Raw genomic sequence first — 72,089 nt, forward strand, 5'->3', positions numbered from 1 at the left:
GGGGTTAGTTGCCGCTTCCCGTTCGAAGAATCGGAAGATTGGGTTCGCCAACATCATTTGTAGAATCATACTAGGAGCCAAGGGAACCATTTCTGTCCCTTGGACTGATACGGAACCATTCCCTATTATAGACTACGAGTTCTTGGAGAACGAGGGGCTTGTACAACGAGTTTTTTGTTCTGGTCCAACATTCCTTTCTGCACCAGAGAGGCAAGTCTTCATTCAAACGAAGATTAACAGGGCCAATGCACGTCGTTTGTCAACTACTTAGGGATATAATATGAGTTTCTGTTTTGTTTTATTATATATATGAGTGTTTATATTCTGTGTTTATATGAGTACGATGTTTTTATGTAATATATATTAAGGTATTGTTTATATTTTAGATTATAATTAATAAAAGTGCATTAATTCCTTAGTTTATTTCTTTTATTTAAGGAACAACCCTTGGTTTTCCTTTAATTTAATGTTTCAGTTTTATTTATCTCAGTTTCAGGGATTAATATTTACATTAATGTCACTTAATTATAAGAAGAATTGGTTTAGAAGTGTTAAAATCATCAAAAACAGTCCCAATTTTACCTAGAATTTCCAAAATCTCAGTTGAGATTCTGAATTCTCAGTTGAGACAGCAAGAGGACCACTTTCAGCAAAAATTTCGACCCCTTACATACTTGTTGTCGCGACTGAGATTCTCAGTCGCGACATGCGACTTCCAGTCACGGGATTTGGGCGAAATTTTGCTTCTTTTCGTATTCCTACTCTAATTACTTACCTATTCATCTATCCTAATCAATACCTATTACTTACACCTATTTAAATCACCTATTTTTACACCAATCAATCATCTTTTCTCTTCCCAATACCAAGATTCACTCACCCTCCCCATAAATCTTTACCCTATTCATCTTCTTCTTCCCTAATTCATCACCATTATCTTTTACTCTTCCTTTCATCCTTTCATATTTTCTTCATCTCTTTCACCAAATTTCACAAACAAAATGCCTAGACAAAAGACCGTTGCTAACAAAACTAAGGCCACCGAAGTCAATCGATTACGGGTTCAATATGGAGCACCGTTCGATATTGCGACGGAAGCCGAAGGACGCAAATATCGTCGATTTTCTAATAGCCAAATAGAGTTCGTCGACATGCTTTTTCTTGACACCGATACGGTAAACACACTTTCTTTTACCGAACATATTGATGAATATCTTTCCGTTCTTGGTTGGAAACGATTTTCTAGTATGCGTTTTCCTAGTCTTAAATCGCATATTATTGAATTTTTGGTTACTCTAACCTATGACAAGAAGAAAGGAGTTATATCTTTTCGGAATGATGGAGTTCGTTATGACGTTGGGTATGCGGCCATGAACCATTGGTTTGGACTTCCTACTCGGAATTTTTATTCCAAACCAAAGCCTTTTAATTCACACACGGTATGGCAATCTTTAACCAGTTTAAATGTTTTCAATCCCAAGAACACATCTAGTAAATTGCTTAAGGATGATTGTATCTTTTTCTTTCACAAGTTTTTATCATTTTCCTTATTTGGTCGGGTTGAAAGTTCAAAGGTGCAAGTTCGTGATTTGTTTGTGTTGGACAGTATTTTTAAGGGTTTGACCATTGATAGTATTGAGATGATATTTACTAATTTAGTTCGAGCTTCCAAGTCCCGCAATAAGCAAGTGCCTATGGGTAATTTAATTACCAGCATTGTTTTGGGTGCTCGGGGTGAATTAGTGGATTATCAAAATATGCCCCATGTTGGTTTACCTTCATTGGATCTCACGGCACTTCAAAGGGCCAATTTATTGAAGAAAATGGGACCGCCCGCCTTTATCTCTTATGAAGCTCGTACAAGACGTGTTTTTGCTACCATGGGTGGTGAAGCTTCAAATTCACAAGGCTTAGGTGCCCAAGATGATGATGAAGCAGATAATGAGGAATTTGATGAAGAAGAGGAGGAGGAGAATGTTGATGCCGATGCACACGAGCAAGCAAATGTAATACCGAATGTTGATGAACAAGTTGGATGGCAACGTGTTTTGACACAAATGAACGAGCATAACCGTCACATGAATTTGCGGTTAGATGAAGTCGTTGCCAACAATACCGAAATGAGTTCGAGGATAAACACGGTGGATGCTAATATCACTACGTTGAGACGTGAGCACAAATCTACTCGTCGCCGGTTGCTATCTTTCTTCCGACGCCAAGGAGTTGAGACTACACCTTCTCCACCACCTTCACCTTGATAGGTTTTATCCTTTCCAACTTTAACTCATTTTCGTTTTTATTATTATGTCTTGTCAAGCTTGGTACAATATTTTTAATTATGTTTGGTACAATTTTCTTTATTATTATGTTTGAATGTTCTCGTACTATATTTTTCAATTCTAATTCGTCTGGTTTATTTCGTACTATTTTTCGTGTTTTATCGCTTTTTGCACCAATGAGGACATGGTCCAAATTAAGTGTTGGAGGAGATATTTCATATTCATTTTTAATTTTAAGTACGAATGAATGCCACAAATGAGATTGAATGCTATTTATTTAAGTATAAATGCATGTTGTTATTCAAGTTTAAGTAAAGTATAATATGCAACATTTTTCAAAAACAAATGCAACATTTTTTATATAAAGTGCAACACTTTTAAAAAATAATAGCTATTTTTTCATAAACATATATTTTTGTTTAAGTATATATTTCATATGTTTTCAAACAAGTCAACTTTCAAAATTATGTTAAGCATATTTTACGGTTATCTTTATTGATAGAAATAATATTTCTATACGGGCCATATTTTATAAATATTTTTACAAATCTCCAATATGATTTTATCAAAAACGTCTCGAGTGAATGTATATAAGTACAATTTCTTTAGTTTCAAATCTCTACTTTATATCATGAATTCATGATAAATATCAATCTTATTTTCAATTTTCAATTAGGTTTATAGGCATAAATCAAACTAACAACTTTAGCTTTTTAGCTCGATATTATTTTTCGTCTCACATTAAAAACCAATTGAAGTTTTTAAGGAAACTTTAGCCATAATACATGTTGAATTTCAAGTCAATATAGGATGAATGTGCTATTTTTCTTTTCCCAATTTATAATTTTCAATTTTATAACTCGTGTTAATTAAATCAAGTAGTCGTATTCTTAACTTTTGGCCACGATTGAGACCAACCTTATCACAATCGAGGTATGAAAGGGAAGAACATTAAGTACCGTTTACTTTTGGCCACGATTGCGACCACCCTTATCACGGTCGAGGTATGAAAGGAACGTTAAAAAATTAAAGCAAAATTAAACGTGTTTAAAGTTTTAAGTAACGATTGCGTCCACTCATGGCATGGTCGGTACCTCTTAAACGAACACAAAAGCAAATTAATTCAAATAAAGTCACGGACGAGACCACCCTTATCACGGGCATGACTAAGCAAATATATTAAACCTAAGTCCTTAATAAATCTATATTTGTAATAGTTTAGGTTTGGGAAAGGAAATTTTGTGCTTAGAAATGCCTTGAGACGAAAGATTCAAAAACATGCGTGCTTACACCGTCCCGAATAGTTCAATATAAAAATTGAAATACAAGACGAATGATATATCTCTTTTATACTAGCTAGTTTGATACTTTGCGTATAAATTTACCATGGAACCTTTTCTTTTCGGTTTTACTAATTTAAAGAGGAATATATGGATATATGTTCTATTTATAAAGAGATTGATTAAAGAATAAATTCAGTGAAATTTTGCTCGGGACTAGCAAAAGCTTAAGTGTGAGTTTGTTAAGCCCAAAATATACCTAAAATATCATATATAAATACGTTAAATTTACATTGAAATCGTGCTAATTATATTCATTTGGAATACTTTTACGTCTTTATTTACTTCTTTGATGCAAGGTACTTAATTATTTGGTTAAATCCAAATAGGAGCTAAAACGGAGTTAAAATGGAGGAAAAACCTAAAAAACGTACCAAGAATGCATATCAGTCAGAAGAACGCTCAAGGAGGACGAGAAGCAGTCGAGAGACAGGGAGACAAGTCCCTATCGCGATTGAGATTATCATAATCTCAGTCGCGACTTACGAAAGGCGTCACGAAAGAAGAACGAAATCTTCAACTCGCCCCTATACCCCCTATCGCGACTGAGATTTTCAGAATCTCAGTCGCGACAGCGAAGCATTCTGCACATATTTCACATGTTTTAATCCGAGAAACGCGTCTGTTCGTTTGGATAAAAGCGACTCTTCACCAGCGGACACGGCCCATCATTTACAACCCTTCAACAACTATAAATAAGTGATCCATTTCAGAAATTTGAGAGGTTGGTTAAGTTAGAAAAGTTAGAGAAGAGAGTTATTATGTTGAGTTTCTGAATCAGAAAAGAGTCAGAAAGTTAGATTTCATTTCTGTAAACAAACTTGATGTACACAAGTTGTTATTAGATTAGTTATAAACACAGTATTAGTTTAGTTTCAAAGGTAGATCAGAGACAAGTTTTCATTCTGGTAGTAAACTGACTAGTCTCTATTCTGAAGATTCAGCGAGAAGAATTAACGGCTGAAGCGTATGGGGTCTGACAAACCTATGTAGTTTGAGGGAAAGATTGACAACCCGGATCTCAAAGTTTTCGTTGCAATGCTCTCCAAGTTTCTACTTCTCTGTTAACTTGTGAAGATTCACATTTCATTAATGATATACTTATTTATTCAATACATTCTTTCTATTGTTATTTTGATATTGTTCTGACAAAATGATTTTCAAAATGATCAATTGGTGTTTTTATTAAAACGTTCTATTCCATCTTATTCATATAAGAACTTTGTTGAACACTTGACAGATTTAGTTTTTATGGATGATATGATCGCTGATCGCGGCTTATCAGATATAAAATACTAGAGATTTCTACGGTTCAAAGCCATTTAATTGAGTAAATCCCTATATTATTACATGTCCATAGTCTTTCCAAAGTTAAAGTTGTTTTCTTTGCTTTATGAAAATAAGTTTTATACCTTCTATTTATTCCAATTACGGAAGTATCTGTCTTGTAATCAAAATCTCAAGACGGAACTGTTCTCTAAACTCGATATAATATTCTTATCTAATCCTAATTTACCCAAACCAATTCAATCAATTAAACGAATTTCTTTTTAAACCTAAACACGTAATTAAAACTGAATTAAATAAAGTTTTAGTTAAAAAGCGTTCCCTGTGGATTCGATATCGTGTATACCGTGCATTTGCGAAAATCGCTCAACAGTACACTTGTCATTTTAATTGTTGCATGTTAGACACCTTGAAAAAGAATGCCACCACTTAAAACTATATTTTGACACCTAGTTTTCATATTTTACACTCATATGTATATATATATTTCTTTTATTACCTCAAACCCCACTTCTTATTAATATGTGGTGTTTGATTTTTATATTAAAATAACATTTGAAATGAGTCAGAATATTAATTACTCATTTAATATAATAATATAAAAGTTTAGAATGCAAATTCATTTTTTTTCTTTTAAATAAATTGTATATCTTCCTATACAATATATACACTTAATAATTATCTAAGAAAATCCTCTTAATTTTAAATTTTTATAAAACATACCCAGAATTTTACACATTAAATTAAATTCAGTAATATAATTAATACTCTAAAAATCTATATCGAATAATTTTTTCGACACGGACGTTACAGTGACTACAATAAAGGCGACAACTACAATTTCCGCAATGAAGGCAGGAGCTGTTGATATTGGGAATGCGAAGGCGCCTCTAGCGAAACCACGGGGGGTCCTGAATATTGCTCCCGCGCTAGCAGGTCCGGTTGGGGAGCGCGAAGAGCCATCCATGTTGACTTTAAGCCAGCAAGACGGAGGGGGATCCAGCGGATGCAGAAGATTTTCGGATCTGGAGGAGGAATAGGAGAAATCGGCAAGTGCTGCAGTGTTCGTCTGTCGTAGGGGCTATTGCAAGATCCGCTTTTGAGGCCATTAGACTCGCTAATATGCATTCTAAGCTTGGAAAGGAAAATTTGGATTGCAGGGGGCTCGTTGTCAAAGGTAGCCAAGTTTCTTGATCTCCAAATGAGCCAAATGCAATTAGTAACCGTCGACGGCCATAATAGGCTAACCTGTTTGCCAAACTTAAAGCTCATTAGTTGTGCAAAGAGTTGAGGAAATGTACCTGAACAGTCAATTGGAACTGAGAATAGTAGGCTGACATTCCGCCAAAGGCACTGGGCAAACAGACAATTGACGAATAGATGATCCGCGGTCTCCTTGCTGCGCAGCAGTGACAACACCAGAAGGCTAAGACAAAGCCACAACTCTGCAGATTATCATGTGTGGCCAATCTGTTGTGGATTAGTTGCCAGCAGTTGGTGGAACGAGATGGCGGGATCTGTGCACCCCAAATAAAGCTTGTCCAGCGCAGCTCCTCGCTGATGTTAGCAAGGGAATTATAGCAGGTCCTTATAGCGAAAGCGCCATCAACCGAGGGCTTCCATATGCAGAGGTCTCTATCATTCCAGCCCCGACTAATACCATTAACGATCAGTTGGAGTTCAGCAGGCAGTTGTTGCATATTAATCCAGTGGTCACCGCACATGAATTCTTCGACGCTTTGATACCTTGCTCTCTGAATAGGTGCCGGAACCCCGAGCTGTTCAGCAATAGAAGGGATAATCCAATGGTCTGACTAGAAGTTTAGTCAGAATTTTTGATAATTTACCAATTCAGCTCAAATACATGTTAAACAAATTAAAACAAAAAAAGTAATTAATTATAAAATCGGTCTAAATAAAAATAACGATTATGAAAACAAAAGAAAACTAAACTAAATATTTCCTTTTATTACAATGTTTTTAGTATAAGAGTAGGTTTATCCACATCCAAGGGTAAATTAGAAATTTTGATAAGAATTTACGGGGTGTACAGATTATCTATCAATAAGAAAACTAAATTTTTTTTTTCAATGAAGAGCTGGGACGCGGCAAAGGGTCCAGACATCCCGACTAGGTCGGCACCTCCGGAGACCTAAGCCAACCCGATTATTATTAAAAAAATAGAAAGAATTACAGAGCAAGGACTAAAGAAAACGAATGTGAGCTATGTTACAAAGATCATCAAAAATAAAAGAATTGCAAAATGGGGGGGCAGCGCTCCACCAAGTTATATCAGCAGACGATTTTCCAAAATTTGCAAGGCTATCAGCAGCTTGATTCCCTTCTCTATAGATGTGTGAAATCTTACAGTTCATCAAAGCACAGAGTTCAAGACAATGGAGCCAGTGTTGTCGAATTATCCACGGGACGTTTTTAGACTTATTTGTGAGCAATGAAACTGCATAAGACGAGTCTGACTCAATCCAAAGGTTAGTCCATTCCCGTTCCCAAGCCGATTCAATAGCAAAAATAATTGCCTTTAATTCCGCAATATGAGCATGGGAACCCGGGATATTGAAAGCGAAACAGCCCCTTACGAAGCCTCTAGAGTTCCGGAAGACCCCACCCGCACCTGCCATTCCAGGAGAACCAGAAGCCGCCCCGTCAGTGTTTACTTTGGTCCATCCGGCGGGAGGAGGGAGCCATCTGACCACGGTGAAATTTGGTTCCGGAGGAGGCCTGGTACGATAGCCTGCACCCGGCTCCAGCTCACGGATAAAATGGTACAGCGCCAGTCTTAACATTTGGATTGAAGGAAGCTCTTCATCAAAGATTGCTCTGTTTCTGATGTGCCAAATAAACCAAACACAAGTGACCACAGCCCCTTGCCATAACCGCTTTACCTGATTGTGGATCCTGAGCTCGCATAATTGATTGAAAAGGTCGAGGAACGTAATTGCAGAATCCACCCTCGCTAAGAACAAGTCTAATACAAATATCCATATATTCTTTGCGAAACTGCAGGAGACGAATAAGTGATCCAAATTCTCAATCTGGGATTTACAAAGTTCACAGCGAGATGCTAAGATGTGGCCGCGGCGCTGGAGATTGACTTCGGAAGACAGCTTCCGCTTAATTAACAGCCAACAAGTCATGGAGCGACGCAGCGGGATGGTTGAATTCCAGATAAAACGGTGCCAAGGGACTGTTTCTGAAGGGAAGAGCGATTCATAAAAGCTGCGCGCAGTGAGGATACCAGAATCAGTTTTTGTCCAGATGCAAGTGTCATCCGTATCCATGCCCTGGTGTACCTGAAGAATGTTTTGTTGGACCCTTTCGGGGAGATGGCCAATGTTGGTCCAAATGTTACTGTTCCTAAAGTGCTGAACCGCCTCATATAAATTCTGCTGATTACCCAACGGAATATCCAGCTGATTTGCTACGGAAGGGATTATCCAATGGTCCGTCCAAAAATTCAAGACGGAGTGACTCCCAAACCACCACAGTACCTCCTTTTTAATGCTCTCAAAAATTGGCTTTGTGGAGACCTAGATGGAGGAGGCGGTGACGTATCTCTTAGAAAGACCAGAAGAAGTTAAAAACCGCAGACGAAGCAACTTGGGGATAAATAGTTTCCCAAGAACTAAATCCCAGCTCAGTTTCCCAATTAGAGCGTAATTAAACAAGCCAACGTGTTTAATATCCAAGCCACCTCTTTCAATGGACGTGCAGCAAGTCGTCCAAGGAACCGTAATGGGTTTGCGGCAATCTCTGTCACCAGTCCAAAGGAAGTTACGGATCGCTTTGTTAATTTTATCAAGCAGCGCTGCAGGCCATCTGTAGATCAGGAATGAGTGAACCAAAGCCCCGGTCATTGAAGATTTAATCAGAGTTAAGCGACCCGCCATGGATAGGGATTTGCCTTTCCAAAGGCTGAATTTATCAAGAAACCGATCTGCCAGGGGTTGCAGAAAATGGGCGCGAGGGGCACCTTGGAAGAGAGGGACACCTAAATAGTTGAAGGGGAGGTTAGCAATGCGGATACCAAGAACCCCAGCCAGACTCGTCCGTCTGGTACCAATGATTGAGTTGCCAAAGAAAGCTTCCGATTTGTCCCAATTAACCTTCTGACCAGAAATTGAAGCATAAAAACTGAACAATTCTTTAACACACCTCATGTTTCGCAGTGAAGCCTGACCAAAAACCAACATATCGTCTGTATAAAGCAGATGAGAGGGGAAAAAGGTTTGGTTGGTGTAAATCATAGGCTTGAACCTACCCACCCTTTCTAATTTGGAGATCCATCTGCTGAAGAAATCTTCTGCAATGCCAAATAGAAGTGGAGAAAGAGGATCGCCCTGTCGGACGCCACACGAGCAACCAAAGTAGCCCTTAGGAATACCGCCAAGCATAATTGAGATCCGTGAGGATCTGAGGATCTCCAAAATCCAGTTTCTGAATTGAAGAGAAAAGCCGAAGGCCTCAAGAACTGCCAATAGAAAATTCCAATTGAGAGTGTCAAAGGCTTTTCTGATGTCAATTTTTAAAGCCATGTTACCCCCAAAACAGTTTTTCCTCAACATGTTAACCCCTTCTGAAGCCGCAGCTATACAGTGGTGAATGTTTCGCCCCTGGATAAACCCAAATTGGTTGTCCGAGACAATTTTCGCCGCTACAGGCGCCAATCTGTCAGACAGGATCTTAGAGATGATTTTGTAACTGAAATTGCCCATTACAATCGGACGGAACTGACTAACCTCATTAGCACCCGTGATTTTGGGCAGTAAGGCCATTATGCTGGAGTTTAGCCCTGGGAGCATGTAGCCTGAGGAGAAGAAACTTAGGACCATGTTACAGACGTCAGATTCAATAATATCCCAGAAATTCCGGTAGAAGGCGCCTCCAAATCCGTCCGGATCCGGTGCACTGTCACTGCTCAAATTGAAAACCGCTGCTTTTATTTCCTCTTTCGACGGGATCATTTCCATATTCTCATTGTCCGCATCTGAAACCGAATGCGGAATCACCTCATAGACTGCGTCGAAGTTAACTGGGCTGCTATTATCAGTAAAGAGAGCAGAGAAATAATCAATTACATGTAAGGAGATAGCATCCTCGTCTTTGGTAAGAATTCCGCTAATAGTGAGAGATTGAAGGTGGGCTTGAGTTTTTTTTACTTTAGCACAACGGTGGAAGAATGTGGAGTTGCGATCCCCAGCCGCCAACCATTTTACCCGGCTTTTATCCCGAAGCAACAGTTCCTGTCTGTATAATTGCAGGTCTAAATCCCGTTTAGCTTCTTCCTCAGCCCTTTTATTATCCTCATTCAACCCTTGCTCGGCGATGTCCAATTGGATCCTTTCAAGATTATTTTTACCATTGCTGATATTAACTTCAACCCGACCGAACACCTCCCTATTCCAGATTCTCAACTTCTGACGTAGAGATTTTAGCTTGAGGCAGAACAACTGCGTGGGGGGGGAGGCTTAATTGCTCGCTGTTCCAGTGATCCGCTACCAGTTTCTTAATGGAGTCATGCGTATTCCACATAGTGAGATAGCGAAAACGGCATTTTCTGCCTAAACCCGAGGAGCAAGAGAACAATAAGGGACTGTGATCAGAGTGATGTCGAGGAAGAGCCGAGCAGCTAAGCTTGTCCCAAGAATCCACAAATGCTTCAGTCACTAATGCTTTGTCAAGTCTGCACTCAACGTGATCCGAACCCAATCTTCCATTTGTCCATGTGTAGAATAGGCCCGTGGTCTCAACCTCAACCAGACTGCTAGCACTGATAAACCCGCGAAAATCTGAGCAAGATCTAGCAGACGGAACACGACCCGTCTTCTCATGAGCTCCTGTGATTGCATTAAAGTCCCCAATCACAAGCCTCTTGGGGTCGAAAAGCGGAACCAGCGAATCCCAAAGCAGACGGCGGGACCCTGCAGAGGTGCTAGCATAAACAAAAGACAGAAGAGAAGTGTCTCCAGAAAGACCAAACTGAATGGAGATATGCTGATCATGGATTAAGGAAATATTACAAAGGTTACTGCAACCAATTTTACAAAACAACCAGATCGAACCCAAAGCATTTCCGGCTACAAATTGAAGGCCTAAGGAGCTCCAATAGACATCAGGAAGTCGATTTAGAGGAATCATAGGCTCAGAAATACATACCAGATCAGGACGATTAACATTACAGAGAAGCTTTAAAACTCTTTGAGTGTCAGGGTTATTAATTCCCCTGGAGTTCCAATACAGGACTAACATGAGTATCGGGTGGGGGGTCTGCTCCGCCTTTTAGGGCGGGCTGGAGTAGACAGGCTGATGCCTTTGCCCTTTATTTTCTTCTTGACATTTGTCCATTCCGGGTTCGAGTCTGTTGCGTTGACAACAGCTTTCTCCTGATTTGTGTTCTCAATTTGAATTTCCCAGTTAATAGGTTCAGTAGCCACGGCTAAAGGATGTGGAATCACGAAAGGAACCTTGATATGCCCGAAGCCCTCATTATCTGAAACTGATCGGCTACCGTCTTCACTGTAATCACCCCAGTGTCTGGCTGTCACGTTAGGTTCCACATTAACAGGTTTGTTAGCAGAATGATGTAGTATGATTTGCAAAGAATTCTCCATTGACGGTGCCCCGCTGCTCGAAGCTTCCGTATCAGCGGTTTCATCCCTATTGAGTGCTTCTGTATTAACAGGTTGTTCATTCTTGATCTTGTCCTCCCCTCTTTCTTTATACATTTTCGCTTTCTGTGTGGGCTGCTTTACTCCCCTGCTTTTATTCCGTCTGCATTGAGCAGAATTATGCCCAATAGAGCAACATGTTGCACATAGAGGCGGTAGGTGTTCGTATTCTACGTAAACCCATTGCTTGTGGTTGTCCTTGTCAACCCTCAATTGTGTTTGCATTTCTCGTGAGAGATCAACATCTATCAGAACTCTTGCATAGTGTCCGAATTCACCATTTATAGTGTTATTATCAAAACGGATTGGTACCCCGACCACTCGGGCAATACTGGCAATAATACGAGAATCCCAAAATTCCCAAGGAAGATTATAGAAACGAACCCATACCTGAGCAGAGGTGGATTTATGCGCGTCTGGATTGAAACCCGGGGACCAAGGGGTGAATCTCATGATACCAGGTTTGAGCTGTAGTGCGCCCATTCCCCATATTGTTTGCAGTGCCTCAGCGTCTGGCACAATGATTTGGTAAAAGCCTTTCCCCAAAGAGATTAATTTCCAGTCCATGGATCTCTGCCATACCTGGTTAAGCCGCTGTTTGAGTTCGGAATGCAGCCATGGTTTGTCTCCTTTGCTGAGGGAGATACGTCCGATCACAGAGTGTTGGCATGATTTCACTCTTTCATCATAGATTGATTGTTGTATTTTGATGGATTTGAAGCCTCCCTCCTCCGAGATCACCGGCTGCGACGGTGATGGAATGGTGGTGGGCGCAATTGATTTTTTCAAAATCGATGCGAAGGAGGCAGTCGTTGGCGGCAGCTTTGGGGATACAGGTTGTTGCCTACTGTAACGGCTGAAAGCTGTGCGGTCGAAGAGGTGGGCGATTGAAAAGGGGGCGGTGGAGGATTCCGAGGCTTCGGACTCCATTGATCGACAGAGAGGCGGCGGGGGAGGCGGCGGCTAGGTCATCCTTTCACATAAGCTCCAACTCAATGGTTCAAGAAAACTAAATTTTGACTAAATGAAGAATCCAACGTAAACCTTTCGCAAATAAAAGTATTTAACTTCTTATTACAATGATTCTAGATTTATTTACCAATAGCAAATATAGAGATCTACTTTAATTTATCGTCAATATTGTTTTTAAAGATTCGATATAACAGTCAGATAAGTATTAAATTAGTACTTTTGAAATATATTAAAAGTTATCTTACTTACAAATATTAATAATAAATTTATATAATTTGTACATTAAGGTGAAACTTATATTTTTCTATAAACATTTTTTATTTTCCTTTCTGTATATCTCTATCATCACCAGCTATATGGAAAAAATAATAATTAATTCATTGAAACTTATAATTTTTGTTTGGTGGGGTCTACTCAATTTATTATTTTATACATTATATAGAGAATAGACTTTCAAAATTATTGTAAAGCATGAGGATCACAGGTCGCACGTAATCTATGTTTTTTTTGGTTCGTAAGTGTATTCACCGCCGACAGCAGTGTCTATTGGTGGGACTGCTGGCTACGGAAATTCTTTCCATTCCCAAAGACGAGGATCGAACCATGAACTTTTAGTTAAGAGAGGATGAGCCTTTACAACTCTACCACAATTCCGTGGTTTATATTTTGTTTTAAAGTGATGGTTCTTTTACTTTATTTATTAAAATAATTTTAGAGAGATAATTTTTTAATATTAAATTTTAGGAAAAGAAACAAATTATTTTGTCATTTCATCCATATGGAAGTATAAAAATATAGTATTTATCTTTATAAAAAGTATATTTTTTAAAAGTAAGCATAATGTCTTTTATTAATTAAATAATATCATCAAGAATATGTCACCTAACCAAAAGTTAATATTTCATGTCAGTAAAATTAGCAAATCAATCATCAAAATCAACATTCAATATTATCAATGGTATTAGTAGATTAACTCAATTTTTTAAACTAAGAGCTTATTTGGTTTGTCTTACAAAAAAAAAAAACTTATTTGGTTTCGGTATTAGCTAATTGTGGTTAATGTTAGCTGTATGTTTTTTTTTATAACAGATTAATTGGGACTTAGCTGCAACAAAACTAGATCGGCATCTCCGAACACTACAACAGCAAACCCAATATTATTAAAAAAAGGAAAATAGTACAAAGAGAAAAAGAGGGAAAGTCAAAGAGAACCCAAATGTGACAAGTCATAGATGTCGTTAAAAAATAAAAGCTGTATGTTGTTTCTGTTAGTTATTAGTTATTAGATGGTTAATTATTAGTGACTAGTTATTATTAACTACAAAATGTCTAATTGTGATTAAATGTAAAATGTATAATATGTTAGTATGTAAAATGTCTAATATGAACATCTTTTAAATTAATCAATAAATAAATTATAAAAATAAAAATTATAATACACAAACTCAAAAGATGAGTTTTTTTTGTGAAAAATTCCAAAACGCTACTGTTCCTATATAAAAAAAAGGTAAAGTCTGTTGTTCTTTAAATCTAAGCAAACAACATATTTTATGTGGTTTAAAGTGAAACATTAAAAGTTGTTTCGAAAAATTTAAACAAACGCCAATTTAATATTTGAACACATTCTCTCTTATTAATTTTTTTTATCATATTTGTTTACTTACAAATCGATGAAACAATATAGTTTTTTTATTTGCTCGTAAATTTTATTTTATGTTTCAATTTTTTTTTCCTGATAATCTGTTATTTGAAATCTTAATGTATATGTACATTTATAAATTTTATTTTGTATTTGTACTTTTGGTTAAAATGTACATTTATTATTGTTTAGCTAATTAAGGATAAAAATTTCCCTCCCACTTCGCACACTACACGAAAGATGACTTTTTGTGGGGAAATATTTGTGGGGAAATATTTTTCACCACTAAAAATAATACATTTGTGGGGATTCATGAGTTCGCCACAAAATAAGACATATTTCCGGCGAAATATATTCAATTGTGATGAATGTTTTGTCACACAATGTTGTTTATCAATGGCGAAATATATATTCCCCATAATAGAAATACCAATTGTGGAGAATTTCTCGTCACACAATGTAACTCATTAGTGGCGAAATACGTATTCCCCATAACATATATATCAATTGTGATGAAATTTTTGTCACACAATGTCACTTATCAGTGGCGAAATGAATATTCTCCATAACATATATATCAATTATGACGAACATTTCGTCACAAAATGTCACTCATCAATGACAAAATATATATTCCTCATAACATAAATGCTAATGAATGGGGATATATATTTCGCCACAATATAATACACAATTGTGGCGAAACAGAATTTCGCCATAAACACCTATTGTGGCGCTTATAGGATGGCGAAATGAGGACGAACTTTGGTTTCGCCACTAAGGATTTTTGTGGCGAAAAAATAGTATTTAGTGGCAAAATATTTCTCCACAAAAAATACGATTTCTTGTAGTGGCAGTAACAATCACTTCAAAAAAAAAAAAGTTGAGAAGATAAAGTACCTATTAGTTCTTTGAAAAAAATCACTTTTTACTCCATGGATTTTAGGAGGTTAATAGATTAATTTAAATAAATTTAGGAAGTAAATTTAACATTTTAAAACTATAGAGGCAGTTGATTTTTTTTTAACAAATACAAAATTAAAGGTGTATTAAGCCTTAAGTAATTCTTTATCATTTTTTTTTCTGTCAACCTATTCTGCATCCAAATCCATGGCCTCCCTCATAAACCAATCAATGCAGAGAATGCATTTGGAATTCTTAGTAAGGAGCGTCTTAGTATGTAAAAGAAATCAGAATTATAAATTTCACAAAAAAGAAAGAACAATTAAAAAAATAGAATTGCAGAATTCAAATAAAAAGGCACAAAATAAAATTATATTTAAAGAAATACAGTCTATGGTTGTAAAAGAAATAAAAATACAGAATAAAAAAAGAAAACCAATAATAACTATAGATTTACTGAATCTAAATTTTAAGAAATAGAATAGTTGTCTAAACAATCTATTTAATATACTAAAAGCAGGAACTCAGGCTACTGATTTGTCATTCCCTTATTCACTCCAAGCTGATGTGTAATTTTTTTATATTTTTAGTAATATTTTAACTTTTTGTGTTAAATATCGCCTTTCACACCTCCTTTTACACGGTTTACTTTCTCCGCTTTTTCAGCCCTCATTTTCAACTGCTTCGCTCTCCCTTCTTCTTCCCTCACCCAAATATCATTTTTAATTGCTTCTCTCTCCCTCAACTGCTTCTTCAAATATTAAGCTCTCCACTCTCCATCGCGTTTTAATTCATCTGCTCTCATTTGCGTCTCCAGTCCGGCTTATGCTGCCGCTCTCTCTTTCCGTCGGTATCTTTACCAGTCTGGCTTCTTCTATTAGCGCCGGTATGTCCTGTTTCCTGAGCCCCTCTTTTCTTGGTTTTCGATTTTTGCTGTGGTTATTTCCTTTGTGTGGTGGCTGGTGGTGGCCGGATTTAGGTTCTTTACCAGTCTGGCTTCTTCAGAATATCTGTTTTTGCCTCACTTCTTCACCTCTCTGTTTAAACCATGATAATCTTCTGTTTGGTGCCTCTTTTTTTCACAATTTTGTTTTCCGTAGATTTTTGTTTCTGATATTTAATAGATGTATTTTTCTTTTTGATTTTTCTCATCCCTTTTGCAGGTTGGTTTTCGATAAATGACATTGAGCTTTTCATTTTTACTTCAAATATATATTTAAATTCAAAGAAATACTCAATTCAAGGACATCCGGTCTATATGCCAGAAAATGGCTTCAAGAACCTTAGTTCCTCATCAAGCTAAAGGTGATGTTTCACTCAAATTTTTAATCTTATAATGCATTATCCTTAATATTATCTGTCTAATGGCAGATAATCTGAACGTGTAATTAATTATAGTTGATATGCTCCTCACACGGGTTATAGCAAGCATCAATCTTACAGGTAGATTTATTTCTCTTTTTCTTTTTTAATCACTTGCACTCATCATGCTCAGATTTTGCTTTCCTTCTATGTTTTTTCTTCCTCTAACTTTATCAAATCCCACCATTCTTGAGAATGTATTTGAGCAAAATGTAAAGATCGTTGAGCCACAGTTAACAAACATGGAGGAAGATTCTATCCCTAATGTCAAGAATTAAATTGCATATAGAATAAATTGACAACTTAAGAGTTGAGGTATTTGTATGGTCTTTCATAGTTTGGCTGTTCAGAATTTTTTTTTCTCTTTTGATAGATTTTGGGATCCTGTAACAGTGTAGTTATTGGTTCTTTCAAATCTATGCTTCAGTAACATGCTGGTAATTTGTGCATGCTTAAACCAGTTGCAAGGGAAATGATTTTTCTGCAAAAGTATTCATCGTTAATCATATTATGTGTAGCTCATTCTAGATGAACTTTTGTTGATTGGTACATTACTAGGCAGGAAATCGAGAAATATTAAATATTAACTGCAGTTTATGAATGAATTAAATATTAACTGCAGTTTCATGGCTGCTCTTAAATGGCTTGGTAACCGGCCGGAGGCTGCTCTCATCCGTTCGTCCTTCATTCTTATTCTTATAAGCCATGTACGAGAAGAACTTCCTATCACTAAATAACAATTTCGGAGCTGTTGTAGTTGATACTTTTGTTCTCCCAAGTATCACCGTAAAATTGAAGTTTCTAATGTTCTATTGTAGATGGCGGTGACAGGCTGCTGTTATGGGACTTATTTTAAGCATTTTCCTTTGAAACTATGGACATTGTTTCAAAGCATTTTTTTCTTCAGGTACAGATATCTACATGCTCACTTTGGGGGATTTTTGGAGTTGAACTACCATTGACCTTTACCTCCACCGAAGATCATTTGCTGACAGATTGTAAGTATCTTATTATTTGGCTTGCCATTTTAAATGGATTATATGAAACATAATAACTGAACTATTGTGGACACAACTATCCCTATTTATGAACATACAAAAGATTATGCAGTATTGCAGCTCAGTTTTGTTCTGCTTCTTTCTCTTCTATTTCTCTTAGTGAGGCTAACAGTGGCGTCCCTTATTGTTTATATGCAAGGATGTTTTTTGAGTTGTCAAAAAAATTAGAGCTGTATGTAATCAGCAGGTATTTCATAAGCTGATTCATAGCACGGTTAAGTTTTGCTTTGTTTTGTTGTTTAGACAAAAATTGAAGGCAATAACAATAATGTGACCTCCAGATAGATATTTGATCTTATGACATAGTTTTGTTTTTAGACCAGAAAAGTTTAACCCAAAATGAGAAATACAATTGCTTAGATACTCTATGAAGAAACAGATGAGAATGTAATTTCTAACTCTTATATTCTTTTAATGATGAAAATATTCAAATCTGATATTTTTGCAATTTTCGTGGTCATATTATCATGTAGTTTATCTTTCAGCTCCTTAATTTCATGCCTTTAGGTATATCTTTCAGCTCCTAAATTATGTTTGCAGCGGAAACCAGATTGAGAAAGCTTCCTATAAACTTCGCAAATCATAGTAAGTTCAATTCGTTACTCTATTATTTTGCTGTATTTTCTTAGTATTTTTACTAGCCATAAATATCAAGACATTTTGTTGCAATTATCAAAGATCAGTTCTGCCTTGGAGGCATGAGGTTTCCTGGATGACTGAAAAAGCTTGAAAACTGTTGTATATGGCTCATTTTATCAAAGGGGCTGATCCTGGAGTGGTCATCGAGCAGAACGACATTGACATGCTAGGATTAGTGGGCCGGGGTGCGGGGGCAGAGCCCCGCGGTATGGTACAGGGGTATTTCGGTAATTTGTATCACGCATTATAAATACATGTAAAAAAAACTGTATCTTTCAGTTACACGATCAATAATAAAACCGCTCATCGCTCCCGGAGACATAGGCAATTCAAAACTGCCGAACTTCGTTAACAAATCCTTGTGTTCGATCTTTGCTTGATTAATTTCTATTTTATTTAGCTTCATTTTCAACAAAAACATTTCAGAATGGTGTTATGCATGTGGCATTTACAGACAACAACTGTTTATGGGAGAAATTCCAGAAATTCAATAGGTTCCTCTATTCCCTTTTGCTTTATTAAAATTCCAGAATCTCCTACTCAATATCAATCAATATTTCTCTAGATGTTTGTTGGTTTTATGTCTTCCATGGGAAATTAATTCTAGAGATTGTCCTTCTCCCCCAGAGGTAAGTCATTCGTGCCTGCCTCTTTTGGTTTGTTTACTAGCTTTGATTGTTTTGGTTGTCTTCTCAGTTTCTATAATGAATATGGGAAGGTATGACATTCAAGCAAGTTTCTCTTGCTTTGCTAAGTGATTATGCAATATTGAATGTCATTTTTGGGCTTATTGACTGATTTTGTAGATGGAATATGAAAGCTGGATAAAGCAACCCCTAATCAGGATGAAGCCAAAAAAATGTTTGTTATTTTTTTTTATTGAAGCAACTGCCTGTGCGTGTTGTTCCGGGAGTATTACAGAATTTCTCCTTATTCGAGTGTTCATGGTTATGGGTCAAAGTCTTGACAGCCTTAGTCCATGTCTTTTTTTCAATACGTGTCTACAATTAGTTTTTCTTTTTTCGATGTTTTATTAACATAAGCATATACTTAAATAGGGTCTGGTGGACTATGATTTTTTCTAGACCAAGGATATCTGGATGTTCAGACAGAGTAAGTACTTATAACTACCATCCAACAAGGTTCAGTATCTGGTGTCTAAATGGATTTTTCTCCACATGTTATTTTCCTTGCATATTATATTATCTGGAAGTAATTCGAGTCAAAATAATATTGGTTCGGCTTTGAGTACAGTTGAAGAACTGCCCAAAACTGGCTTTAAGTATAGTTGATGAATTGCTTTGAAACAAGGACATATTCCTTTTATGTAGTTGATTATTTAAGTCGTTCTATGTTCCTTTTATGTTAAATACAATGACATGTTGTGGATCTTTGTGGTTGAGCGTATTTTTTTCATCAACGCTCCCTCCACAACATCTTGATCAAAGTCACAGCTGGATGAAAGTCAAAAGTGCAAAAACATGGAGCGAGAAAATTTTGTACTGTTTAGAGCAAAACTTTCAATTTACGTATATGTGTTTTATTAATTTGGTTTGTTATGCAACCTATAATTCTGTTTCTCAGTATCATGTTCTTCATTAATTTGGTTTGTGTTTTAGGTACTCATTATTTAGGCTACACCACTGATAAAACAATTAAGAGAAGGAATGTTAATTGTATATTTATTAAAGTTTTAATAGTATGATATTCACACATAGATACAATAGTATATTTTGCTCACTATATTAGTTGTCTTATTATTTACTTCTTCCAACTTATATGTTCAGTAACGTTTTCATAGATTACAAAACGTTGAATGGGAAGTTCCACTTTAATATTTTATTTGTGTGTATCAAACTAATTGATTTATCTTATAGAGACATCAAGAAGCCAATATTATAGAAAATATAACCATGAAAAGAAAATATAATCCATGAAGATTGTTAAATAATTATATACTTGCATCACGAATTTTACATTCTAAGTGAAATATGGTTTCTATTGGTAATTTGAATAATGAACTTCTTTTTGGTAGAATATTATTAACATTAGGGATTGCCTTTGTCCGAATGAAATGATAAAATTTTATTTCTAATCAAGATCAATTTTACTTATGCATAATAGTTTATTTGAACAGATTGTTTTGATTGTAATTTTAATTGTTATATTGAACATTTTAAACAACGTTGTCAATTACTTGAAAGAATTTCATGCATTTTGATAGGTTACTTATAACTATGTTTGGACATGGTAAACATTTGGTCAACTTTTTGTGGTTAAATTAGTTATTGACATTATGATAAAATTTGTAACTTTGTTAGCAATTTTAGATGGGTGCCTTTTAGAAATTTAAATAATAGTCAATCAATTTGTACAAATTATTTGTTATGCAGAGATAAAATTGATCTTGATTGTAAAAGTTAAGGATAAAATTGTACTGTTTCAAAAATTAAGGATAAATCTGTAATTTTCAAAAGTGATTGGGTTAAATTTGATACTTATCTCTTAATATTATCATGAATTCATACATAGTAAAAAATTAAAAAAAATTCCCCCACCTTAATTTTCTATATAAAAAATTTATAGTTGTACTTGAAATGTATTATTAATATAATTTTGTTAGGTATAATAAATTTGTACATCCCGTGCAATGCACGGGCTTAAATCTAGTTTTGGTATAATTTGCTGCCAATCTTTTTTCCAATAGAAAATTTGTTACCAATGTTTAAAATTGCATAGCACAAGCAATATTTTTTTAAGTAAAAGTACGGAAAAAAAAACTTATGGCTTGCCCAATTAGCAAATAGATAAATCCTAATTGAAAAAATTAGTGCAATTCACGAGGTTCTGAATTTGAAAAATTAATCTAACTTCAATTCAACCTAACATTTGAGTTCATATAAAGCCGAAAATCTAAATTTTAGTTAGAGTTGTACAAAATATACTAGAAAACCTAACACCTAGCAACATATACTAGAAAAGAATGCAAATGTACAAAATATTTATTTTAGTTATTTTGAAAAAAAAAAACAAATAATAAAGAAAACGTAGATAAAGTAGCGAGAGATATGGAACCTGGGTAACGGCAGAAAGAAAATTTCATCTCTAAAAAAAATGGAACTAACAACTATTGTTTTATAACAATTGAGAACATAATACCTATTATATATAAAAAATCGAATAATGATCTTCAGAAACATAAAGATTTCCTATAATTTTTGACACTTTTGCGTTTTTCGATTTTACTTATCCACGCATTTTCTATTTCTATCAGATTTCTTCAATTGGAGATAGCAAAGTTTGAATTTTCCAAATTCTTAAAGAAAATGCTATTAAATAATTTATCAATGGAAACCACTTTTAAATAGATCTGAATCTGTTAATAAAGTAAGAACAAAATTATAAGACTATATTATTGAAAGTAAGAACAAAATTATAAACTATATTGTAAGAGTATGAAAAACAATAATAATACATCATCAAAATTAAAAGTTGATGAGGACTTTAGTTTTCGCTAGCCAATGAATATAATTGTAAAATACTATCTGTCATGATTTATATATATATTTATTTGTGACTTTTGGATTTCATTTACTTTGTATTTTTTCATCTTTCTGTAACTCTTACTTTCTTTTATTACTTTAATAAATAGGCCAGTAATTGACAATTTTTTTATTATTTATCTATAAATGACTTTTCAATTTTCTTTCGGTTATTATTAATTAATTAAATCTTTTTAATTTTGATTTTTTACTACGTTGACAACTCATTAAAAATATCCAAAAGACTTCTCATAATTTATCTCTACTTCCACTATTGAATGTAGTATAAATATTAATTAGAAATTAGAAATTAGAAATTAGAAATATTAATTATATTTTTTCATAATTAAAATATTTGTTTAATAAACAATTATTACTATATGTTTTTTTTAAACATATTACTATATGGTTTTTTTTTTGGTAGGGTAACATATTACTATATGGTTAAATAAGAAGATGTTATTTATCTAATTAATTAATTAATGCTTTCCTAGGTTACTAGGTTGCGGAATAAAGAAAGAAAACAATATATGCCTTAGAGGTGTAATTGGTCAACCATGGAAGATGACGTTTACTCAATTCTTGTTCGTATGGATCGGAGTTAGGGACATTCTACGCTAGGTGTTCACAAGTTGAACAATTTGTGCTACACGAAATAAATATAATCATCTATATAAATAAAGGTCTAACTTACCCAAAAGGGTGAGGAGTTAATACCTCACATATGAAACCATATAGCTTACTCATTTAGTAATGTGAGATATTTAACAAACTACTTATTTCATGTAATTAGTTCTATTAATATTTAGTTTAAGAGGAGGTGTTACTATTTAAAGGAAGCAATTGAAAAATTTAAATCTATATTTTTTTTGGTAGAAAAGGAAAGGAAAGCAAACGAAACAAAAGCAACTATACCGGGATTAGCCTAGGAAAGCTAACCCCAATCCTATCCTCTAAAAGAAGAGGAGAAAGAGCGATAGGGTGAACGGTAAGGGTAGAAACACCTAACACCCCCTCATGGCCAGCCGCCGCTAAGTGATCTGCAACACGGTTCTGTTCCCGGAAAATGTGGCTGAACTCAAGGATTTCAAATGAGGAGCTAAACCTCTTAATAGCTTTAATAAGGTTGCGGCTATGAAGACCCATGACATGATTACCCAAAATCATATTGATGGCCTCCAAGTTATCAGACTCCACAGAAAGCCTCTTAACACCCAGCCTAATCGCCAGCTGGATTCCAGAGAGAATGCCCCATAGCTCCGCAGAGAAGGAAGAACCCAAACCCAAATTCTGGGTAAACCCAGAAAGCCAGGCGCCTCCTGCATCCCTAAGAACACCTCCGGCAGCAATCTTACCATTACTGAGGCAGGATCCATCAGTATTCAGCTTCACAACCCCCTCTCTCGGCCTGCTCCAACTCACAAGGTGGACATCACTACTCTGGGAAGATCTGGCAAGGGACTCACCTTTGAAACTATCAATAATAGAGGAGAGTTTCTTCAAGAAGCGCTCAGCTAAGTTAGGCAAAAGCACATCTTTATTATCAAAAATCTCCTCGTTTCTCCATTTCCAAACTTGGTGACAAATAATGGCAAAGAAAATGTCCCCATGCTCCATATAAGACAATAACTTTCCCCTAATACCATTAGAGAACCAGTCGTTCACTGAATGGGACATGAAGGAAGAGAAAGTATGTTGTGGGAGAATTTTCTTCCAAACCTCTTCACTCTTAGGGCAATCCCTAAGAGCATGGCACAAAGATTCAATATGGCCTCTACATCTACCGCAAGCTCCAGAGGTTGCCAAATGCCTTCTGTACCTATCTGAGTTAGTAAGTAACCTGCCTTTAACGCCCAGCCACAGGAAGCTCCTCATACGGTAGGGGACTTTAAGGGACCAAATGGTCTTCCAAATATCCGAGGGATTATCAGTCCTATTCAGGAAAAAAGCTTCAAAGGCAGATTTGCAAGAATAAACTCCATTGTTAGTCAGCGCCCATCAATGCCTATCCATATCTTCCTCTTGATTACTCACCTTCACTCCTCTAATTCTAAGGAGAGTCTCAAGGCTAAAGAAAGAATCAAACTTAGGCCAAATCCAGTCCCCTTCAGAGTCCACCACATCGGCTAACCTCCAGTTGTGGATATCACTAGGCGGGGGGGGGGGGGGGGGGGGGAAGTACACACATCCACTAAAGGTTTATCCCCAATCCAGGTATCAAACCAGAAGCTAATGGACTTACCATTACCCACCTCCAGACCAACCCCCGAGCAGAACTCAGCAAATATGGCGCTAAGCCCTTTCCAGAGGAAGGAACAATTGACAACTCTCTCTTTAGGGCCCCCGAAGATCTTATCTTTTCGATACTTACCACAAAGAAGGCGATCCCAGAGAGAGGAGGGGCATTGCCACATACGCCAAAGGAGTTTCATTAATAAAACCTTATTACTATCATTAGCTTTCCTAATGCCCAAACCACCTGAATCTTTGGGCTGACAAACCTCACTCCAAGGCACCAGATGGATCTTTCTTCCCTCCGCAGCTTCCCCCCATAGGAACCTCCTGTTAATCTTATCAAGATCATTAAGCACAGGATCCGGAAGCTGACAAGCCTGCATGATGTGGTTGGGAGCTGCACAATTCACCGATTGAATTAAAGTCAGGCGGCCAGCGAGGGAGAGAGTCTTGGCTTTCCACGTGGCACACCTCGTATTGGCTTTGTCTAAAGTCTCTTTAAAGGAAACTTTAGACACTCTCTCACTGTGGAGGGGAATACCCAGATACTTCCCAAGAGAATTAGTAAGAGGAAAACCAGACAAATCACTTAATCTTTTACAAATTCTCGGATTCATATTCTTAGAGCACATCATCCTAGACTTCTGGATATTAAGTCTCTGACCAGAGGCCGAACAAAAACAATCCAGAATATCCATAATGATGCTCAACTGCTCCTCATTACCTTTCAGAAAGATAAGGACATCGTCAGCAAAGAATAAGTGAGTCACCTAGGGACAGAAGCTGTTGATGGCCACCGGGTGGAAACTCCCAATATCAATGGCATCTTGAATAAAGTGGGAAAGCCTCTCCATAGCAATAACAAAAAGGAAGGGGCTCATAGGATCGCTCTGACGGATGCCCCGACCCGAAGAGAACTCCTCCGACATATCCCCATTTACCATAACCTGAAACACAGGAGAAGTAATGCAAACCTTAATAAGCTTTCTCCAACTGTTCGGAATCCTAGCTCTCTCCAGACTCTCCATCAGGAAATTCCAGTTGATGCGATCATAGGCCTTCTCCAAATCCAGCTTAAGAGCCACAATGCCTTTCTTTCCTTTCCTAATCTTCATAGTATGCACCATTTCTTGGGCAATCACCATATTATCCATCATTTGTCTACCGGGTACAAAGCTACCCTGATTCTGACAAATGATCATCGGAAGAATGTCCCGGATTCTATTAGCCACAATCTTTGTAATCGTTTTGTAAAGAACATTACAAAGACTGATGGGTCTCATATGCAAAAAGGAAGAAGGCTTATCAATTTTTGGAATAAGGACCATGAGAGTTCTATTAACCAGCTCAATATCCTTAGACCCATTGAACACTCCTATGATAAAATCATAGATACCCTCCTTCACAACACCCCAATTCTTGTGGTAGAAGCCAGCAGGAAGACCATCAATACCAGGCGCTTTAGACGCCCCAATGCTGAAGATGGCATGGTCAATCTCTTTTCGGGAAATAGGAAGAAAGGCACTCTAACTGATATCCTTACTGATCAAAGGAAAGGTAGCAACAGAGTGAGCCCTCTCTAGCTGGACAGGATCCTCTTTGAAAAGCTCCTTATAGAACTCCAGAGCCAAATTCTGAATCGCCTCATCTTCATACACCCACTCCCCATTAGAATCCTTGATAGCCTCAATTCTATTCCTCTGCCTCCTGATCATAGTGGACAGATGGAAGTACCTGGTATTACGATCCCCATCTCTAATCCAGGATTTCCTAGACTTCTGGAACCAGAGAAGCTCCTCCTGCCTAGGCACAGCTTCCAGCTCCTTCTGAAGGGTTCTAAGGAGGCCATCTAAACTGTGATCAAACCTCACATCCAACCTACGCTGAACGCCCTCCATCCTTTTTAACAACTTATTCTTTCTTCTAATAATGTGCCCAAAGACATTCCTATTCCAACCAAGCACATTATTCCTGAACCCTTTAGCAGCTTGCAGGACATTCGAATGAGGTTTCCAATTATCTTGGACGAACTCCTTAAACTTAAGATGGGACTCCCAAGCCAGCTGGTACCGGAACGGTCTTTTCCCCCTAGGGCGGTTGCCTCTCAAAAGTCTAAACAAAATAGGGCAATGATCCGAATGATGGAACGGAAGATTTAAAACAGAACACTCAGGGAAAGAAGTCAGGGCAGACACATTAACATAGACCTTGTCCAAACGAACAAAGGTATTATTGCGTTTCCAAGTGAATCTATGACCCGAAGCCCCCAAGTCGGAAAGCCCACATAAATCCATATTATTTTTATGGTGAAGACAGCGATTAACATAATGATTGGAACCTCCTCTCTGGTCACTCATAAGGCCGATATCATTAAAGTCACCCGCAATAAACCAGGGCTCAGAGATGATGCTACTCATCGAAAAGAGAACATCCCACAGCCGTTTGCGATTAACTAAGATAGGATCAGCATACACAAGGGTAGTCAAGAAGGGAGTAATACCAGAAATGCTCACTTTACAGTGAATGAACTGCTTATCGATACTAATAACATCAAAATGAATCCGATCTGGCCTCCAGAAAAGCCAGATCCCACCAGCTCGGCCAGTAGCCTCCGATCTAACACACCTCCAGTTCTTAAACTTATTAACCACCTCATCTGTTTTCTCTCCAGTAATCTTAGTTTCCAGTAAAGCAAAACACGAGGGGTTAAATTGTTTAATAAGGTCATTAATATGGATACGGGTAGCTTTGCTAGCCGCACCCCTAACATTCCAGCACAACAAGTCCATAGAAAGGAGGACACTGACCGCACCAACCTACCTAAGCCAGGTATTTACTATGGGCTCCTAAGAGCCTCACCGAGGTACCCGCAGGCCCCTCTTCTCTGAAAAAGCCAAGGAATTCTGGATGCTTTTTTGTTTGCCCTTTGGCTTTTTCAAGCCAGGTTTAATAACCCCCATTGGATTCCCAATTCTAGGATCACCACTAAGAATAGAAGACCTACCCTCAATAGTCTCCTTCATCTTTCGGGCCGCCTGAACCAGGGGACCCCTGAGCTTCATTCTTGGAAGCAAAGAGAGGATTAACAGAATCAACCACTTGCTCAGAAGACACAACAGACTCCAGACCCGGCATACTGTGCTCCATAAGCTCATCTCCCTGGACAGGCTCATGAACGTCTTCGATAGATAGGGCACCAAACCTAGAGCCAGACCTAAGCGCTAAGCTGGTACCAGCCTCCTCCCTAGCTTTGGGGGTAGGCTTCTCCTTCACACTAGGGGCAGCAATAGGCTTAGTAAGAGAGGAATTCCCCTTCTTGATAATATTAGGAGGAAGATTCTGCACAATAGGAAGCTGAGTTCTATGACGAATAGTCCGTTTAGCTACCATCCAAGAACCGAAGTTTCCTTCATTCCCTTGGTTACCTACAGAGTTACTCCCACTCTCCATAATAGTCTCCTTCAAAACACTCTCCCTTTTGGGGGAACCTTCCTAAGAATGACCATAAATGCCATAATCATAACAAATGTTATGTAAACCTTCATATTCGATAAAGAACACCTTGTTCTGAACACAGAACTTAGATAATAAGGGTTTCGCAAGATCCACATCCACACAAACCCTAGCAAACTTGCCCCTAATGGCATCAATAGTAGTCTTATCCACATGGTGGACCTTCCCAACCATGCCTCCTATTTTGCTTAGGAATTTCTCACTGTAATACTCAATGGGAAGGCCCGGAAACCTAACCCAAGTCAAAATCCTGTTAACAGTAGAATCATGAGGATTAAAATTTGGAACCCAAGGCCGTAAAGCCAAAACATGGTTGGAAATAATATATGGGTCCCCCTTGATCACAGTATTGTAATCCTCAACTCTAGTAAACTTGATGACATAGAAGTCATTTTCAAGGTCAGTAATACTGACTTTCCCTTTCCTAGTCAATTGGGCTTGAATCCTTTGGGCAAAATAATTAAAGCTGATCCTCTTCCCCAACACCTTAACTATCAAAGACACCTTCCACTTCTCTCTGAGTTCCCTCTTCTCTTCTGAAGACAGTCTAATGACCGGACAAAGAGGATCATCCTGGACACCATCCTCCTCGTCAGAATCAGAGAACAGATCCGCAGAATCCCCTACCATCTCCACTTCCTCTAAGCAGAGCTCCTCCTCAACCACCCCTATAACTGTGTATTTCCAAGACCCTTTACCTATCCCGTTATTGCCAACTGCAGTCCTGGGGGAGGCCATGTTCCTCTGTCCCTGAATATCATGCCCAGCCTCAACAGGGCTCTGACTCGAGGCAACCTGCCCCCCAAATGCTGCCCCAGCCTGCCCAGCACTGTCCGGAATAGGACAACCAATGCCAGGTACAGTGTCGGAAAATCCAGGCCAACGCCCAGCCCTAGCATCGGCAGGCACCGTGCGGTGCCCGGCGCCATCAGCAGGGAAGACAGGCGCCGCACAATCCGCAGGCGGCATTTTGCCCACATGGCCATCCGGGACCACGGGGAGCGAGGCGCAGGCAACATCACCTACCGATCCCGTGCGCCCACCCCCCAAACTTCCTGCAACCAATTCCCCAGGCCCAGGGCGCCTCTGGTCCAACCTCCCAACCACAGATTCCCCATCCAGCAACGACGCCTGCGCCCTAGGCGGATCCGCAAGCAAAGCACCACCCCCAACAGATCCAGGCGCCGCGCCCCTGCCCCCGTGATCCCAGGCCCCTCCAGCCCCCCAATCCCCTAAACCGACGCCGCAACCTGCCGGATCTAACCCCTCGACCCCTTGCCAAGCCCCCTGACCCCGCTCCCGGGAGCGGTCCCTCACCCGCTCGCCACTCCCCCTTTTCTCCCTTGCATCCCCTGCCGATAACACAACGTCGCCAGCCGACTCTCCATCCGGCACCAGATCCGAAGCCCGCCCTTCCCCAGCCGCACGATCCGCCTCTCCAAGATCGGATCTGCCGCCATCGCCTCCCCCCTCCAAATTCCGCCTAGCCCTAGGTCTCTCTCTCTCTCTGTCTTTCGCCATCCCACTTTCTTTTTCTAATCCGATGAGAGATCTGAAAGAGAGGAGATAGATCTAAAAGAATGAAAAAGATCTAAAAGAGAGAAATAGATCTGAGAGAGAGAAGATAGATCTCAAAATTCTCCATCTTCATAAAAATTCTTCACCATGACAACAGATCTGAGAGAGAGAAGACAGATATGAAAAAGAGAAGATATCTAAAAGAGAAGAGATAGATTTCAAAATTCTCCATCTTCATAAAAAATTTTCACCATGACAACAGATTTGAGAGAGAGAAGACAGATCTGAAAAAGAGAAGATAGATCTAAAAGAGAGAGGAAAGATTTAATATAGAAAAATTTAAATCTATATTAATATTTGATACACTTTTATATTATTTCCAGACACACTTTACATGCTCCCCACACTCGTGTTTAATCAATAAATGAGTTGTGAGACCATTTAATTTAAAAGGCTAAAATACTCTTAAATGTTAAGAGTTTTTAAATATCCTATAAAAAATCATGTGTCAAATAGTTTATTTATAATAACAAGATTGGATCTGATCTCCTGTTTCCTTGTATGCCAAATTTTTAATTAATAAACCTTAAAATTGACACAAATTTACTTTTTCTTATTATAAAATTAAACACGAGTAACAATAAGACATGTTATCACAATTATCTATATTAACTCGAAATTCATTAAATATGCTTCTCACTCTCCAAAAATTCACTTTGTGTTTACACTTATTTTTAATTATTTATAGTTTTATATGTACAGTATAGAAGAAGAAGGATCTCTAGAGAATTGCATAAAAACAAGAAAAGATGAACGGAAACTGAAAAATTACCTAATCTATGCTAACTGTCCCTGTATATACGATGACTAGAATACAAAAAGCTAAAACACCCTTATAATAACTTGTTTACTTTTACAATTTATCCCCTAATTACATTTTCACTCACATTATACAAAAAGCTGGAGCACATATAAATAAAACTTTAAGCTTAATTAAGGATTTGGTAAAAATGTCAGCATTAGTGGTCCAAATTGCCATAGGATGTACTAATCCTGCTTTATGTTTTTCCTGATAAACACTGTTCAAAGCTAAAGCTGTCTAAAACGTTTGGATGTTCGAAATCGAGAATCTGTTCTGTTTAGTTATTTTTGGTGTTTTTTTTTTCTCTAGGCGATTTTTAGCCGCATGAGCTCTGCCTGGGCCGTCTCGACCCTACATAGGCCGTCTAGCCGTTGTTTAAGCGACGATGAACAAAAACATTTTTTATTGTAAATTTATTATTTGCTTTATTATAATTCACTTTTGAGTTCTTTCAATGATATTGTTGTTCAAATGTGAATGTTTGTAAATTTTTAAAGTTATATGTTACAAATATACTTAGTTTTCTATATTAAATAATTTTATATAATTAACTTTTTTATGATAGTATAATGCATTTTTCATTGAATTTATAGAAATTCGTTGATAAACAAATAAAAAATAAAAAATACAAATCCTATTAATTCTTGATTAATCCCCGACTATTGTCTATCATTTTTTGCAACCTTCTAGATAAAGTGGCTGTTTAATTTGATGTGATTTGTTTGCTGTGGAAAGTGGGATTATTTGTTAAATATATTGCATATTGATTGTCTCATAATTAGACCTGTTCATGAGTCCGTTGGCCCGCCCAACCCGTCTAGGCCCGCACTTCATGGGTTGGGTTTGGATATTGATATTTGATCTTTGGCCCGGCCCGGTCCAAGCCCGCTCAAGCCCGCATATAAAATGGGTTGGGCTTGGGATTGCTCTCAAAATCCCAAGTGAGCCCGGCCCGGCTTGATTTTATATTATATAGTAATATTTTTAATTGTATATATATATATATATATATGTGTGGTGTATTTAAAAAAAAAAATTTACTCCTGTTACTAAATTTTGTAGTTGAATCTAAAATTAAATTACTCTAAAGTCCTAAAATAATAACATTAGAATTTTTTTTTTTTTTTAATATTAACATATTAGATGGGCGGGTTGGGCGGGCTTGGGAATTACTTTTTATAGTCAAGCCCAGCCCGGCCCGAGCCCGATATAAATATAGGTGGGCTGGGTTGGGCTTGGACAAGATAATTATATGTAAAGCCCGGTTAGGCCCGGCCCGAACCCGGCCCGGCCCAACCCATGAACAGATCTACTCATAATAATGGAACATGATGCTTGTGTCCAACTTTCAATGCTTTGAAGAATGTAAAATAACCATTTTGTGCTGTTACAAAGGCCATTTCCATGTACTCTCTGCTGCTTCAATTCAAAACCTCAAAACAAGTAAATGCGTGAAAGACCAATTAAATGGCATGCAATACACATAAATGAGTGAATCAAAACACAATGCAAACAAATAATGAGAAAGAGTTTATAACAAAGTTGGATATGTTTATTCATAATCGTGAATTCAAGCCTCTAGACAAATGAGAAAGAAGTTGTTTATCATTCTCAAATTTAGCCATGTCTTCCTCGGTCAAGCTAATCCATGCCTCTATTCCTTTTCCTTTTTTGGTGTCAGCAAGCATTATAAAATTGTCAAGAAACATCATTGATGTGGCTACCCATTCCGGTTTTCCCCAACCAAAATCAGCTTCGTACATAGGAAAATTGCACAAACTACTGAAATTCAACCTAACTATATTTCCTTTTATACCTTCCATAAATGTTTCCTTAGCGAAATTCAACTCTCCATTCTGAATTTTCTTTAGAGACTCTGCATTCACAGTTTCAATGGAATCTTTCATCTTTCTCCCAATTTCATAATATTCATCAGTACTATCAATCACTGTTGGAGCCGTCCATATAAGATTCCCAAATGAATGTTTTGGGATTGGCGGATCCAATAATTGTCGCACGTTCGCCGCATTCATCACCACCCACCGGTTATTATTAGTTGCGGCTCTTATCCGACTCAATATGAAAACAGATAAAGCCAACACGCGTGACAGCTTTTCACCATTAGCACTATATTTATCTCTAAGACCCGATATTGTGAACGCATCAAACACAAATGATTTTGTCACAACATTTTCCTTGAAGACCCATTGTGTGAGATCAAATCCAGATAGGTTTTGAGGTGGAAAGATGGAAGATGAACCAAAGGGAGGAATTTCAACTGTATTTCCTCTAGCAACCGCAGCCCAACTGTTGAGGAATATGAACATTGATAAAGCATCACCAAGCATATGTGGCATGGCAAATGCAACGCCTAATCCGCCACAGTTGAAGTAGGTAATCTGAAACAAAGATCCATACTGATGTATACCTTTATCAGGCTGTAAAGGGATGAATTTGTTGTTGTTATTATAGTATTGGTTTCGGTTTCGAAGAATATCTGAGAGGTTGCAGTTAGCTTTGGTTTGGATAAAGAGAGCACCTTCGTCGTTGCAATCTGTGTAGGAGTAGTTGTTAATACGGCCGGCAAGAGCGTAGAATATGGTTAAGGATTTTGATAAAGATTGTTTTAAAAAGTTGCATAATTCATGGTTGGGAATGTTGGGGTTTTCATAGAAGAGAAGTATAGGAATGGAAATTGGGAATTGATTTTGATCAATGAATGAGAATTGGAGTTTACGGAGATGATGTGGTGTAGGAGATGATGGCTTGATTAATTCTTTGGAAATGAATTCAACTTCAATCTCCATTATCTTGTAAAATAAAGAAGATGATGAGTTGATTTAGTTATGCCAAATGAAGGGAGATAGTATAGATATATATATATAGTGAAACTCACAGTATATAATATTCGAGATAGTCATCATGGGACGCAAAAGGAGAGGCGATGAACAAGGAAAAGGAAGTGAGGAATAATGAATAGCAATGATGATTAAAGAAATTAGGAATTATGTTGATTATGTCATGCACATGGCGATTATTTTAATTATATTATGATCATGAACCCCACTTACTTCCTTTAAGTACGTTTATGGTTTGGAGTTCATTTTCAGTTTTATAAGAGCCTACACTCAAAGGTAATAAAGCTATTAATTTATCACCTTAAGTGAGTTTGATTGTAGAATTCTCCATAATTAGAGTAAAGTATAAGTTCTCTTCTAGATGACTCTCTAGCCTTTCCTTAAGCTTAAATAAATAATAATAAAAAAAGCCTAATACACAAATAACCCCCTGAACTTGTCCAAATGTTACAACTGCCCCCTCAAATTTCAATTGTAACAACTTATCTCTTAAACTTGTCCAATTGTAAAATATAACTCCAATTTGGGAATTTTTTTACCCTGTATTTGAAGCAACCGTAAAAACGTTTCCCCGGATTCGTATCACGCCAAAGATCTGATTATCACACTCCACGAGCATTGCAACTTTTGTATTTCACATGTTTCTTCAATTGCAGTTCATGTCAGCAATTTGGGGTTATATTTTACAATTGGACAAGTTTGAGGGGTTATGTTTTACAATTGGACAAGTTTGAAGGGTAAGTTGTTATAATTAAAAGTTGGAGGGGGCAGTTGCAACATTTGAACAAGTTCAAGGGGTTATTTGTGTATTAGGCGTAAAAAAAACTCCATACATGAGTGTCCATGTACTGTACTCAAAACATGAGATGTCTCCCAAATCTATATATACTTTTAAAAGTTATAAATCACTCTAATATTGTCTAATTGCATTATAATTTATTTTTATCCAATTGTATTCAATAACTCTATATTTTTTTTTGTTAGATCGAATTCAATAACAGTTTTCTTTGTCCAATTGCATTCAATAATTTTAATTCGAACTGCTCACTGAACTTTCAAAAGTTCATGCCATTTTTATCTATTTGACATTTTTTTAACATGTGACGAATATTTTAACAAGTGACGGAGTGTTTCTCATATTTTTCGCATCTAATAAATTTTATTGAGAAATAAGAAGAAATTAAATACAATCAGACAAGGATATGGATAATTTGGAACTTTTAATACTTCAGGAATATGCTTAAAACACTATTTGACCTCTAGTCTATCCAAAATTTTGGTTTTTGACCATTAACCTATCCAAAATGCTTATTTTCATCCCTTACCTATTACATTATCAAATTTTCAGATGTATTAAGAAAAGGCTTAAAGCATATTTTGGCCCTTGACCTATCCAAAATTTGTGCATTTGGCCCCTGATCTATTATTTGATCACATTTGGCCCCTGACCTATCAAATTAGAAAAAATTCAACCCATATTGAATGGAAAATTAACTTTGTTAGAAAATTAACAGCGGTCACCAATACAAAAACGACACATGACACACAAATAAAATTAATTTTCAACTAGATATGGCAATAGTAACTATTTTACACAGTAAAAATAAATCCTAAAAACTTTTCTAGTGTTTCGATAGAGTGAAAATTAATTTTATTTATGTGTCATGTGTCATTTTTGTGTTGGTTACTGCCGTTAATTTTTCAACACAGTTAATTTTTCATTCAATATGGGTTGGATTTTATCTAATTTGATAGGTTATGGGCCAAATATGATCAAATAATAGGTCATGGGTCAAATGCACAAATTTTGGATAGGTCAGGGGTCAAAAAGTGCTTTAAGCCATTAAGAAAATGATTGATTTGAATAAATTTATGGAACATAGACTAAAATACACTTTATCTTTTTTTTATTAATAATTCTCATTTTTTTTGTGTCATAAATTGAAAACTTAAAATGACAAAAATGCAATTAATATCAAACTCATTAATAAGGGTAAAATAGAAAAAAGTTGCATTGGAAACTAAACCTAACAAGTAATACATGATATTTGTGTTTTAAGGTTAAGATACAAGAATTAAGAAATGTAATTAATTTTAATTAAAAAGATTTTGTTACCCTTATATTAATTGCATCAACTAATTAATTTTTATCTATTCTCAAAATAAAAAGACAACTTAAATAAAAGTATATTTGGTAAAAGTTAATTAATGGGCATGTATTGAATCAAAACCTCATGTATTATGGAACAAAAAAAATTCTCTAAAAAGACAAATACTATGAAATACATAAAGCATGAAATGAGAAAATTTGATGAAATATGATAATTATTTTGAAATGGATGTTGTATTTGATTACATTTTCCCCATGACCTATTTCAAATTGATGAATATAACTGAAATTTTATAAATTTTAGATAAGTCAGGAGCAAATATAACCAAATAACGGTTAGAGTGCAAAAACTAACACTTTCCATAAATGGAAGCAAATAATATCAAATAATAATAGATGAAGAGCTTAAAACAACATTTTGGATAGCCCAAGTAAAAGGAAAACAGTTCATTAAAAGAACCTTCTAGGAGAAATGCACATGTTTAATATATGCACAAGCTACAATTGATGTTGAGATCTACGACTAATGTTATTTCAATCAAAAAAGAAAAATAAAATTGGGGATTGGTGTTGCCAGCTCACAATCACATGATTAAAACTTTTTTTTATCGGTAATCTATTAAATAATACGTACATTTTTTCTCTCTTAACTTTTTTTTATCAATCTTAATTATGTTTCTTTGGTTGTGTATTTTCCTATGCACTTAAAAGACTTACAGGGAAAATTGCACATTTTCAAGCAATTATAAAACTAATTTTTTATATATATTTGCTGCAAATTGTTAGATAGGTAAATAATTCTATTATTTAGAAAAATTCTATTGTTTAGAAAATAGATTATTTCCTTATTATTTCATTGATTGTAGACTTAATTATAGTCTTAATTGTAGGTTTAATTATATATTGTGTTGTGTATATAAACACTTCTTAATCAATGAAAACGTCAAGAGGTTCTACCTCTGTTATGGTATCAGAGTTTAAACCCTCACTGCTGCACTCGCATTCCCTTTCTCTTCTGCTACTTTTTTAATCCAAAACCAACCCTGATCGAAAAACCTGCCTCATCTTCTCCTCCTCCTCCTCCTTCACCCATTCATCCCCTTTCATCATGGGCTTCCCAACTTGGAATTTTGGGGCCCCGTCCTTCACCTCCACAAACTCATGTTGCTCATACTCACCATTCTTTCATTCCCACTGATATTACAGAGGCTATGCATACTATGACCATTACACCAACGCCCGAACAATGGCATATGGACACCGGGACTACATCTCATATGACCGCTGATAGAGATACGCTCACATCTTATTTTAATATGAGTCAAAATCGTAACATAATTATTGGTAATGGTCAAAGTGTTCCAATTCGTGGTCAAAGTGAAAGATCTACGAATGGGGGGGGGGGGGGGCTTATTATGAGATGTAACAGTGAGGGTGATCTTTATCCTGTCACACCCAGATCTGCTTCTGATTTATCTTATCCTTCTGCTTTTTCTGCTTTATCTCCTACCATTTGGCATAATCGTTTGGGACATCCAGGGGCTAATGTTTTAAGCACCCTTCAGAATAATAAATTTATTTCTTGTACTAAGAAATTGGATGCTTCAGTTTGTTCTTCTTGTGTTTATGGGAAACAAATAAAATTGCCATTCGCCAAGTCTAATAGTTATACATGCATGCCCTTTGATATTGTTCATAGTGATGTTTGGACGTCACCCATTTTAAGCTCTAGTGGTCATCGCTATTATGTCATTTTTCTTGATAATTATACAAATTTCTTATGGACATTCCCCTTAGCAAATAAATCTCAAGTATATTCCACTTTTCTTTCCTTTCGTACTTTTGTTCGCACACAATTTGAACGAGACATCAAAACCTTTCAATGTGGTAATGATGGCGAATATAATAACATACAATTTCATCAATTTTGTCAAACTAATGACATGCAATTTCGCTTCTCTTGTCCTCAGACCTCTTCTCAAAATGGGAAATCAGAACGAACCATTCGTACTATCAATAATGTTATTCGCACAATTCTAAATCATGCGTCTATTCCCTTCTCTTTTTGGACTCATACACTCGAACATGCTACGCATCTTCTCAATATCTACCCTTATAAAATTCTGGGTTTCCAATCACCCACCAAAATTCTATACCAACGTGACCCTAGTTTTTTCCATTTACGCATTTTTTGTTGTTTGTGCTTTCCCCTTATCCCCTCTACATACCGAACTAAATTGCAAGCCCGATCTTCTCCATGTGTTTTCTTAAGATACTCGTCAAACCATCGGGGTTACAAATGTTTTGATCTGATAAACAATAAAATTATTATCTCAATGCATGTCACATTTGATGAAAAAGTATTCCCATTTGCTACTCTTCAAAAACCAACACCTACTCCTTCTCCTACCTCAGGTCTACTCTCTCCGTCTATTTTTTATTCTCCACCACCCATGCATAAAAACAATATCACCATGCCACCTTCCCATAACATTCCAGCTACACCCTCTTCCCATTTACCACCTGCTACTCCCATACCGCCCCACACCTCACCCATACTATCTCCTTCCAACTCGTCAGTTCACTTGCCTCACCCCTCACCCAACTCGCCCTCTTCTATATTAAATAACTCACCATATACTCCTACCCACGCCATTGATCCAACACCACATACTCCCCCTACTGCCCTAACTATTCCCCTTGTCGCCCCCTCACATCCTATGACTACCCGAGCCCAACATGGTATCTTTAAACCTCGTCGTGTTCTAAACCTTCACACAACCACTCCTAAACCGATTTCTCCCATACCCACAAATCCCTCCCTTGCATTACGTGACCCGAATTGGAAACTTGCTATGACCGACGAATACGAGGCTCTTATTAAAAATAAGACGTGGGTACTTGTACCACGTCCTAAAGCCACTAATGTTATTCGTAGTTGGTGGATTTTCAGGTACAAAACTAATGCAAATAGGTCATTTGAGAGGTATAAGGCTCGCTTAGTTGGCAATGGGGTGAGTCAGTTGGTTGGTGTGGATTGTGGAGATACTTTTAGCCCAGTAGTCAAGTCGGCAATAATTCGAGCATTTCTGAGCAATGCCCTTTTAAAGAACTAGAGTCTCCATCAACTTGATGTGAAGAATGCTTTTCTTCACGGTGATCTTAATGAAACTGTCTATATGCATCAACCTTTGGGGTTTCACGACCCTGAACATCCAGATCATGTTTGTTTATTCAAAAAGTCACTCCATGGGCTCAAACAGGCCCCTCGGGCTTGGTACCAACGGTTTGCCTCCTTTCTCTCTACATTGGGTTTCTCTTATAGTGTTTTTGACCACTCTCTTTTTGTGTTTCGCCGAGGAAACGACATAGCTTATTTACTCTTTATGTTAATGATATTGTTCTGACTGCTTTTTCCACTACTTTAAGAGAATCCATCATACGGAAACTTAGTTCAGAGTTTGCTATGAAGGATTTGGGTCCAGTAAGCTACTTCTTGGGTATATCAGTTTCTCGGACACCAGGGTCTCTCTTTTTGTCTCAAAAGAAATATGCTTCTGAAATTATTCACAAGGCTGGACTCTCCTGTTCCAATTCATGCGCTACACCTGTTGACACTAAACAAAAGCTTAGCCTTTCTTCTGGTTCTCCTTATCATGATCCATCCGAGTACTGGAGTCTTGCCGGTGCTTTACAGTATTTGACTCTCACTCGGTCGGATATCTCTTACGCAGTTCAGCAAGTCTGTTTGTTTATGCATGACCCCAGGACCCAGCACATGGCCGCCATAAAACAGATACTTCGATATGTTAAGGGGACTCTTGATTTTGGGCTTACACTTACTACATCTTCTATTGATTCTTTAGTCTCTTATACTGATGCTGATTGGGGCGGTTGTCCTGACACTCGGCGATCCACATCAGGCTATTGTGTTTTTCTTGGTGATAATCTCATTTCTTGGTCAGCAAAATGCCAACCTACTCTCTCTCGCTCTAGTGCCGAAGCCGAGTATCGAGGGGTAGCTAATGTTGTCTCTGAAACTTGCTGGATTCGAAATCTTCTCCTTGAGCTCCACTGTCAGATTCGGAAGGCCACTCTGGCTTACTGTGACAATGTAAGTGCTGTCTACCTCTCTGGTAATCATGTTCAACATCAACACACCAAACACATAGAGATGGATATTCATTTTGTGCGTGAAAAGCTTGCCAAAGGCGAAGTACGAGTTCTTCATGTTCCTTCCCGACATCAAATAGCTGATATTTTCAACAAAGGTCTACCACAGATTCTTTTTGACGACTCCAGATCTAGTCTCAACGTTCGACCTCCTCCCGCTTCGACTATGAGGGTGTGTTAGATATGTAAATAATCCTATTATTTAGGAAAATCCTATTGTTTAGAAAATAGATTATTTCCTTATTATTCCCTTGATTGTAGGCTTAATTGTAACCTTAATTGTAGGCTTAATTATGTATTGTGTTGTGTATATAAACACTTCTTAATCAATGAAAATGTCAAGGGGTTCTACCTCTATTACAAATCTCATACACTGCAAGTAAACATGACTTTAATTGTCATTTTATACAAAGTAATATGCTCCGTGGACTCAGTTCAATATATACATTTATTTTTTAACACCAATTATTTCTCATAGATTAGTATTCACATTCTTTTTTTTTATTCATCGGGTTATAACTCTATTAGTATGATAGAATTCTCGGTTGAAAGAGCCGTTAAAACATTTGTTTTTTATTATTATTATTTTTAATTTTTTTACTTGACTTTGATGACAAATATTTCTATTGCTGTTGTTACACTCCCTAGTCCTTATGGTAATGGTAGGTGACAAACTTGGCCACCGCATTCAGTCACTGCATACCTTCTCACTAACTGCTGTTTTTCTTTTTACATATATATGTTATCCAAGAATTAAATTTGTTTTGAGTTTTTTATATAAAAATTATAATAGTTATAAAAATTAATTCTCAATAAAAATTACAATTATATTATCAAACAAAAATTAATTCTCAATAAAAATTACAATTTTTATAATAGTTATAAAAATTACAATTATATTATCTAACAAAAATTAATTTTTTTTGAACCACTAACAAAAATTAATTGATGACCAAATTTTAACCTTAACATTTTAGGTGAAATGCGGGTAAATTTCATACGTAGTGTACAACGTCTGTCCCATTTCAAACTTTGATGTATAACCTTTATTTTGTCACACTATAATGTACAACCTTGTGCGTGACCTCTCACTATGGTGTGCAGCAGGTAAAAATGACCGGTCAACGCATGGTCAATGCGCTACATCAGCAGTTTGACCTCTCTAAAAATAAAAGTTTGACTCACCACATGTAAAATTACTAAAATACCCTTATTTGGGTTTACTTTCTAAAACCACCATAGAAGTACATTATCTTTCTCTCTTCAACCATTTTCATAAATCCTTCTCTATCTTCACGCGATATCATCTTCCCTTTCTCTTAACCTACATTCCTCTTTTTGTAAAAAAAAAAAAATTTAAAATATCGATGATATTGGGTTTTTCATTCAACATAATTTCTAGCGGTGATGCTGTATATTTTTTTAATAAATGAAAAATGAGTTGAGAGGGTTCAGGGGAGGAGGAGAAGTTTTATCCAAATTCATCCTCTATCCCATATATCACCAGCAGATCTTTAGTCAAAAATTCATATTTTGTATCATGTACCTGCTCAAATTTTGACATTGAGATCCTAAACTTCAATTTAGTATTATTCAAGTCTTAATTAAAATTTATCCTTCCCTCTTTCAGACATGCAATGCACCATTGATGAAGACATACATAAGGGTTAAATTTTAATAAAATAAAAGTAAAAAAGTTGAAATTCACCAATTTAAAGTTCAGTCCAGTAGTTGAAATTTGGCAAATTAGGGTGACAAAAAACATAATTTTGGCATATTCGTACAAGTTTTGATTCATGTTTCTCCAACAAAGAGCAGCTTCAGTAGAGATTACGTTACACTTATGTTATGAAATAATCTTACGAAGAATTGCATAAACAAGAGATGGGATGATGGGGCAAGAGAAAGTGACCCTCAAGCAAGATCAAGTGCCAGTTGAACAACAACTTCAAATGGCGGTAAGGCTGGGTATTTTTAAATAAATGAAAAATGCCTTGAGGGGGTTCAGGGGAGGAGGAGAATGGGGTCGTTGCTGAAAGAGTTGGGAACAGAAAAGAGAGAAGAGTTAGAGAGAGAAAGAAATTTGAAGAGAGAGAAAAAGAAATAAAGCTTAACCACGTAAGAGAGAAGAAGATGAAGACAGGAAGGAAAAGGGGTAAAAGAGCAAAAATAATAAAAAAAAAATTTAATTTATGGGTCCCATTTTATTAATGAGTAGGATGGAAAATACTAATGTGCCGCGTTGACTTCGTGTTGACCGGTCATTTTTAACTGCTGTACACCATAGTGAGAAGTCAGCTATAAGGTCGTACATTTTAGTGTGACAAAATGAAGGTTGTACACCATGTATGAAATTTACCTGAGGAAATGCAAATTTAGCCTTAACGTAGGATAAATTACATACGTGGTGTACAACTTTTAACTGTTTTCACATTTTGGTATACAACCTTTAATTTTGCACACTAAACTGTACAAACTTCAGGTGACCTCCCTCTAAAGTGTACAACCGATAATTGTGACCGGTCAACCCAAAGTCAATGTGCCACATCATCATTTTTATCCTACCCATTATAAAAAGTGGGACCCACTCCTTATGAAATTATAAAAATACCTTTTACCCTCATATAATTACTAAATGCCATTGTCTTCTTCCTTCCTCCAATTTTTCTCCATCTTTCTCTTTTCCTTTCTCTCTCTAAATCTTCTCTCTCTAACTCCTCTCTCTCTCACTCCTCTCTCTCTCCGATCATCACAGCCTGAAGTTTATTACCATTGATAAAAAATGAAATGAAGATGATGTCTCCACAGATGCACAAATCGGAAAAAACGATTTTATTGTGTCGGCTATGGCGTCGGAGTCTAGAGATGGAGGCAGAAAGCTTGAATTATTGTCCAGATTAAGATGATTCTGCTGCTGCTGCTGCTCTTCCATGTTTTGAACATCACTTCATAGTGTCGCCGATGTTCTGCCGCTTCCGTTACCACCAAGAACATCAAAATTTTCCATTGTAAGATTATAATCTCTCTCATCATTAATTTGATCTTGTTGAGTGGTTTGTTTAGCGTTGGTAGCAGTAGTAGTCAGAGTCCAAACAGGTAGCTCAACTAGCTCATCAATTGCGGACTTAGCTTTTTTTATAAGCCAATCTACAGCCTTGCTGGGACGGTCGTAGCCGAGGCGGTCCTAAACTGGATTGCAGTATGAGCAGCGAGACGTACGCGGCGGTCTCTAGGACCTTTAGCCATGCAAACCTTGCTGTGACGGTCTTTTCTTCCGGTAGAGTGGACAATATGACCGCCTTAAACTTCCACTATCTCTCCTCCGGTGTTTCTTGCACCCAATCTTGATGTTGTTGCTTGGTGGTGGCTCTCCCCCATTTTTCCAGCATATTCGATGCTCTGCTCCGCCAAGGTTGAAGAAGAAGATGAGAATAAAGATCGCTTCTTTGATGACTGTAGAGGAAGTTGAGGCGGCTATAAATCCAATTTCTCATACAAATGCTGGTTCTGGTTGTGATCTTGGTGAGGTTGTGTGGATTGGAAATATTGATGACGAATGAGAAAGGGTAAGTGATGAAAGTTATGGTCTTGGTCTTCTTCTCCTTGTTTTTCAATCGTAATAAACTTCAGGTTGTGATGATCGAAGACAGAGAGAGGAGAGAGAGAGACTTAGTGAGAGGAGTTAGAGAGAGAAGATTTAGAGAGAGAAAGGAAAAGAGAAAGATGGAGAAAAATTGGAGGAAGGAAGAAGGTAATGTCATTTTAGTAATTATATAAGGGTGAAGGGTATTTTTATAATTTCATAAGGAGTCGCCCCACTTTTTATAATGGATATGATGAAAATGATGATGTGGCATGTTGATTTTGGGTTGACTGGTCACAATTATCGACTGTACACTTTAATGGGAGGTCATCTGAAGTTTGTACACTTTAGTGTGCAAAATTAAAGGTTGTACACCAAAGTGTGAAAATAGGTAAAAGTTGTACACCACGTATGTAATTTACCCCGAATACTGCAAATTTAATCTTAATATTAACGAAATTTTGAAAACATTGATTTTAGTGTTATTTAATTATCACATCGCGGATACAAGACAGAATCAACATTCAATGAAAGAAGCCGTCAACGAAATAGAGTACATTATATATTGGATACTTTGGATACTTGGGTGACATGTTATGTTGAAAATGCATTTTGATAACTTTGGTTTTCCATTTTTATTCTATTAATTTATGAAATCATCACTTAGATTTAACTATTTGCAAGGAAATATTTCCGATAACCACTTGCTCACTGCTCTCATTTTATAGGATATGCTGCAACTAGTTATCTGTTGCACATAAAAACTACATTCAGTAACACTATTTGAGTGTATGGTAGATCACAACAGAGCTTGTGAAATGTGATCTGGTCAAATTTAACTCATTTATGGCATGCTAAAGGATAAATTACGTATATGGCCACTCAACTTTTCCCGGAGATGGGTGTTCTTGCATTGGCAAGATGTTCTTGCAACATATCCTTTCCCCAATTAGTTTTTAAATATATATATATCTATTAGCTTGTTTGTTGACTGTTCTTCTTCGGTCTGATTGAAGGTACTTTGTCATTCTTTGTCCATTGAGCAGAGTTTGTTATTACTAATTTATATTACACTTTGCTAAGAGTATCAAAATTTTGATGACTTCAAGATCAATCTGTGATGATTACACTTGACATGAAACCAATCCAAGAGGCATAATTTATCTCTGGATATTGAATTTGTGAGGGAATCAATTTTGCAAACTCCAAGAATTAAACTCAACCAACAAGTAAGAAATTCATACTTTAGCATTTTGAGAATATAAGAATTATGATGCGGAAATCCTAACTGGGATCACTGATCACGCGCGTCCCGGCGGATCCTCAGATGGCAGATCCTCAGACATCACACCCACGGAGGTGGTACCAAGGAGGACGGATCCCAAAGACATACGATCAGGGCGGATCTAGGAGTACACAAGGAGGCGTATCAACATCTGACCAGAGGAGGATTCTCAAGCTACCCTTGGGCGGATCTCCATGTTTACTTCCTCCCAAAGGAATTCACCAACATCCCTGACAATCCGTACCTATACCTTTGTACTGATTGCCGGGGGGTATTACCTATTTTACCCCTTTTGTTGATAACCTTATTGTAACCCTAGTAGCGGTAGTCCTTGTCCTTGTTATCATTATGGGGATGTATTTAAACCCCCATTTTGTAAGGATGAGGCAACTTTTTAATCAATCAAAATCATTCTCTTTGAGAACCTAAGGTTTATACCTTGTTTATTGGGATTCACTCCTTCTAGTTTAGCTAGAGAAGAACCTCTTTGTTGGTTTACGATTAAAACCTTCATTTATCGCTTTCAATCTGTATCAGTTGGTATCAGAGCCGATCGTTTCCTGACCCGAAACTTCTTTTGGCAATGGTTCAACCCCGACAACCGCAAGATTCCATGGAAGCCAGCGACCGGAGATATGAGGAGCTGAGAGAGCACCTCGCGAAATAAATCCAGGCCAGCATCGAGCAGCAGAAGCAAACCGACCAACGGTTCTAGGAGTTAACCACTTCCTTGGAAAACCTCAGACTGGAGGTCCGTGCCTTGGTCAGACCAGCCGCTGGAGAGTCAGACCAGAGGAAGGAAGGAGTCCTTGAACAACGACCCCAAAGGCAACCCACACCACCCAGATTGCCATTGGCAAATGTCCAACTTCCACGAATGGGTCCTTGGGATCCTGAGGTAAGAAGACCCGACTTTGTTCTTGTTCATAATGCTGATAGTGATAGTGATGACTTTGAAGATATTGGGGATGATGGTGCCTTTCGGACTATGAGGGATGTTGGTCCGGTTGACAATAGACGTGTGGGCGTTGCTAGGACAAACCAAGATCTAGGAAACTTTGATAGAGATGATGCTTTTAAGCTAAAAATAGACTTACCATCTTTTGGAGGTGAACTGGATATAGAGGGATTCTTAGACTGGTTATCGGAAGTTGAACGTTTCTTTGAGTATGCTGGAATTCCTGATGAGAGGAAAGTGAGGCTGGTGGCGTATCGCTTGAAGGGTGGCGCATCAGTTTGGTGGGATCAGATGAGGGAAGAAAGAAGAAGAGGGGGCAGAGATCCGATTAGATCTTGGCTAAGGATGAAGGCGATGTTGAGGGAGCGGTTCTTACCGCCGGATTATGAACAGTATATTTACAGCTCCTACAGGGGATGCTCTCAAGGGACCCGAAGTGTCCATGAATATACTTCAGAGTTCTTGAGGCTTTCGGCAAGGGCCAACTTGTCAGAAACTGAAAGCCAAAAGACCTCTAGGTATCTCGACGGGTTGAGATACAACATCCAGGATCGTATTGGCACACAGATGGTGGTTCGGGTGCAAGATGCCAGGAATTTAGCCCTCAAGGCTGAATCCCAACTAACCGGGAGATCCAGGAGATCCGCCACTGTTGAGTATACGCCTGGAGGAGGAGGCAATATGAAGCCCTATGACAAAGGCAAACAGGTGGCGAGTGCCAGTGGGGCAAAGTTTAGCAACGTTGGAAGAGGATCTGGAGGAGATACTAGGCCTTACAAGGAGGTACCCATACCACCTAAGAACAACAACCCATACGCCAGGCCAACCCCTTTTAAATGTTTCAGGTGCAATGAGCCAGGCCATAGGTCCAACGAGTGTCCTAGCCGGAAGAGCGCCAACGTGGTGGAAAGATGTGAAGATGATTATGAAGAGGGGGATGAAGTGTTTTGTGAACCCTTAGGGGAATACGATGACGAGGCGGATGAGGAGAGACACGCCATTCATGTGATACGGTAATTACTAGTCTCCAGCCGGGTAGAGGGCGATCAGAGGCACCAACTATTCAAGACTCGCTGTCTTGTGAACAGTGGGCGATGCAACGTAATAATTGATAGTGGTAGCCAGGAGAACATTGTGAGCAGCAGCGCCGTTCGGAAATTTGGATTGTTGGCGGAGGCGCATCCTGACCCCTACAGGGTTGGATGGATCAAGGATGTGGGTGAACTCAGAGTGACTCAGAAGTGTAAGGTCCCTATTGAGATCGGAGAGTATAGGGATGAAGTCTGCTGTGACGTGGTCGATATGGATGTCTGCCACCTATTATTGGGCAGACCATGGCAATTTGATAATGACGCCATCCATGCCAGAAGAAGGAACACTTATAGATTTATGAAGGATGGGGTGAAGTTCGTACTTACGCCAATGATGAGAGAACCAAAGGCCGATGAGAAGTCTACCATGGTGGTCTGCCACACACATAAATCATTCGTTAGCGAATGTGAGGAGAGCCAGATGGTGTATGTTGTAATGGTGAAGGCGAATCACGAATCCGCCCAAAGGGGCAACAGGGAGATGCCGAATGAAGTGACCCGCCTACTTGGCGAATATCAAGATCTGTTCCCTGAAGAGCTGCCGAGTGGGTTACCACCTTTGAGGGATATCCAACATCATATTGATCTCGTGCCTAGGGCTAGTTTGCCAAGTCTCCCACATTATCGAATGAGCCCAAAGGAGAATGACATCATGAGACGGAAAGTGGAGGAACTCATCGAGATGGGATATGTTAGGGAGAGCATGAGTCCTTGCGCCGTCCCAGCGTTACTTACACCCAAGAAGGATGGGTCTTGGCGGATGTGTGTTGACAGCAGGGCCATTAACAAGATCACCATCAAGTACAAGTTCCCAATTCCAAGGTTGGATGATATGCTGGACCAGCTTGGCGGATCCAAAGTCTTCTCCAAGATTGATCTCAGGAGCGGTTATCATCAGATACGAATTCAATCTGGGGATGAGTGGAAGACCGCCTTCAAGACCATAGATGGGTTGTATGAGTGGTTAGTTATGCCATTTGGGATGACTAACGCCCCCATTACATTCATGAGGCTGATGAATCAGGTGCTTCGCCCGGTGATTGGAAAATTTGTAGTTGTGTATTTTGATGACATCCTGATTCATAGCGAGACCTTGGTGGAGCATGTGGAGCATTTACAGATAGTGTTTGACCTGTTAAGAAAACACCAGTTATACGCTAACACTAAGAAGTGTGATTTCGTCATGGAAAGCCTGGTTTTCCTTGGGTTCATGGTTAGTGGCGATGGGGTCCAAGTTGATGGGGAGAAGGTAAGAGCCATCCGAGAATGGCCTACTCCGAGGAACGTGGGGGACATCAGGAGTTTTCATGGGCTAGCAACCTTTTATCGGCGATTGAATGTTTGAAGAAGGGAAGGGGATTCGAATGGGCGGATGCTCAAGCGGAGAGCTTCGCCTTGATAAAGGAAAAGTTGAGTACAGCACCCGTACTAGCGTATCCCAATTTTGACAAACTATTCGAAGTTGAATGTGATGCTAGTGGAGTCGGGATTGGTGGTGTCTTGATGGAAGAAAAGAGACCCATTGCGTATTTCAGTGAGAAGCTCTATGAGGCAAGGCAAAAGTGGGCAACGTATGATCAAGAATTTTATGCCATAGTGAGGGCATTAAAAATATGGGAGCATTACTTGGTGGGGAAAGAATTCATCCTCTACACTGACCATCAAGCTCTCAAGTACCTGGGAAGTCAGAAGCAACTTCGAAGCTCCATGCATGCCCGGTGGTCCGCCTTCATAGATAAGTTCCCCTATAAGCTTATCCATAAGGTTGGAAAACAGAACAAGGTGGCGGACGCCTTGAGTCGAAGGGTGTCACTAATAAAGACAGTAAACCTGGAGACCGATTGTTTTGAACACATCCGAGGAGAATACTTGGCGGATCCTGATTTTGGCAGTATCTGGGAAAAGTGTCAGCACCAGCATGGGGATGGGGCGTATCACCTGATGGATGAGTATCTCATGAGGGGCAACCAACTTTGTTTACCCTGCACTTCCATCCGCGAGAAGGTTGTTCGAGATCTACATGGCGGATCCCTGGGAGGGCATTTTGGGCGAGACAAGACATATGAAGCAGTGAGTTCCCGTTATTTTTGGCCTAAGATGAGGAGAGATGTTGCCTACTTAGTAGAACGATGCTACATTTGCCAGACCGCCAAGGGACGCACTACAAATGCTGGCTTGCAGCTACCCCTGCCTGTACCAGAAACCATATGGGAGGATCTGTCCATGGATTTTGTCCTAGGGTTACCCAGAACTCAGAGAGGCATGGATTCCATCTTTGTCGTGGTTGATCGGTTTTCAAAGATGGCCCACTTCATACCATGTCGCAAGACTAATGATGCCTCAGCGACTGCTAAGCTTTTCTTCAAAGAGATTGTTACGCTACATGGCGTACCTAAGAGCATTGTCTCGGATCGTGATACAAAGTTCCTCAGTCACTACTGGCGAACGTTGTGGGCTCTGTTTGATACGTCTTTGAAATTTAGTACCACCGCCCATCCCCAAATAGACGGACAGACAGAGGTGGTCAATAGAACTTTGGGAAACTTACTGCGCAGCAAATGTAAGGATAAGCCCAGGATGTGGGATGTGGTTTTAACCCAAGCTGAGTTCGCCTACAACGGCTCTGTACATTCGGGGACCGGGAGATCCCCATTTGAGGTAGTATACACAAAGACCCCGAATCACGTCCTCGATATAGCCCATCTTCCTAAAGGAAACGTGACTGCCAACCAGTTGGCCAAGGATTATGTGCAGATGCACCAAGAAGTGAGAGAGACTCTTGAGGAGAGAAATCAGAAATTAAAGGCTAAGGCGGATGAGCACCGCAGGGACCTACAGTTTGAAGTTGGGGATGAGGTTATGGTATATTTGGGCAAAGAGAGACTCGTCAACGCCCCAAGCAGCAAGCTTCGGCCTAGGAAATACGGGCCATATAAGGTCACCAAGAAGGTCAACGCCAAAGCCTATCACATAGCATTGCCGAATTGGCTTGGTAAAATCTCACCAGCGTTCAACATCCGTGACCTTAGCCCATGGAAGCCGGATGGCCCTTTGGAGTTCAACAAGGACGAATCAGTGCCGAAATCTTTTAAAGAATGAGAGAATGATGTAGACATCCTAACTGGGATCACTGATCACGCACGTCCTGGCGGCCTCAGATGGCGGATCCTCAGACATCACACCCACGGAGGTGGTACCAAGGAGGGCGGATCCCAAAGACATACGATCAGGGCGGATCTAGGAGTACACAAGGAGGCGTATCAACATCTGACCAAGGGAGGATCCTCAAGCTACCCTTGGGCGGATCTCCATGTTTACTTCCTCCCGAAGGAATTCACCAACATCCCTGACAATCCGTACATGTACCTTTGTACTGATTGCCGGGGCGTATTACCTATTTTACCCCTTTTGTTGATAACCTTATTGTAACCCTAGTAGGGGTAGTCCTTGTCATTGTTATCATTAGGGGGATGTATTTAAACCCCCATTTTGTAAGGATGAGGCAACTTTTTAATCAATCAAAATCATTCTCTTTGAGAACCTAAGGTTTATACCTTGTTTATTGAGATTCACTCCTTCTAGTTTAGATAGAGAAGAACCTCTTTGTTGGTTTACGATTAAAACCTTCATTTATCGCTTTCAATCTGTATCAAATTACATGTCAAGCACTTGAAAGCCATATAACATACAACATATCAGAGTTTTGGATATTAGAAAGTTGGAAGTTATTCCTCAAGGCGACAAAGAAAAAGTTCACTTTTGAGCTCCATACTCTAAAAAAAATACTGCCAAAAGTGTTCAATCCGAAACACTTGGATTGATGCAGCAAAATGAAAGAAGCTCTTCATCATTCTCAAACACAGCCATGGCTTTTTCTTCCAAACTGATAAATGCTTCAATTCCATCTCCTTCTTTAGTGTCTACCAAAATCATAAAATTCTTCCAGTTCATAAGAATTGTGGCAACCCACAATGGCTTTCCCCACCCGAAATCTGATTCGTAAAACGGATACCTGCACCAGCTAGTACAAACATACAGTTCAACATTCAAATATTCAGATAGGGGTTTCATGCTTTCGAGGATCAATGGACATATATCTTTTATGCTTATTGTATTAGCACAGGAATTAGAAAACTGAGTTTTTGCTTTCCTGAATTCCTTCACCAAAACCCCTAATTCTATCTCCGTATCCTCCCTTGCCAATACCGGAAACATCCCAATTAGATTCCCTATGTTTCTCTCTGATAATGCAGGCGAAATTTTAGTACGCAGATTCATGGCATGATTCATAAAATTTGGCTTTAAAGAATATGAAGAAGTTGCCTTAGCATTTGCAGAAATAGCTGATTTATACAGTAATGAAGTGACTACTTCGACCCGTGTAGGATTTGGAACTTGATTGGCAACCATTTCCTTCAGATTTGAGATCTTTAGGCCATTAAAAACAATCCTCCTTGAAACACAGTCCACTACTGGAGGAGCCTCCTGCTTCTTTGTCAGGATTGGTAGGTCAAGAGGTGGATATAAGGATCCTATGTTGAACTCAGGACTGATTTCTTTTTCAGAATTTCGAGCCAGGGAAGCCCATTCTTTGATGAAAAATGTCATACTTGACATATCGAGTGTCTTATGAGACAGACATATCCCAATTGACATTCCTCCACACTTAAAATAAGTTACCTGAACAGCTACAGGACCAGTCAATGTTGAATCTTTATAATATAGACTATCAGGAAACAGCAGTTTGAGGATTTCATCATCAGGATTGTTCAGAATTTCAGCACAATTACATTCAAGTCTTGCTTCCAAAAATAGAGCGCCCTCATCGTTACAATTGACAGTGACATCGTCTTTGATCCTTCCGGCCAGAGGATAATAGTGGGAAAGGGCAGCAGATAAGGAAATTTTGAGCACAGTAGACCTGTGATGATCAGTTTCACCATTTTTACTTGTGTAGAAGAAAAGTAAAGGCACATAAAAAGAAGGAACTATCTGATCAAAGAAAGAAAGGTTGTGAACTGATGGGTGATTATTTGGAGTTGAAAAGGATGGTTTTACAAATTCTCTGGAAATTACCTCAGGCTGCATCTTTGGGGCCATTTTGATGGTTTTCATTTTTTGGTTTGAAAACTCCATTAATCCATACAGATCTCAAACAAAATCTCCACTATACCATTTTCCTATTTTAATAAAATATTCAAGAATGCTTAAAGTAAACGTAATTAATTAAGTATACTACATGTTGCTGACAATTAAACTTTTTTATTAACATAAACTAATAGCTTTTGGATCACTTAATAATTCAATATAAAGTAAATCCATAGAAAAAAACATGAATTCAATGTACATTAGGCTCGCTTCAGTTGCAAGAGGAGTATGTGGTTTATGTAAGCATATATTATAATTATAGTATTAAAAAATTTAATTATTGAACTTATTATTAAATGGATCCATTCAACTATTTAGTTATTTATTATTATTAGATTATTAGTTTTGTAGAAGTTTTGAAAAGCTGATCTTTCTCTTTTATTTTTATTTTTCTTCTATAACTTCATATTCCGCCCACCTCGTGAAACGAAAATTACACCATTAAATTCCTTATTTCATGAAAAATATTTTGAGATTATAATTGATATTTTTTAACCAAAAAGTGTAGTGATCGGACAGGATATTTTTCATCAGAAAAGTGTTAGATCCAGACTTTTTAGACGGTTTTAGTAGTGAAATGACTGTACTTTTGGCTACCGATAAAATTTCGACAATGGACCACCGCGTTCCGATGAAACTCCAGATTGCGTATTCCAGATAGAATTTTACCCCTTTCATATAGGTTCTAGTATATACAATAGTTTTTTAAATACTTAGTATATTATGGTAATTGAATTTTAAAAGTGTTTACAATTTTAGATTTAAGTACAGAGCTATTAGTTAATTAATTAGACCGATACCGAACTTTAATTGATATTGTGGGGGTTAGGAATAATCTGAATATACATTTATAATTCTGAATATTCTTTAACGCTGGTTAATTATAGGAATGAGTTTTATAATTCTAGGGAGCAAGCGACGGATTAGTTAGAACATAAACAATTTGATTAGTTTTTTGGGACAAGAGGTAAACTTAATTGCTTATGTTATATTCTTTATGGTTATTGAGTAGACAGCTCACCCCTTGAGATTTTCAGTCTAGGTACAGAAGATGATCATGTTTGCTAATTTTCTCATTCATTATGGATTCAGGTTGGCCAGCACAAACGTCTCATTCCCATTAGCAATTTTATGGATATTCATTAGGATTTAATACATTGTTAAACTGAATTATTTATTTAGATTAACTGAATTTTTATTGGTCGATTAAATTGTTTTATTGGTTATTTAGCTTTTTGATTATGAGTTTCTTATATGCAATAATGATAAGGGGATTTTAATTGATTATGTTGCTGTTTATGTGCAATTATTATAATTGCTTGGGTTTCTGTGTGTGCTTAATATGCGAAGAGGGTTACATTTAATAGTAAAAGAGTGTCGTCCGCAATTTTTGTAAAATAAAATTATACTCTCTCCGTTCCACAATACATGTAAGAATTTTTTTTGTTCCATAATAGATGTCATTTTGTTTCAATCTATGCACATTAATTTACTATTACCAAATATAGCTCTATTTAAATTGACTTTTTACATTGCGAATAGATAAAGTTACTAGTGGATGCAATTAATACAAGGGTAACAAAGTCTTTTACTTAAAATTAATTGCATTTCTTAATTAGTGTGTATTAACTTTAAAAGACATGTATTGTGGGACAAATGGAGTAGTATATATTATAATTATAGTATTAAAAAATTAAATTATTGAAATTATTATTAACTGACCCATTCATCTACTACTATTATTATTATTATTATTATTATTATTATTATTATTATTATTATTATGATTGGTTTCATCTAGAAGGAATCCCGATTTTTTGGAAGAAGTTTTGAGCGGTTCATTTTTCTCTTTTCTCTTTTGTTTTTATTTTTTTATTCTCTTTTTATCTATAACTCCATATTGAAATTAGACCTGTCTCGGCGTCCGGGTATCCACTCAGACCCGTGTCCATTGGGTTGGGGTTGTACAATGAAAATTGATCTTAGGTCTAGCCCGACCCAGGGCTGCTAAAGCCCGTCTATTTCTTGGGCGGGCTTGGGATTAATCCAAATAACACGTGCTGGCGCAGGCCGGACCGCCTCTTAATATAAATTTATATATTTATTTTTTATAATTAACAATTATATATATTATATATTTAGATGGGTTTATATGGGTTGCATGGGATTTGGTTTTTTAGCCCGAGCCCAATTCGACCCGAGCCTGCCTAAATTAATAGTTGGCTGGGCTGGGCTTGGACTGAGCATTTCTATCTAAAAACTCGATAGGCCTGGCTCGAGCCCGGCCTAGCCCGTCCCATGGAAAGATCTAATTGAAATGGAAATTACACCATTAAATTATTTGTTTCACGAGGAAGATTTTCATATCACTATTGATATTTTTCTGATTGCAAACTGTGGTAACCGGAGCAGGTTTTTCATCGAAAAAGTGTTAGATCCCAAACTATTAGGCAATTTTAGTAATGAAACGTTGGCTATCTCGTGGTACTTCTTTGTACTTTTGGACCCCTTTGAAATTCCAACAACTGATCACGGCGTTAGCGTGAAACTCTGGTGAGCGTTTTCTGGACAGAATTATACCTATTTCGTACATGTTCTAGTAAGTATGATAGGTTTTCTAAATTCTTAGTATATTATGATAATTGAATTTTAAAGGGTTAGAATTTTAGATTTAAGTACAGAGTTATTGATTAATTAGACTGATACATTACTTTAAGGGGGCGTTTGGTTCGCAAGGGGTAAGAGAAAAGGAATCAAGAAAGGTAAACTAAAGGAAAGGAAATGAATAACCATTAATTCCCTTATGTGTTTGGATATGTTTAGGAAAGGGAATGAGGTAAAGGGAATCTCATTCCCTAGAGGACATGTGGTAATGGCTTAACCTAAAATGGAGTAATGGCTTAATATAAAATGGGTAAAGGGAATAAGTTTTTTTTTTTTTGTAAACAAACCAGAACAAAGGGAATGAAACCCTCTCATTCCTATTCTCATTCCTAAAGACCCCAAACCAAACGCCCCTAAGTGATATCGTGGAGGTTAGGAATATTTTGAATATACATTTGTATATCTATCATTTTTCTTAAATGCTAATTAATTATAAGAATGAGTTTTATATTTATTTGGAAACAAGCAACAGGTCAACTAGAACCTAAAACGAAAACATGGTAATATCTAACCGAACAGGACTCTACAGTTGAGAGAGAGTTGAGAGAGAGTCTGATAAGGTTAATAAAGTTCTCTTATCTAATTCCACCAATTAAACAAAAACATGGTAATATCTATTTTATTCAATGGCTCAAACTACAAGTTTTCTATTGAGTGACAAATTACAAGCACATCATGGAAAGCCCAAAAGAAATGGAAACTATGATTCAAAAGAAATGGAATTATTTAATGATGTTTAACTTGGGAGAAAAAAAACAAATAAAATAAACACATTATATCGGGAGCAAATGAAATTAAACAAAGTTGAAATGGATTACACGCAAGGGTCTAAGTCCCATACACTTCAATTAATGCATGAAAATGAAAGAAGCTCTTCGTCATTCTCAAACACAGCCATGGCTTTTTCTTCCAAACTGATAAATGCTTCAATTCCATCTCCTTCTCTAGTGTCTACCAAAACCATTAAATTCTTCAGCTTGAAAAGAATTGTGGCAACCCACAATGGCTTTTCCCACCCAAAATCTGATTCGTAAAACGGATACCTACACCAGCTAGTGCAAACATACAGTTCAACATTCAAATATTCAGACAGGGGTTTCATGCTTTCCAGGATCATTGGACATATATCTTCTATGCTTGTTGTATTAGCACAGGAATTAGAAAGCTGAGTTTTAGCTTTCCTGAATTCCTTCACCAAAACTCCTAATTCTATCTCCTTATCCTCCCTTGCCAATACCGGAAACATCCCAATTAGATACCCTATGTTTCTTTCTGATAATGGAGGCGAAATCTTAGTACGCAGACTCATAGCATGATTCATAAAATTTGGCTTTAAAGAATCTGAAGAAATTGCCTTAAAATGGCTGATTTATACAGTAATGAAGCCACTACTTCTACCCGTGTAGGATTTGGAACTTGATCGGCAACCATTTCCTTCAGCTTTGAGATCTTTAAGCCATCAAAAACAATCCTCCTTGAAACACAGTCCACTACTGGAGGAGCCTCCTGCTTCTGTTTCAGGATTGGCAGGTCAAGAGGTGGATATAAGGATCCTATATTGAACTGAGGACTGATTTCTTTTCCAGAATTTCGAGCCAGGGAAGCCCACCCATTGATGAAACAAGTCATACTTGACATATCCAATGTCTTATGACACAGGCATATCCCAATTGACATTCCTCCGCAATCAAAATATGTTACTTGAACTGCTACAGGACCAGTCCCGGGTCGAATCTTTATAGGATAGGCTATCAGGAAGCAGAAGACTCAGAATTTCATCGTCAGGACTTTTAAGAATTTCAGATAAACCACATTTCAATCTTGCTTCGAGAAATAGAGCACCTTCATCATTACAATCGATAGTGACATCGTCTTTGATCCTTCAGGCAAAAGGATAATAGTGGGAAAGGGCAGCAGATAGGGAAACCTTGAGCACACTAGACCTGTGGTGTTCAGTTTCACCATTTTTACTTGTGTAAAAGAAAAGTAAAGGCAAATAACGAGAATCATTCAACTGATCAAAGAAAGAAAGGTTGTGAACTGATGGGTGATTATTTGGACTTGAAGAGGATGGCTTTACAAATTCTCTGGAAATTACCTCAGGCTGCATCTTTGGGGCCATTTTGATGGTTTTCATTTTTCGGTTTGAAAATTCCATTAATACATACAGATCCGAAAAAATCTCCATTATACCATTTTCATATTTTAATTAATTAAGTATACTACATGTTTCTCACAATTAAACTTGTTTATTAACATAAACTAATTGGTTTTCGATCAATTAATAATTCAATATAAAGTAATCCATAAAAAAAAAACATGAATTCAAAATAAAATACTAAATAAAGTTGGCTTCAGTTGCAAAGGATTTTATAGAGTTTATTTTGTAAAATAAAATAGTATACATTATAATTATTATATAAAAAAAAAGTTAAATTATTATCAAGTGGACACATTCAACTATTTTATTATTGTTATTGGTCAAAATTTGGAGAAACAATAAGATGCCATCAGAATGGAGAAAAAGTATCTTAATCCCTTTGTATAAGAACAAAGGCGATGTCCAAGATTGTGCCAACTATCGGGGAATCAAATTAATGAGTCACACTATGAAACTTTGGGAGCGAGTGACCGAACAAAGGCTAAGGAGGACGGTGAAGATCTCGGAAAACCAGTTTGGCTTTATGCCGGGAAGATCAACTATGGAAGCCATCCATCTAATGAGACAATTAATGGAGCACTATCGAAATATGAAGAAAGACTTGCATATGGTTTTCATTGACTTGGAGAAAGCATATGATAAGGTACCAAGGGAAGTACTTTGGTGGGCCTTGATAAGGAAAGACATTTTGCGCGGAAATATATTGACATCATAAAGGACATGTATGAGGGAGCATGCACGAGTGTACGTACTAGTGTTGGGAAGACTGAAGAGTTTCCTATTACGATTGGAGTGCATCAAGGTTCCGCACTAAGCCCATTTCTTTTTGCCATCGTTATGGATGAACTAACAAGTTCACTTCAAGATGGTATACCATGGTGCATGTTGTTTGCAGATGATATTGTGTTGGTTGATGAGATGAAAGAAGGAGTGGAAAGGAAGTTGGAACTATGGAGACAAACTCTAGAATCTAGAGGCTTTAAGTTGAGCCGAAGTAAGACGGAATATTCGGAGTGTAAGTTTAGCGGCCATAGGAGTAGGGAGGCAGGGATAATCACCCTAGATGGGATAGTTGTTCATGCCTCGGATTGCTTCCGGTATTTAGGATCTATTATCCAAACGGATGGAGAAGTAGATGGAGATGTTGCTCATAGGATTAAAGCTGGTTGGTCGAAGTGGAAGAGTGCTACGGGTTTCCTTTGTGACCCCGGCATGCCTAATAGATTGAAGGGGAAATTCTACCGGACGGCAATTAGACCAGCATTGTTATATGGTACGGAGTGTTGGGCAGTGAAACACTGCCACATCCATAAGATGTCGGTGACGGAGATGCGTATGTTGAGATGGATGTGTGGTCATACGAGAAAGGATCGGGTGAGTAACGAAATAATTAGGACAAAAGTAGGGGTCACATCTATTGAGAATAAAATGAGAGAAAACCGACTAAGGTGGTTTGGCCATGTGAGACGTAGAGCGCTTGATGCGCCGGTTAGAAGAACCGAAGAGTGGCAAAGGGATGTAGTGGTGAGGGGTAAGGGAAGATCTAAGCATGGAGGAGGGTGATCGAGAGTGATATGAGTTTACTGGGAATTGAGGAAAATATGGTAGTGGATAGGACGGAGTGGAGGGAGCGAATTTGTATTGCTGACATGACTTGATTTCACGGTTTTATATGATGGTTCATGTTAGCCGACCCCGAATCATTTCGGAACTAAGCCTTTGTTGTTGTTGTTGTTGTATTGGTTTCATCTAGAAGGAAAACGATTTAAGTTTTGCAAAAGTTCATCTTTCTCTTTTACTTTTATTTTCTTTCATTGCATTTTTCTCTGCATTATTTTATATTCCAACCATCCGTTGAACCAAAAATTAGAATAATAAAGATTTTGATATCACTATTGATAATTTTCTGACTGAATAGTGTGGATATCGGAGTAGGTATTTTTTACCGAAAAAATGCTAGATCCCAACCTTTTATTTGATTTTAAGAGCGAAAGGAGTTTACTTTTGGACTTCCTTAAATCTTGACTATCTTTTGGATCCATCCATAACGACATATTATACATATCAGCATCCTTATTGAAAGTTTTGTTACAAGGATTGTCGCAATTGATGGTCATTAGCGACGCATGTTACATGAGGTGTCAATAATGAGCATTTTTACACTAGTGATAAATTACAACTGTAGTACCTGAACTTTAACTTCTTTCACACTTTGATTCGTAAACTTCATTTGTTCACAAGGGTCATCCTTTGACAAGCTCTTTTACTTCAATATGGGACTCACTTAATATGTAAAGACAATTTAGCTCTTCCTTTCCATTCCTAATCTTCCCATTCTCGCTCATTCATTTTTTTATTATTCTCTCTCTAGAACAATTTCTTTTAGTACTAGAACATGACCCACCACGATCATATTTTAATTTGCAAAAATGAAGTCTAGGTGCCAAAGTATGAAAAATTTAAAGTTTAGGTATCATGGTTGCAGCAGGTGATAAGTGCTTTATGTTCTAGTCAACTTAAGTTCATTTTTTTTATATAAAAATGAAGTCTATGTAACAAAGTGTAAAAGAGAGAAAGTTTAGGTACCATGGTTGTAATTTATCCAAGTAAAAACAGTAGTCAACGGCACCATATGAGATGTGGATGGGTGAGGTACCCAATATGTTTTCCTTGCAGATTTGTGATTTTGAATCTTGCGTTAAGATGATTAACAGAAATACACTATCGTCCAAAATTGAAAAACATTTTGGTGTTTGTTAGTCCAACGTTAAGGAAATTAATAGGGATAAACAAATGTCCAAAATTTGTAAATGCTTATGGTAAACGATAATGAAACCCAAAAGTTATCACTCGAAAGGCTATATGTCTTGAAAATGTGTTTCTTTTAGAGAAACAGTGTGAGTAAAATTGAACTTCGAGAAGTTTAAACGCCACATGTTCATGAATATGATACCTTGAAGATTGAGACAGATTCACAAAGAGTTATGGAATGTGTACAATATTCAACTAGATGACTTCATTGATCCATACGAAGATCCTAAGATCATTGATTGCTGATGGTTTTTTTTAAGTTGAAATCAGATAATACCTTTAAGGGGCGTTCAAACATGCTCATGACAATGACTATTATGAAATTTTTCTCACATGTCGATATGCTCAAAATCCATTTGGATAGTTGACAAGTGTCTATTTCAGCCGTAAAATCCCCATTTTAGTGTTAAATTATTTATGTGATTTAGTTACTATTTGGAGTATTATGCTTGTTTTTGTGTTTTGCACCTTCACATGGACTAATGGAGAAAAATTGAGCATTTTGGTACTAATTTGGAGCTAATTTGGCTAAAAATAAAATATGGAACTGTTTTAAAGATATAAAATCGAACCGGAAGTTAGTCTTGCCCAAGAATAAAAAACACGGGATTTGAAGATTTCCTAAAATGCACAACTTACTTTCAAGACTTATTTTAACTTATTTTTCAGCGGTAATTAATGGGTCTTAGCCACTATTTTGAACATTGTTAGTGGACAAGATAGGATGTAATCCTCAATTCCTTTATTTTAGGCATTAGTGAAGGGGAAGTTATTTTCCTAGGATTGCTTCCTATGAAAAGGAAGAATCTATTTTCCTTTAAGGATGAACCATTGTTTTCTACTCTTCTTGATTTTCAATCAAGTTTTTACTATATCTACTCTGCATTTTATTTTATTTGGAGAAAACTTTGAGCTTCCATGGCTATTCATAGCTAAACTTCTATATTCGGTCAAGGGTTAATTCAATAAAGGTTTTTCTTCATTGTCGTGAGACTATTGTGCTTTAATTCTTCTTATTAAACTTACTTTTTATTTGTTCATTGTGTTTTAGGGATTTATTCTCAATTGATTATTCATTTTTTGAATGATAATTGCATGTCGTTCTTTGAATTGGATTGTCATATGGCTGAATTGGTAAAGTTAGAGTTTTACCTAAGGGAACTAATCATAGTAGCAATCAATAATATAAATTAAGTTACTTTTGTATTTGAAAGAATAAATTCAAATTTGACAACCTGAAATTTGTCTTTCATGTGACATTAATACAAAAGTAATTGGGTTTATTTGAGTCAAATGAACAAGTAATTTAGTTTCTGAACCGTCGTCGCTAATAGTCGGTTGGCTAAGATCGGGTTCTTCTAATTCATAAGTTGTCAATAGATTGAATCTTGACAAATATATAGTAGGTTGGGTAATTGGTCTAAATATGTAAATGAATCTCTCATTTGACCTAATTTTATAATTTTTCCTAAAAAAAGATTGGCTTTAGTTGCAAGGGTTTAATATGGTTTAAGGGGTGTTTTGTTACTCACTTTTCTACTTCTTTTTCTCTTTTCACTTTAAAATGGAAAATTTTAACTGTTTGGTTAGAAACTTCCAATTTGCTCTTTATATCTGAAAAATAGCTTCTTACAAAATGGAATACATGATTTTTGGATAAGAAGCTTTTTTCAACAACAAACATCAAACTATGAAATCAAACAACAAACAATAGGTAAACAAAACGGGTCCTAAATAATAATTTCTGAATTTAAATATTAGTGTATATATATATGCAATAGATTTTAAATTGCAGATAGGTCAACTAAAGGATACCTTTGACCTCAATGACCTAGTTGGGGCATTATTTGTCCAAAAAAAAAAAAAATCACCCAACCCAGGTCTTATTGGCATAGCGCTTGATTGGCAATGTGGATTGAATAATTGTCTCTAATATGTTCTCATGTATAACAAGTTGATAAAAGACAATAAACAACACATTAGGTGCAATATGTGAAACCGCACAACCAGGTTGTGGTGGAAGATGGGGAACCGCAAATCAGGTGGTAGATCAAGTTAAACTTGTAGTTAAATACTTTGGATATTAGTAAATTAGATTCTAATTATACTTGGATATTAGTAAATAGATTCCTAACAATATCAGTATTCTCTAGAATCGACTAATTTTCTTCTCTCGAAAAGTGTAACAAACATCTTAAAAGGGGAATGTTTGTTTTTTCATATTAGCGTTTCCTCTGTTGGATCAAATAAATAGATTTTCACAGGTAACAGATGAAGAGTATAATTGCTGGAAGAAAATTCTCGTGCTTTACTACTTGTATTGATAGATATTTATATATTACAGACATGACTATTAGTAAACAATATAACTCTCCGTAAAATACAGATGACTCTTTGTGAAATAATACAACTCTTGATAAATATAGAAATGACTCTTGGACAATACAGTGAACCAAATTAAAGACTATTAATTATAAGTTTATTATTTCAACACACCCTCTTAAACTTATAATTTTTTATCCCTTAGTAACACCAAGAACAACTCTCAATTTGCTGAAATCTTCCAACTTCAAAGCTTTAGCAAAAATATCAGCAACTTGATCTTTGGATGAAACATGCTTGAGTTGAATATCTTTTCTTCCAATGTTGAATGTATAGTTTGATATAGAGAGGATTATGGAGATAGAGAGAGATAAGTAATCACACAATTAATGGTTTGAATCACCTTAGTGATTATGGCTCAGAGGCCTTGTATTTATAGTGAGCCAATAGTAGTTTGTATAGGAATACAATACACAAGTATAATCGTATTAGAACTCTACCTAGTTAGGGTTATAGACAAATTGAAACTCTAACTAGATAAGAATCTATTTACAGAGATAATAGGAACATTATCTCTAACACCCCCCCCCCAAGCCGATGGCGGGCACGAACAAAGAGGCGAGAGCGTAGCATCGTGAAGCGAGCCGGAGCTAGCGGCTTGGTGAGTATGTCTGCAACCTGATCATCAGTGGGAATAAATCTGACATTGAGAAAACCTCTGTGAACTTGTTCATGAACAAAATGATAATCTAGCTCAATGTGCTTCGTACGGGCATGGAACACCGGATTTGAGGTGAGATAAATTGCTCCAACATTATCACACCATAGTTGAACCGGGGTGGGTAAGGGAAATCCGAGATCCGAGAGAAGAGATTTGAACCATAGGAGTTCTGCTGTGGCATTTGCCACTGCCTTGTATTCACTTTCTGTTGAGGATCTGGCAATTGTGGGTTGCTTGTGGGTCTGCCACAATACAATGCTGGATCCAAGGTAAACACAAAAGGCACCCGTGGATCGTCGATCATCAGGACACCCTCCCCAATCACTATCTGAGTAACAATGGATGTGCTGTATTGGTTTGATGGACATGACTATGCCAAAGTCTGATGTGCCCTGAATATAGCGTAAGACCCTCTTAACTCCTTTCCAGTGCTCATCAGTCGGACAGTGCAGAAACTGACATAATTTGTTAACTGCAAATGCAATGTCAGGACGAGTGAATGTTAAGTATTGAAGTGCTCCCACAATGCTTCGATATTCATCTCCAGAGGTTAAGCTGGTGCCTAGCTCCTTTGAAAGTGTTGGTGTGGTGGCCATGGGCGTTAGTGTGGGATTGGAGTCAATCATCTTCACTCTATCTAGGATGTCAGCCACATACTTGGCCTGACACATGTGAATGCCATCCTTCTCATATCTGATCTCAATTCCGAGAAAGTATTCTGCCTTGCCAAGATTGCGAATGGGAAACTCATGTTCGATGGCTGCAATAGTGTTGGTGATGTGTGCAGGATGGTTACCTATTATGAGTATATCATCAACATAGCACAGAATGTAAGTCTTTTCAGTGTCGGTGCGTCTAATGAACAGAGAGTTGTCAGCCTGTGACATTTTATACCCAAGGGAGAGGAGGAATGTGCGAAGGCATGTGAACCATTCTCGCGGTGCTTGCTTTAATCCATAAAGACTCTTTTTCAGAAGACAGACATGATCTGGTCGGTCATGTTGGTCCCTAGTAATTAGTTCCAAGGGGGGGGATAGGAACTAATGTAACTTTTTCACTTTTAATTATGTTGACTTAATGTTATTTTAAGAGTTTGTTAACTCAACGTGTTGGTCATCACGGCCGATTGATTAGTCAGACAGTTTTAGTTCTATGCTGACTAAGACTGCTTGACTTGAGAGTTGGGAATTGACTCTTGAGAGGTCAGCTTCCAACTCAGCACTCAGATTTACTCAGTTTCAGTTTTAACAATTTATATGCTGAGTAAATATCACAAGTGTTGGTGTGCCCTAGTTCATAGGCATTGGTTCTTATAAAATGTATTTGTGTCATATTAATAAAGGCATTAATCTAGTTCATTTATATCTTGTGCTATAATATGAATAGAGAATCCATTGATTGATAATCGTACAACCATATCCCAAGTCTATTCTATCATGGGAATGATTAGGACCACAGACTTGTATATTCGACGACTGTATGGTAGTAATTGATACTAGCCATAGCACTTGATAAGTCAGTTGTGAATATGGGTGCATGTTGTATACATGTGACTGGATCGATCCGCCCGAGAAAACTACATGGTGGTTGTGTCATTAGTTTTCTTAAGTAGGTCTCTAACGGTCTTCAGACCAGATTTCATTATAATATCAATGTGGAATCCGGTTCACTTTGACATACGCCTAACAGGTCTGTAACAGGATGCTAAATACGGATATGATTGGGTGAACAGGTGAACACATTGGTATTGATAGTGAAGTGATGGAATTACCACTCACATAATAGTGAGATGATATCACATGCCACTTGATAAGTGAGATTGATAAGTGTGTGGCCACACCCTGATAAGTAGTTTACTTATCGGATGCATTAATCTACTTAAGGTCAAGAAATATCATAAACAACAGAGAGGATGACAGCTGTCATGCCTTTAGTTTATAATATCGATATCAAATGGTAAAAGAAGTTAAGAGATAACTACAGGGTCTCTGCATCTTTAGACTGCTGAAATAGTTGTATTGGTTAGGGGCAGTAATGGTTTGCTAGAACCCACTTACTGTCTGTGGGCCGTGAGCCCACTGCTAGCTAAGGACAGTCCCATAGGATCGTGCACATTGAACATCTGAGTTAGAACTTATAGAACGGTATACTGGAGGGATGAGATTAATTAATTGGTTGACAGTAAAATGTCAAGGTAATTAATTGGTGGTTAATTAATTGATTAATTGATACTTTGTATCAATGTAATTGATTAATGGATTTAGGCGTTGAGTATTTAATTGGTTAATTAGTTTACGGGATGTAATTAATTAATTTATAAATTAATGAAATTGGATTCGTAAATAATTAATCAAACTAATACGTCAATTTATTAATTAGTGTTATTTATTTAATTGGGGTAATTAAATTTAATCTAATTGTAACTAATTGCATAGAATAAATACTATTGGTATTTATTTAAGTGATTATGTTAGGATTAGATTAGTTTTGTAATTAACCATTTAGTTTAGGTTTAGGAATAACTACACTATATATAATAAAAGCCTAAAACCTAATTAACTAAGCTAAACCACTATTCATTCGGCCAACCAAAAATTGCTTTGAAGAAGCAATATCAAAATCGCAGCCACCACTTGAGAAAGTGGAGGAAGTTTTTCGCTAATTACACAATCCATCCAGTTCTTCATTCGTTCTTCGGCTAGCACCGGTTCTAGCTCAATAGTTGTTCGTGCACCTGACTACGGAGATCTTACTACCTTGTGGATTCTTCAGCCGTCTCTAGAAGAGACAGTCCGGGTATGTTTATATCCCTAAACGGATCAAAAGTTTTATTCAATCAATGGTTAACGGACAAAGATCAAACTAAAGGGATTAGAAATAAATTTTGAACCGCAATTCCGCTGCGCTACAGTTGATTAACTGGCTATAATCCCTAACAGTGGTATCAGAGCTATGGTTTAGTCCGTTTTGATTGATTGAAAATTAATAAGATTTGGTTTTTTATTATTTTTCCAAATCAGTTTTGAGAATTCCTATTAATTCCTCGTGTAGAAATTGTTCTAGGAAGTTTTCTATTTATTATTTCTGTCTGTATTTTGTATTATTTGGTTCTGAAATTAATTTTGAAATAATTGAAAATTAAATAAAAACTACAGCAGCAATTTTTAAACAGAAAAAGAAAAAAAAATAGTTTTCGGACACGGAATAGCAGTCACGGGACTGCTGTCCGCGAACAGCAGCCCCGCGGCTGCTGTTGGGCGGATAGCAGCACTGCTACTGTCCGCCAGACAGTAGCCATGGGGCTGCTGTCCACGGACAGCAGCCCCGTCGCTGTTCCGTGTCCGTTAAAAATTCAGAATTTGTTTAATTTTGGATTTGACGAGACTGATTTTAATATTTAAATTTTTCTTGGGTAATTTTAATAAAATCAGGGCCCTAATACCATTTAATTTATTAAACGTGTTTTGAATGAAAATTAATTGGTATTAAAACATTTTTGATTGGCATGCATATTTAATTTTAATCGAATTGATAATTTGTGTAAAATTGAATATGGTTAATTTGTGAAATTGGCCCAATAGACCGTGGCACCGGTTTAGATTGGGAGGGCTAAATTTTAGATATGTGACGACCCTAAAATTCAGTGGGAGCGAAATTGTAATTTTGCATACAAATGGATGTTAACTGTTTGGGCCTTTATGGGCCTTAGTCACATATGGTAAAATTGGCGATTTCACCCTAAGTAACTCGGCTTAACTTTATTAGATGATTTTGGAATGCCATGATCATGCATTATATTTATATGTCTTACCGTGCAGCAATGTGTTATAGAGTTCTATGGGCCCTAAATTAAAGTCGGTTTGTAATTTAATTTATTTTGGGAAATATGGCCTGCGTGCCATTCTTTCATTAATGTAATTTTAGAATAAATTCTATTTATAAAATTGTAATTGATCGTGAAGAAGCCCAGATGGTCCAAGCCCATGGTGGGAGCCCAATGAGACTTGAAGCAAGCCCGTGAAGATTAGATAGTTTATCTAGTTTCACTAGGATGTATTATAAGGCCCATAGAGTCTCTATGTTTATTTTGATTATACAATTGCTTAGTATAACATGAAATATAAGTAGCAACGATCACCAGATCATCACCCGCGATAATTATATGTTAAAGTCGTATCACTTAATTAATCCGGATAATGAAATATTGAGTCGCTTAAAAGTGCTTTCCAGATTCACATCTCTTCCTCCCAGGTAGTGCTACAGTGTATGACGTGCCCTCGTAGGTATGCTGTAGTAATTAGTGGGCCGTCGAGGGTTAGGATACTTCGGTATGGCTAACACGTGTATGGTGGTTGGACTCAACGTGGGTAACATTAGCTCAGAGCGGGCCCTAAGCACAGATAGGCTAAGTGTCACAAAGCCCATCAAACCAAGAGTCCTTAGGGAGGATTGGATAGTTTATCCTACCAAATCGTCAATGGTCGACGGCGGAGCCCTAGCTCGGTTGATTATTGATGGATTGTGGATCATGGTCAAGACAGCCAAATAAATATCACCAATAACGAATTAAAATGGATTATTAATTTGATCTTTGGCTTAAGTCCTTTATTCTAACTCTAATGTAATTTTTCCACGTAGATTAAAATCTACATCAAAATTACACGAAAAGAAAATTAAATGGCTGCAACAAGCAACAACTCACTCAGACCACTCCTGGAAAAGGAAAAGCTTTCAGGGACTAATTTCCTTGACTGGTCCAGGAACTTGCGAATAGTTCTTAGACACGAGTCGAAGGAATATGTGCTGACTGCTGCCTTACCAGCAGCTCGTACTACAAGTCGGGGCGTAACCGCTGATCAAATGGCGGAGTACGACCAACATGTTAAGGATGATAAAGATGTGTCATGCATTATGCTGGGTACCATGGTTCCTGATCTTCAGAAACAGTTCATGGAGCAGCACGCCTTTGAGATCATGGATCAACTCAAAAGGATGTTCCAAGATCAAGCTCGTCAGGAAATATACTTGACAACAAAGGCGCTATGCAGCACTACGATGCAAGCCGGGACTTCTGTTAGCAAACATGTGCTAAAGTTGAAGGGTTTTATTGACACATTGTCAAGGCTTGGCTCACCAGTGCCTGCACAACTAGCAGTCGACATCATTCTTGGATCACTTCCGGCATCCTACAATCAGTTTATCATGCACTACCACATGCAGGGCGTTGATAAGTCTATAGTAGAATTGCATGGCATGTTGAAACTTGCTGAGCAATCCTGCAAGAGGACTCTAGAAGTTTTGCTGGTTAACAAAGGGAACGTACCTAAGGGAAAGGCCAAGTCCAAGTCCAAAGCGAAGGCCCAAAAGGCCAAGTCCAAGGCTAGGAAGGTGGCAGCTTCTAAAGGTAGGTTGGCCTCAGCAGATGATATCTGCCATGAGTGTAATGAGAAGGGACACTGGAAAAATGTGTGTCCAAAGCTAAGGGAGAAACAGAAGGATGAAGCTTCTAGTTCAGGTATTTATGTTGTTGAATTTAATTTGGCTATTTCTACATCTTGGGTTGTAAACACTAGATGTGGCACTCACATTTGTTCAAATGTGTAGGGACAAAGAAATAGGAGATTACTGGGATCTGGTGAAGTGGATCTTCGAGTCGACAATGGTGCTCATGTAGAGGCCTTAAAGATCGAAGATTATTCTTAGAGATACCTAGTGGATTAGTTTTAGAAATTAGAAATTGTTATCTTGTACCTGCAATGCACAGGAATATTATTTCAGTTTCTATGTTGGATATTTATGGTTTTAATTTTAATATTGGACGTGGTATGATTTCTATACATCGTGGCAATATTGTTTATGGAACCGCATTTCTAGAAAATGGTTTGTATATCCTTGATCTAAAACATAGTGAATCAATCCATAACATAAACGTTAAAAGGATTAAGACTAATGAACTAAATCCTACATATATCTGGCACTGATGTCTTGGCCACATAAATGAGAAACGCATAACTAGGCTTTACTCTAGTGGAGCGCTAGGGTCATTCGACATGCAGTCTTATGACACGTGTGAATCTTGTTTAAAAGGGAAGATGATAAAGGCGCCTTTCACCAAGACTGGTTTAAGGGCCACAGAGCTGTTGGAGCTGATACACTCAGATGTATGCGATCCAATGAGCATAAGTGCTATATCTGGTTTTCTGTACTTTGTTACCTTCACAGATGACTATAGCCGGTATGGGTATGTGTATCTGATGAAACATAAATCTGAAACTCTTCTGAGATTCAAAGATTTTAAAAATGAAGTAGAAAATCAACTTGGCAAGAAAGTAAAAGCGCTCCGGTCTGATAGAGGGGGCGAATACTTGAACCAAGAGTTTGTCTCATTCTTGAGAGAGTGTGGGATTGTATTCCAACTCACTCCTTCTGGTACGCCCCAATGGAATGGAGTGTCAGAAAGGAGGAATAGGACCCTGCTCGATATGGTCCGCTCAATGATGAGTCAAGCTTCTCTCCATATCTCCTTTTGGGGATTTGCTTTGGAAACCGTTGCTCAACATAATTATACACCAAGTGATGCGCGTTTTACGTATACGTGCATGTGAAGACAAGTGTACCTTAGTCGTGTATCAAGTAATAAAGTGAAAGTAGAGTATCGTTCCCACGAGGATGGTGATTATAAGTACTAATCTCTTTGCTTACTATCTATTATTTAAACAACCAAAATGTAGAGTTTGTTGGACAACCAAGCTAAGACTTAAGCAAGAAATGAAATAAAAATTACACAAATTAAGTGAGAGATTACTTATAATAAAAGAAACTAAGGCTTCTAGCTTCACTTAACCTCTTTGCTTGGTAATAACACTTAACCTCTTTTAAGTTGTTTTATCCTTTTTAAGATGGCGATTTTTCTTATTAACTAATAGTTCTCGAGATCGGTTCTAAACTCTCGACTAATTACTTTCCCTTGGTTCGGCTCAAGTAATTAATCAAGAGAAGCATTAAGTTTTCTTATTTCCAAACCTTCGATTTACTACTTTCCCTTGGTCCGGCTCAAGTAATAAATCTAAGATTTGTAACAAGATTAAATCTAAACCTTTTTGACCTACTTTACCTTGGTCCGGCTAAAGTGATTACTTAAGATTCAAGAAAAACCGCTCGAGTAATTAGTTCTAAACTTTCGATTAATTACTTTCCCTTGGTCCGGCTCAAGTAATTAATCCAAAGAAGCATTAAGTTTTCTTATTTCCAAACCTTCGATTTATTACTTTCCCTTGGTCCGGCTCAAGTAATAAATTAAAGATTTGTAATAAGATTCATGAAAAACCTTGGAAAACCAATAAGCCACACTAAATGGTCATTAGGTCCAACTTAAGAATTTCGATTAATCAATTTAATCACGGTCAATATAAACGATTAATTATATCCAACTAGAGAGTTGGACCATCTCCTACAAGCATTAAGAATCATAAGTTAGTTCTCCAAAAGGATAAAGATAACTTAAATAGGTTAAACGTAATTACGACATAATTAAGGTTAAGATCCACTTTTAGCCTTAGTTAAGAGGGGTTTAGCCCATCATTAGATTAAAACACATTTTAGAAAGATAGATAATAGAGTTCATATTAATAAAAGAGATTAAAGTTTAGAAGAAACCGTAGTGACGATTACCGAACGAACTTCTTCGGTAACTTGAAACTTACTTTTATTAGATGAACTTTTGCACAAACAACACTCTAACAACAATAAGAACAACACAAACAACTGATTCTTAAGGATAAGAATCAACAAAATAACATTATAGAGGGAAGAATTAAGCCTAAGCTTGGTGTGTCTTCAAATGGCACCCAAGGCCTCCTTTTATAGTAAAATGGTACACAAAATTCCAAAGACCAAGTCATCCTTATGGCCTCCCACTCCTTACCATCTGAATTTAGCATTTAAGAGAGCATGGGGGAAGATTTTAATAATTTAGGAGTTGAAATGTCAAAGGAATCTTAGGCTTCAACATATTCATCAATTTTGGATAATTTTCTGGGCCTGATGCACTTCGAATTTGGAGATGATTATTGTTAGACATTTGTTCATCTTTCTCTTAGCTTTCCAACGCATTTTTAATCGCCTCAATCCGAGTTCGTATGAGGGAGATAAGTTGAAAATACGACAATGTGTCAAATCTGTCCTAGTGTGAACAATTGGACTTTATTTTACAGCACCTATCCGCGACGAAGTGCACGCTGGGTGTCACTAAAACTCCTTTTTCTGGTCCCTTTTACTCCCGAGTTGCCGCCTTAAGCCCCGACTTGGTTATTTGTGCCGAAAACCTTGTGAAAGTGCCTAGAAAACACACAAATTGGCTTAGATACATAAAATGAAGAAAATATACAAAAACCATTATTAAAATTTATTAAAATGGTACAAAATAACTAGTAATTAAATACTAAAAATGCTATAAATTAAGACGATAACAACACCCCCAAACTTAAGCTTTGCTTGTCCTCAAGCAAAGAAAAGCTGAAAACAAAATTTATCGTCGAATAAGCTAACGTAAAGACAGGAATTATTTCAATCGAAAATGAGCAAAAATTCTATATTCAAATCTCGGACTATTTCTTTGGATAAAATGATTTGTTTTTACACTCTTATTTTCCAAACCGACATTTTTCATTATGTTGAATAAAATTAAACCAATTTAAACACCTCACATGGAAGTCACTCTTACGCTCAAGTGTTTAGGGCATTAAAGTTTCGCTCAAATCCGATAAAAACACTAACTATTAAAAATTTGCATGGTCATCCAAATCTTTACCAAACACGACTGACTATAAACACGATCAAAAGGTCTTTAACGGGTTGTAACGTTGGTTGAGGGTAAAGGTATGGAGAAAAGGAAATTTGTGGGTAAATAAATTCACGGGTAATTATTTGATAGATTCTCAAGAGAGATTTTCTCTTTCAGAAATTCAAAATTTTGTAACGGAAATCTCTCTTTTATTTTTATTTATATATATGATACTATATATTTTTATTTATATATATATATATATATATATATATTTTTCTCTTTTTTTTTACTTTATATATATAAATATCAATATGAATTTTATTTATATGTATATATATATAGAAAGTATGAAATATACGAAAATAGAGAGGTATAACCGTTATATATCGGTAGAAGTGTTTGTCTGAATTTCGTATTTATTGTGAATCATCATCTCAAGCATATTGGTTACTAATTACCCATAAATTTAGGGGGAACAAAAATGGTATTTATGAAGGGAATGCGGCTTGTAACGTGGTGAAATGAATGGAATGTCTAGGCTCGAGGGGGTGAACGACGGAAAATATGTTTAAGGTGGGCTATTATTTTGAGTATGAAATGTGGGGGTAAAACAAGGAAGGCCTTAATCATGTCGTGTTTTGAGCTAGACGCGTGAGGTTTTGACCGGTATTTGATGCAAATTCTCAAGTTTCGTGTAATTATGGAACACTCGTGAGAAAAAAATGAAGCATTAGTGAATGCTTTTTAAATTAGGCTCAAAAACTCACTTTGGAAAGGTAATGTGTGCCAATTAACTCAATTTTATTCCTCAAAATGTAAATGTCGATTTGTTAAATACTGAGTGAAATCAAAAAAATTTACGTATTCAAAATAGTCCAAAATTCGTTTACAAAATTTAAGATTTTCAAATAAAGTTTCATCCTATCAAAATTTAACATTTATTCTAGACAAAATTTTGTTTGATTTTCTTGTTTGATTAAAGCAAAACTTTAGAGTGGGGTTTTTATTCAAAATTATTTAACAAAAATATTTATTTAAAAGCTAAATAAAGATAGTAAAAATAAAGAGAAAAGTAAAGGTGGTGAAAATAAGGTGCAAAATAACACCAAAGTAAAAATAAAGTGTAAAACAACATTAAAATTAGAGGTACGTCACACGACTGAAACAAAAGTACGAAAATAACAATAAAAGAGAAAATAAAAATAACGTTCTATCCTTTACTCACATCCCCCATTAGTGTAGCATTTAGTCCCGAAATGCGAAATAAAAACTAACACAAAAGTAAAGGATAGAAGGACTCCCTGTCGAAGGCAACTGTGAGGATTATAGTGTGTGGGGTTGATCGGAGGTAGAAATTAAATGCTTAATGGAGGTTATCGCTGGAAAAGTCGTCGGAGATGGATGAAGGGATGGACGGCTGTGCTGCAAAAGAAGAGAGAAGAAGTTAGAAATAAGGAAGAGAACAAAAGTGGGGCATTAAGCCCTCCTAATCACCCACCTCGTCGAGGTTGGGATGCACCTCATCGAGGTCGGGATGCACCTCGTCGAGGTGATGAGTTCCAGAGACTTGCAAAGTCTCTGGAA

General features: G+C 37.2%; 2 protein-coding genes, 1 long non-coding RNA gene and 1 pseudogene across 3 annotated transcripts; 1 reads left to right on the top strand and 3 right to left on the bottom strand.

Annotated features, from left to right (window-relative positions):
* The first annotated feature begins 15,779 nt into the window (after positions 1-15,779).
* Positions 15,780-18,444, top strand: LOC136230749 (uncharacterized). Its single transcript, XR_010689522.1, has 4 exons — positions 15,780-15,992; positions 16,270-16,411; positions 16,478-16,549; positions 17,376-18,444. It is a non-coding gene; the product is annotated as an uncharacterized lncRNA (long non-coding RNA).
* Positions 18,445-41,725: 23,281 nt separating this feature from the next.
* Positions 41,726-42,354, bottom strand: LOC136229670 (transcription factor TCP4-like; annotated as a pseudogene).
* A 7,169-nt stretch (positions 42,355-49,523) lies between these two features.
* LOC136230870 (BAHD acyltransferase At5g47980-like) lies at positions 49,524-51,099 on the bottom strand. The gene has a single exon (XM_066020063.1). It carries the CDS (start codon positions 51,027-51,029, stop codon positions 49,692-49,694), a length of 1,338 nt encoding a protein of 445 aa, XP_065876135.1. The 5' UTR covers positions 51,030-51,099; the 3' UTR covers positions 49,524-49,691.
* A 3,242-nt stretch (positions 51,100-54,341) lies between these two features.
* Positions 54,342-55,827, bottom strand: LOC136229671 (tabersonine-19-hydroxy-O-acetyltransferase-like). The gene is made up of 4 exons (XM_066018588.1): positions 55,649-55,827; positions 55,407-55,585; positions 55,190-55,217; positions 54,342-55,069 (listed from the first exon to the last, which is right to left on the bottom strand). The coding sequence occupies exons 1-4, from the start codon at positions 55,825-55,827 to the stop codon at positions 54,550-54,552; spliced, it is 906 nt and encodes a 301-aa protein (XP_065874660.1). The 3' UTR covers positions 54,342-54,549.
* Positions 55,828-72,089: the final 16,262 nt, after the last annotated feature.

This window comes from Euphorbia lathyris, chromosome 5, assembly GCF_963576675.1.
Source record: "Euphorbia lathyris chromosome 5, ddEupLath1.1, whole genome shotgun sequence".
In the NCBI taxonomy this organism is placed as follows: Eukaryota; Viridiplantae; Streptophyta; class Magnoliopsida; order Malpighiales; family Euphorbiaceae; genus Euphorbia; species Euphorbia lathyris.

Coding starts and splice junctions, on each gene's coding strand:
- LOC136230870 (XM_066020063.1), bottom strand. CDS start 51,029: ATGGAGTTTTCAAACCAAAAAATGAAAACCATCAAAATGGCCCCAAAG.
- LOC136229671 (XM_066018588.1), bottom strand. CDS start 55,827: ATGGCCCCAAAGATGCAGCCTGAGGTAATTTCCAGAGAATTTGTAAAG. Junction 55,586..55,648: donor GGTGAAACTGAACACCACAG/GTCTAGTGTGCT, acceptor TTTTGCCTGAAG/GATCAAAGACGATGTCACTA. Junction 55,070..55,189: donor GGCTCCTCCAGTAGTGGACT/GTGTTTCAAGGA, acceptor TGTATAAATCAG/CCATTTTAAGGCAATTTCTT.